This window comes from Castanea sativa, chromosome 10 (assembly GCF_040712315.1).
Source record: "Castanea sativa cultivar Marrone di Chiusa Pesio chromosome 10, ASM4071231v1".
Taxonomy (NCBI): domain Eukaryota; kingdom Viridiplantae; phylum Streptophyta; class Magnoliopsida; order Fagales; family Fagaceae; genus Castanea; species Castanea sativa.
In genome coordinates this window covers 30293580-30360126 of record NC_134022.1, presented here as the reverse complement: position 1 = coordinate 30360126, position 66547 = coordinate 30293580, and the positions used below count along the sequence as shown (strand labels likewise).

Here is a 66547-nt window from a genome sequence, read left to right as displayed (position 1 = left end):
TTCTTTCTCTTTCATTCTTGCTTAATTTCCCTTTGTTTGTTTGGTCCAACAAGATAAAAGGAAACTAATTTCCAATCTTTCAATTAAACTCCTTTATCATACCAAAACTTGATTCACAATCCAACACAAGAAAACCCTCTGGAAAATTCACCCAAACCCACCATTAACAAACCCCCAAAACCAAACCCAACATAAAACCCAATCTCATTCTCAGATTAAAAGTAGCAGGAGAGAATCAAAGGGTTTCAAATGAGTTCTAGCAAAGGCGAGAGAAAGAACCATGGTCGTTAATGGTGGCGGTGAACGGAGCAATGACAAACGAATATTGCAACAGTGCAATTTCTAGCTTTGGCCATGGGTTCCTTCGCATTGAGTTTGGCTCCGATTGTGACTTCGATCCGCCTCTCTCTATCTGCTATCTTATTTTCTTTGTTGTGGGTGTAGTGGGTTTGTGTTTGTGTTGCTAGGTGTGGTGGGTCTGGGTTTCGGAGAGGGGTTTGCTTTGGTTTTGGTTTGAGATTTAAGAGAGAACTAAGGTGTAGCCGTGTATGATTTTTGTGAATGACTAAAAGTGTCTGAAAGGATTTTTGTGAAATTAGAGTAGAGCACTTTCAAGTGTAGGGTTTTTGTAAATATTTTTTAGGATTTGTGCGAATAAGAAAATTTTATTTGGATTGATTGGCTCAAGATTGTTCATACCAAGAGGAAGTGTGTTCTTGAACCCAAGCTTAAATTTTTTTACAAATTTGCTTTTAGATCTTCTTTCTCTCGTTTTTGGTATAATTTTTTGTTTTGGGAGGAAAGAGACATAAATTGAGAGATAGGAAACCATTTTGAACCAAATGTGTGTCCATTTGATCTTGTTTTGATACAAATCTTGTTTCTCTACAAAACCCCCCTCTTTGATCTTGTTTGTTTGAGTTTTTTTTGTTATTTTTTGTTTTTAGAGGAGAGAGACATAAAAGTGAAGATAAAATACATTTTTACCCCTGATTTTAACAGAGGTGGATAACGGATTGAAGTTCAGGTGGGCAATGTGTAAAGTTTTAAACTACGGGTAGGTAAAGTGAAAATGGGTCATACTAGAAGTGGGTTTACTGTAATTATCCCAAAAGGAAATTCTCATAGGGTGAACATTATAACCTTATAAGTACTTATAAAAAGAAAAAAGAAAAAAAAAAGACTAATGAAATTCTATCCTATCTATAAAATGGAACTAAGGTCGATACACTGCTTGATCGGTTGAATAAAAATTCTGTTTCATTTCAAGCTTATATATATTCTAGTATATCTATATACCCATTAACATGTTGCCTAATCTAACCGGTAAGTTTTAAACTTTTATTTGGATTTTTTTTTTTTTTGGGGTGCTGAAATATGGATTTGTTTTAAACACCTATTGTCTTTGAGCTAAAATATGGATTTGCCACTGCATGAGGTCTCAAAATAGTCTCACAAAAACACTAAAGGCATGTTTAACAGTTTTACTTCAGTAAAGTTGATGGTAGAAGAATGAGTACAACCCTCCCCCTTTCCCTAATAAGAAGCTTTATTAAATAGAAGGAGATTAACACCGTCCATCTTCGTCACTTGCACACATATATAACAGAGCGATAAAGTTTGTTTGCCTTGAACATAAACATTAGGATTGGGAGTGTAAAAACATCCACAGCTACTATTTTACAACCCAAGATACTCAAAACCCACTTCATCTAGGTTTGTATTCTTAAAAACATTTTCCACCTTGCCACACTAAGAGCACTAGCATTGGGGGTGCAAAACTCCCAGTTGATAATTTAACAACCAAGACATTAAAATAGAGCTTCATCCGGATATGGGTCTGTAAAAATTTTAGCATCCATGAGAGCACTAGAATCCGGAGATGCAAAAAAAAAAAAAAAAAAAAAAAAAACCTATTTTACATCCTCAAACACCATTTTATATATTTTGGCAACTCATTTTATAACTCATCATATATTCCAGTTTTTATTTTTACATACAATTCTATAAAATAATATAAACTATCTAATAATTAAAATAATAAAAAATAATCCTCTCTCTCTTTCCCATTTTCTCTTCACCCACCACAACAATATATTATATTATATTTTTGTTTACAATCCCATAAACAGTAAGGTCGCATATATGTAACTTTAGAATATTAGCATTGGGAGATGTAAAAACTCCTCTAGTTGTTATTTTAACAACTAGACCCTTTAAAATTATGCAACCTTGAGCATTAGCATTGGGGATGGTATAAAAGTTGTATTTTACCATCTAAAAACCTGCTTTATCTATTATACCAACTCACTTTACAGTACACTCTACATCCCAGTTTTTATTTTTACATATGACAACTGATTAAAATAATATAACAACACAATAAAATAATACATTAAATAAAAAATTTGCTACCAGCCAGAACCACCACTATTCACTCAGTAAACCACCACCATAGACCACCATTATTCACCAAGCAAACCACCATATTCAACCACCAAATCCAAAAACAACCCAATAAACCCATACCAAACACCACCACAAAACCACTGATCATTGCACCAGACCACCGATTATCTCTTTCCTCTGCTACTGCCGTAAACCCACCAAACCCCATAGCCCACAACAGGCCACCTCTCTTTCTCTGTTCTACACCACCATTGCAACTGCCACCTCCAGATTCCAGAAAACCCACAACCTAGCATTAATTGACCCACATAACTCATAACCCATTGAAGATCTCAACAAGCCCTTTCGTTTTAAGGGAGCCACTTCAAGAGGTGGAAAGGAAATGTCCTCTTCTATTTGAGTCTTCTCAAAGTCGCCTACATCCTCACTAACAAGAATTCTTCCAAGGTTTCTATCAATGAGATGAGTGATGAAGAACTTCGTCTCAATCGAGCAAAAATAAATAATTATACAAAAGATGAATACAATTGTCGCTCTTATTTTTTGAATTGTCTTGCCGATCATTTTTATGATTATTATGATACAAAGATTGGCTCAAGTTGTACACTCCCTTTGAAAAAGAAAAAAACAATTATGCTTGGTGACTCTAGCAAAACCAAGGTTCTTGGGAGTGGTGAGGTCGATTCGAAATTCACTTATAGATGTGTGCTAATATTGAAAGATGTACTTTACACTCTGTCCATGAGGAAGAATTTGATGTCAGTATTAAAATTTAAAATATCATTAATAAAACCTAAAATCAAATAGAATAGAATTTAAAAAAAAATAACAAAGAGAGGAAGAGATGGAAAAAAGAAAATCAAAATGTAAATATAGTTGTGTCTATCTAAATATTATCAACAAAACCTAAAATCAATAGGATAGATTAAAAAAAACAAAAAAAGATAAGTACATTATACTATTGTAGTATTGTGTATCAATAAAAACGTAAAACGTAAAAGTAAATACTAATATATAAAAACTAACAAAGAAAAGAAGAAATTGACAAATTGTAGGAATAAAAAATGGAAAAAAAAAAACTATATCTTTCTATATTATTTATATCTATATTTATCTATACTGCTATTTAAGGAGTTTCCCCTAATTGGGATCTTTTTTTTTATTGGTTCAAAAATACCTCTACACCCCTATGTTTAAGTAAAAACAAAACTAAAAGATAATCTAGTGAAAATACAACTATAACTCCTATTAAAACATTGCTTACAAAATAGGGTCACTTTCTTGTTGATTTTCAAATAAAATTTTAAATTAGATTCTAAAAACAAAAATTCAAACACGTTTTTTTTTTTGCTACTGTTAAATTACCGATTATCCCAAAAGGCCCAATATGTGGGAATTTTGTCAAAGTTCAGCACCCAAAAGCAAGAAGAAGAACTAGCTACAAGCATCAGATAAGAAGAACTACAGATAAGCTATACGACATAAAAGGATTTTGTACATATAACAAAGCTACAAGTCGTTTTTATTCTTTTATTTATCTTCTTAGTGTTCACACGTGCCATAACCACATGTAACTATCTCTTACACGTGTTCTTTATAATGTGCTCAGTTAGTTAGTGCTTAGTGAGTTAGTTAGCTTAGTTTCTATACTTTTGTTTGCCTATGACTGTAGCAGTAGTTATAATATTGGTAGATAAATGTGTAAATTTTATGAATTAAAAAAGAGCCATGGTCAGTAAGTGCTTGTGACGAGGCTAGTAATATAATATAAGAATATAATAAAAAGAAAAGTTGATATTATATTAAATTTATTATATTTTTGTGTCTATTAAACTTTATCCATAAAAGTGATAAATCAGTAAACAAAAAGTTGATAAGAAGAAATAAACTATTAATTTTATCATAAAAATTTGTTGCGATTTTATGCAACTCAACAAAAACAACGAAAATAAAGGATAACAACTAATCGCACTCCCAGTCCTACACGAAACTCTGTTTGCTTCTACAGTCATCTGGCTGTCCCAGCATCTATATATATAAGGAATCCATTCAGCATTCATCAATTTACAAAATCTCAGTTAACAATTCAGATCTGGAAAAGAGAGAAATTTGGATGCCTTCAGGAAATTAAGGTTGATGAAATCTTTGGCCCCGTTAAAGAATCTGTCAGTTCTCTTAAGTTTGGGTGCGTGCTTTATTTGTGTTGTTATTTGTCTTTTTTTTTTTTTTTTTTTTCGAGTGTCATGATTTTTCTTTTGTGATTAATTCTCAGTATCAACGTTATGGTTAGAGAAAACGTTTAGTTTTCCGTAATGTTACATTACAAAGTAATATTATATTATTGTCAAATTACATTAATATAATCTCAATATAAGAATACAATATTATATTGTTTAAGAAGGTGATGAACCACCGCGTACCCTTGGTGCGGTGGTCACTCACAAGTATAAATGCTTGTAGGGTGTGGGGGGCAAGGGCCGGAGTTCAAGTCTTCAGGAGGGAGTTTCACATACATATACACTTAGATTAGGCTAGAATAGAAATTCTATCTTGTAAAAAAAAAAAAAAAAGTAATGAAATTAAGCTGATGTGATATATTTTGTAATTTTAAATTATAGTAATATTAGAAAAAATAAAATAAGAAAAAAACCTTAATATCTTGGATTACTTGTTGACAATTTGACATAATAATTAGATGCCCAGACACCAATCATCCTCCAAAGAATCCCAAGTTGCTATTTTAGCAACCCATCTGCTCAATTTAAGCTTCACCCGGGTGTGGGTTGCTATAGCAACTGTGAATAGTAAGAGCACTAGCATTGGGATATAAACACCCCCAATTACTATTTTACAACCCAAGCTACCCAAAACCTACTCTATCCGTTTTTGTAAACTTAAAAAAATTTGCAACCTATGAACAGTAACCTTACTATTCATAGGTTGTAAGAAAATTTTATTTTAATCTTGTGGTTGTGTATGAAGAGAAAAAGTGAGTGAGAAGAACCAAAGAGAGAATAATATTTTATTAGGTGGTTTATATTATTTTATTGGATTGTATATAAAAATAAAAATTGGGATGTAAAGTAAGTTGTAAAAATAAGTTGGTAAAATAGATAAAGTAGTGTTTGATAGTGCAAAATAAGTTTTTTTTTTTTTTTTCATCCCCGAATGCTTATGATTGTATTTATACAACCTTATATTCATGGTTGCTAAACATCAAAAGTAAATAAAAAGTACATGAAAGTACAAAAAAGATAAAAGAGCGAGATAGGAGGGAAGAAAGAAAATGAGTTGATAGGGTAGTTTATATTATTTTATTGGATTGTATGCAAAAATAGAAATATTGGGTGTACATGTATTGTTAGATGAGTTGGTAAAATAGATAAAATAGTATTTAAGAATATAAAATATGTTTTTTTTTTTTTTTACATCCCCATTGCTAAGTTCCTTATACTTCCGAAAGTCTTGACTCCTGAATTTGAATTCTGATACCCATTCCTTCAAAACTCAAAAGTCTGAACTTCTTTATATACTCTTCAAGTTACACCTTTGCTTGTAACAAATTTTATTTGTTGGTATCTTAGACTAAGATATCCTAGTCTTTACTCTTTAGGACTAAGATCGGGCCGGTATCACTACCACCCGCAACCCAAAAACTACCTTGTTCATATATATATAGTCTCACTTGACACTTCATGTCTTCACAATGCTGTTTGATATGATAGTCCTTGTTCATATGCTCAGGTTTGGGATTTGTTTGGATGAAGCTTCCGATCTAAGAATCTAACCCGTTGGTATAGCTCAGGGGGAGTGAAAAATTTGGACCTGATAGAGTGAAAATTAAAATAACATTAAGATTAATATATATATATATATATATCTATATATAATTTTTATTTAAAAATAACTATGCTTGGTTTTAATAAATTCAAAATGATATATGTAAGTGCACAATTGCACCTGGGCCCAAGAACAGTTACGGGCTCAGGCCTAATGAGCCTTAAACAATATGAATTTGTAGAGTGTGGGCTTGAAACCCAGGTTAGAAGTGTCTGAGGATTAAATGACAAGCCAAATATTGCAAACACTTGAAAACAACAAGGAATATTGTAAATCAACCTGCTCGGACGTAGGTCGAGAGCTGTTCTTATATTATCTCTTTCTCTTTTTTCTTTTTCTTTTTGATTACAAAAAAGGGACCCTATATTCCTGTTCTAGGTTGCTCCTTAAATACTACTCTTTTTGATACTTTGTACACGTGTTGCCCCAACTCCCCCTTAGCCTAGATATTTCTTTTCTCAGTGCCTTTGAATAGTAACCAGAAGTTTCACTTCCACTGTTCAGGTGTCACTTCCCCATTAATGCGGCCAGGGTGGTAGGTGCAGGGTCTTTAATGTGGAGGTGGCAGCCTTTATCTTTGGTATTCCTCTAACATCGGTGCTTCTAGGACATTCTAGGGTTCACCCCCTTTAACCATTGGTCTTGACCGTGTCATTCCCTAACCTTTACCATGAAGTCCCGGGTTCTCCGGTGTCCGTCTGAAGGGAAATTCACCCTCGGCTGGATCCTTGGATCCTCGGCTAGATCCTCGGATCCTCGGCGTATGGGCCGACCCGTAGTACTAACAAGTTCTAAACCCAAGAGCAGGTCGGCCTTCCCTAGCATGGCCCAAAGGCCCACATCCCCATCAGGGTCTTTTTACTCCCCACAATAGCCCCTCAAAACTCTAATTTTCAACGTCCGAGGAGAAAAATAGGGTTTTGATCTGACGAGAACCTACTCCACACACTTTGTGAGTGACTGCGCGTGTGGAAATCGTTTCGCGTCCCAGAAGATGCCACTTGGCGTTTTTATTTTCAAAAACGCGCGCATTTATTGCTGTAAGCTACACTTTGTCCCCCACGTTCAACGGCGAGATGGGTATCCAACGGTCCTCGTTACTCCACGAAAATTTGGGCGGGACGAATGTAATTTCGAGGCCGCTTTTCCGCACATTGTGACGCTTCGGGAACCTGCGCCTTCATTTAATTCCCAGGGGCTAATCCCATCAAAACATCAACAATCATACTTTGCCTGCAGAAAACCGTGGAAATTTGCACACTTTCAACTTTGTAAGTTCTTGCTCTCTCTACTCTTAACCTTTTCTCCTCGGATAAAGTCTTCGGCTATCCTCGTAGATATTCTCCCCTTTAGAGTTTAGCCTTTCGTTCTTTTCTGATGGGTAGGTTTAAGTGTCTAGTTGATACCGCCGCTGGAATGGAAGGCTTCAGAGCCAAGTATAACATTCCCGGCGATGTAGGTTTAAAATATTGCCCGGCAGAAGCCGTGGCCGGTTCTAGAAAAGAGGGAGAGGTTATCATCCCACTGATAGCCTTTATAGAGGGTGGGATGACCCTCCCAATGAAACCTGTAACTAGGGAGTACCTTCGCAACCACCGGTTGTGTCCCGATCAGTGCCTCCCAAACGTTTTTAGAGTTTTGGGTAGCGTCGATGCTTTAAACGAGCAAATGGGTCTAAACCTCACCTGGTACGATGTCGCCTTTCTGTACGAGTCCCATAAGCTCTCCAACGTAGGTTACTACATTAAATCCCGCTCCAGCGTCGTTAGGCTAATCTCCTGTCTGCCCAAATCCAACAAAGGCATGAAGGACGACTACCTAATCGTCTCTGGGAACTGGCACGACGGCCTCCACTGCCCAGTTGAGTGGGGAAATCCAGGTGCGACACCTTAGGATTAACCTCCCCATCTCATAACTTCCCTTAATACTCACAAACATGCACACTAACATGTATTTATATTTGTTTAACTTTATCACTTGCTGTGTGAATCTGACCATGTTGTTCACTTTCACGTCTTTCTTTGCAGATAAGCAACACATGCGTCCACGCTTGAGCCACTGCAGCGTTGCCGATCTAAACCGAGTGCTTCGCTCCGAGGTGTTTGTCAGCGAGGACTTACAACTTAGAGCTGCTCATCTAATTCTGGGGTACACTCCCATCTCTTCGGACTTCCAGGAGATAGAAAACGCCATAGTCGCGGGTGACCGAAGACGAAGGAGAATAAACGTAGCCCGGCCCCACTTTTTGGACGACCACGATCTCCCTGACGCCCCTCACACCGTTTTGTACAACCAGCCCATAGCGGCAGTTCCCCTCGCCGTGCACTCTTAGGCAACTGTTGTTCCAGAAGAGCAGGTGTCTTCTTCACATACACTAGACGAAGAGATAGATCAATTCCAACTTGAAGACACCGAAAGACCTCGAGGGAACCAGTTCGTCGTACTCTCTGACGAGGAAGAAGAAGCCACTGAGGCCTCTGGAATTGCAGGATTAATCGTTGCCCAACCAGAGGACGAATCCGAGGAGGAAATGGATAGGATGAAGGGTCTCCTGACCAATAGAGCTGCGAAGGTTGTTGAGAAAAAGACGGGGGCAACCCAAGCTCTTCCATCTTTGCCACCTCCCCCTCCTCCAGCCGAGCCGAAACTTCCAGCCGAGGATCCCAAAAAGAAGAGAAAGGGGGAGGCCGAGGGGACGATCAGCAAGGACCCCAAGAAACCACGACAACAACTTCCACCGGTTCAGCAGCAGAAGCTGGACAAAGGCAAGGGTAGGGCCCGCTCAGTTGAAAGCGGGGAGATCAGGGACGAGGCCGAAGTGCGCCGAGCACCGACCACCTGGTCCCCTGACTTAAGGCTGGACGGTGCACCCATCTCCTGCCAATCCAGTATAAGGGCGGTTCAACAAGGCCATGCCCACCACTTGGCCGAAGTGTTGGAGCGCCCCCTTCTGCTGTCCAAGGACATGGAAACCTTGGAAAAAATGAGCCAGCCACAACTATTCATCTCTTTAAAAAGGGATTTAGCGCTGGTAAGTTTAACCCCTTTAGGAAGATTCCAATTTTTAACAATATCAAATTATTCATAAGTGCCTTGCTATATCTGACTTCCTCGCACTTTACTGCAGGCCATTCAAGAAGTCTTCGTAGCCGAGAAATTTATAGAAGATACTCGGAAGAAGGCCAAAATTGAGTTTGAAGTCAGGCTGGAGACTGAGAAGTCCTTGGGCACAGCCCTTGCTGAAAATGAGAAGCTTACCTCGGAGGTGGCTGATCTAAAGAGAGAGAAGAATGGGGCCGAGGCGAATCTGAAGACCATGAAGTCCCAGATAGAAGGGCAGCGCAAGCTCCTTCGCGAAAAAGATGATGAGCTCACCCAAGCCCAAAGGGAACGCTCGGATTTGGAAAAGGAACTTGCGCTGATGAAGGAAGAAGCCAGCTCATTCCAACGCTCTTTACAGGCTGCCAAGCAGACGAGCTACTAGGAAGGGGTAGCAACCACTGAGGAGCAGCTGACAGAGGCCTTCGCGGCTTTGTGCAGGGAGTACTGTCAGAAAGTCTGGGGGGAAGCCCTAAACGTAGCTGGAGTTCCTCTATCCTCGGATCTGAGGAAGTCCGAGAACGTTTGGCTTCCCCTAGAGATACAGGAGATTGAAGAGGCTCCTGCTGCTACTCCTACCCCTGAGTCAACTCTCCCTGCTCTGCCTCCGATGGTCCCACAGCTAATTCCAGATCCTATAGAACCTTCAGGTTCCAACAAAGAGAAGGAAGGAGGCGGGGATGCAGAGAAGGACTTGAGCCAGAAAGTGGAACCCAACGTCCTTCCAACGAAGACAACAGACAAAGGAAAGCAAGTCATGACTCCCTTTGAGCTGGAGTTGAGAAAGACCGAGGCCACCAGTACCTCTCAGCAAGACCCCCCTCTAAAAGCTTAGGACCTAGCTTTAGGACTTCTCTTTTTCTACATCCAGATTAAATATGTAATGTACATTTAAGTGATTAATGAAGAACTATTTCGTTTGATTCTCATTTATGTCGCATCCATTTTACTTTATTCTCGTTATATTGGTCATAAAGATTGCCATTAATACATGGTCAAAAAGGGGCAGAGCAAACAAATCTAACTTCAAGTTTTGCACAATCATAACCTCCACGCAGTCATTCGCGTGTTATTAAAAACTTAATAAAAAGTGATATGGCTAATATGTTTAAACAATGCCTTGGTTAAAAAAGAGAGACCTCATATAATGATTAAAACCTTATAATGTGTAGCATTGTTTTTAGTAGGATGTAAGATCCGAGGACCACTCCTTCCTCACATAAATTTGCTTAATACTTTTAACGAAATAAGACTTAAGATCCGAGTTATTGAACGGTAAGGCACCAACTCCCAGACACAATAAGAAGTTAACTTTGATCAAGTTTATAGTCCGAGGACAAGACTTAACTAATTTTCCATTTGATTCTTTAGACCATTAACTTCAAATGTTAATTTTTCCAAAGTAGGAGGTCCGAGGACCCGGCATAACTAAGGTTCTGTTTAACAAATGACAAGACATCAATTTCCACAAAGTTTGTGGTCCGAGGACTACACTTAACCAAGTTTCTGTTTGATTCTTAAGAACAATAGCTTCAAATGTTAATTTTTCCAAAGTAGGAGGTCCGAGGACCCGGCATAACTAAGGTTCTGTTTAACAAATGACAAGACATCAATTTCCACAAGGTTTGTGGTCCGAGGACTACACTTAACCAAGTTTCTGTTTGATTCTTAAGAACAGTAACTTCAAATGTTAATTTTCCCAAAGTAGGAGGTCCGAGGACCCGGCATAACTAAGGTTCTGTTTAACAAATGACAAGACATCAATTTCCACAAGGTTTGTGGTCCGAGGACTACACTTAACCAAGTTTCTGTTTGATTCTTAAGAACAGTAACTTCAAATGTTAATTTTCCCAAAGTAGGAGGTCCGAGGACCCGGCATAACTAAGGTTCTGTTTAACAAATGACAAGACATCAATTTCCACAAGGTTTGTGGTCCGAGGACTACACTTAACCAAGTTTCTGTTTGATTCTTAAGAACAATAGCTTCAAATGTTAATTTCCCCAAAGTAGGAGGTCCGATGACCCGGCATAACTAAGGTTCTGTTTAACAAATGACAAGACATCAATTTCCACAAGGTTTGTGGTCCGAGGACTACACTTAACCAAGTTTCTGTTTGATTCTTAAGAACAATAGCTTCAAATGTTAATTTCCCCAAAGTAGGAGGTCCGAGGACCCGGCATAACTAAGGTTCTGTTTAACAAATGACAAGACATCAATTTCCACAAGGTTTGTGGTCCGAGGACTACACTTAACCAAGTTTCTGTTTGATTCTTAAGAACAATAGCTTCAAATGTCAGAGATACTCATAACTTTAAAATGTTCACTGACAAAAGCACATTTTATTAATAATAATACCTTCTAAGATTGTTTACATTTCATGGGCGTGGTACAATTTTTTCATCTAGGTCAGCTAGCCGATATGACCCTATGCCGGCTACTGAAACAATACGATAGGGGCCTTCCCAGTTGGGTCCTAGCTTACCCCAAGCTGGGTTCTTAGAAATCCCTACGACTTTTCTGAGTACAAGATCACTAGGTGCAAGCGGCCTTAGCTTCACATGGGCATCATATCCCCATTTTTGCTTCTGTTGATAATAAGCCATTTGGACCATAGCTGCCTCGCGCCGTTCCTCAAGTAAATCAAGACCTTTCTCCAGGAGTCCCTTGTTATTCTCCGGGCTAAAAGAACTTGTCTTTAGGGTGGGGAAACCATATTCCAAAGGTATCACCGCCTCAGCCCCATAAGTCATAGAGAATGGCGTTTCTCCAGTGGACCTGCGCGGTGTGGTCCGATACGTCCACAGAACATGAGGGAGCTCTTCTACCCATTTGCCTTTCGCATTGTCCAACCTTTTCTTAAGCCCACTGACTATGACCTTGTTAACGGCCTCGGCTTGCCCATTTCCCTGAGGATAATATGGGGTGGAGTACCTATTTATGATACCCATGTCACCGCAATACTTCTTGAAAGCTTTGCTGTCAAATTGAACTCCATTATCTGATATAAGTGTATGTGGTATTCCAAATCTAGTGACGATATTCTTCCACACGAATTTCTTGGAATCAACATCTCTAACGTTTGCCAAGGGCTCCGCCTCGACCCATTTAGTAAAGTAATCCATTCCTACAAGCAGCCATCTTTTGTTACCTGCTGCCCTCGGAAATGGCCCCACTATGTCCAATCTCCACTGTGCGAAGGGCCAAGGACTGGAGAGGGGGTTAAGAACTCCTCCAGGTTGATGGATGTTAGGGGCGAACCTCTGGCATTGATCACATTTCCTAGCGTAGTCTTAAGCCTCCCTTTGCATATTGGGCCACCAATAACCCTGAGTCAGAGCTCTGTGGGCCAAGGACCTTCCCCCAGTGTGGCTGCCACAAATTCCCTCATGCAGTTCTTCCAGAAGTGCTTCCGTTGAGTCAGGGTGCACACATAGCAAATACGGTCCTGAAAAGGATCGTTTATACAGTTTCTGATCCTCGGACAACCAGAAGCGTGGCGCCTTTCGACGTATCTTATCTGCTTCCGATTTGTCCTCGGGAAGGATGTCATTCTTAAGAAAAGACACGACCGGGTCGATCCAACTAGGTCCAGGCCTTACTAGATGGATGCGAGTCACATTGATGGGGGTAAGAGTTGGCTTTAGCAAATCCTCCACAAGGATAATCCTGGGCAAACCCTGAGCCGAAGATGTTGCCAATGTGGCTAAAGAATCTGCATGGGTGTTTCCACTCCTAGGAATGTGAGTTAAGGCAAAGGAATCAAATTCAGCTTGTTGACGTTTGACCTGGGCCAAATATTCCTGCATTCTGGGTCTCTAGCCTCCATGGTCCCCATGACTTGGCCGACCACTAACTGAGAGTCCGAGAACACATGGACTTCCCTTCCACCCATTCTACGTACCATCTGCATGCCTACCAAGACTGCTTCATACTCGGCCTCATTGTTAGTAGCTGAGAATGCCAATCTCAAAGATTTTTCGAAGACAATTCCTTCAGGGGATATTAGAACAAGTCCAACACCAGACCCTCTCTGATTAGCAGCCCCATCCACATACATTTTCCAAGCCGAGGGCACTGCGGCCGTGATCACTCCAACTGATTTTGCATCCATGTGTGCTTCTTTTAGAGCTTCTTCTAGCAATGGTTCAGTAAACTCTGCCACCAAGTCAGCGAGGACCTGGCCCTTCACCGAGGTGCGAGGCTTGTATTTAACATCAAAAGCCCCCAGGATGGTTCCCCACTTTGCTACCCTTCCTGAGTAGTCGGCACTATGCAGCACTGCCTTGAGGGGCAATTGGGTCAGAACAACCACTGTGTGAGACTGAAAATAATGGGGAAGCTTTCGCGTGGCATGAACCACGGCCAAAAGTGCTTTCTCCAAGGGTAGATAACGCACCTCGGCTTCGTTTAAAGATTTGCTAACGTAGTATACCGGCCTTTGCACCCCGTTATCGTTCCTTATAAGGACCAGGCTGACCGCTTGGACAGCTACTGCCAGATAAGCAAATAAGACCTCGTCCGCCTCGGGACGAGACAAAATAGGCGGCCGAGAAAGATATTGCTTGAGTTGTTGGAAAGCTAACGCGCAGTCCTCGGTCCATTGGAACCCTTTTCATTTGTTTAACAACTGAAAGAAAGGACGACATCGGTCAGCCGACCGAGATATAAATCTGTTCAAGGCGGCAATCATTCCGGTTAATTTCTGGACTTCTTTTGGGTTCCGAGGAGGCTGCAAGTTCTGAATAGCCTTAACCTGTGTTGGGTTTACCTCTATGCCTCTATGAGTGATCATGTACCCCAAGAATTTTCCAGACCCAACGCTGAAAGAGCATTTTGAGGCGTTAAGGCGCAGCTTATACTTTCTTAACACCTGAAAGGTGTCAGCCAGGTCTCTCACGTGTGAAGGTATCGTTTTGTTCTTTACCACCATATCGTCTACATACACCTCAATAGTCTTCCCCAACTGCTGTTCGAACATCCTGGTCATCATTCTTTGGTAAGTAGCCCTAGCATTTTTCAAACCAAATGGCATGACCTTATAATGATAATTCCCCGTCGATGTAATGAAGGCAGTCTTCTCCTGATCCTCTAAGGCCAAGGGAATCTGGTGGTAACCCTGGAAGGCGTCCAAAAAACTCATCCGAGGATGTCCGACAGTGGCATCCACCAGTTGATCAATACGTGGCATTGGAAACGAATCTTTAGGAGATGCCTTGTTCAGATCAGTAAAGTCCACACATACCCTCCACGTTCCATTTTTCTTTTTAACAACAGCTGTATGGGCCAACCACTCGGGGTAGAAAACCTCTTTGATGGCCCCAGCCCTCTTAAGTTTAAGAACCTCTTCCTTCACAGCCTCGGAATGTTCTCTGGAAGATCGTCGAGGTGGCTGCCTTCTCGGAATAATAGCTGGGTTGACATTTAAGTGATGACAAATGAAGCCCGGATCCACGCCTGGAGCTTCATAAGGATCCCACGCAAAAACATCAACATTGTCCTTCAAGAATTCTAACAATTCCATCTTCTCTTGGTGTGGCAAAAGTACACCGACTTGGAAGAATCTCTCTGGGTCATCGGCTACTGGAAACTTCTCTAACTCCTTGCAATGTGTCTCATCTCCTGTCACCATTCCAGATGAACCAGGAGCCGTTAACTGCTATAAGTCTTTGGTAATCAGAGCCGAAGATTCGGCTTCCGTCTGATGCAGGACAGCAGCCGATATGCATTGCCTGGCCATCGATTGGCTGCCGAGGACCTCTTCAACACATTCCCCCGAGGGAAATTTAACCTTAACATGCAAGGTAGAGGAGACAGCTCTAAGAGCGTGCAGCCATGGCCTGGCAAGGATGGCTGTATATGGAGAGTACGCGTCAACCACAATAAAGTCCACCTCAACCGTTTCTGAGCCGGATTGAACGGGCAAACGAATCTGTCCCTTCGACACAACGGCTCTTCCTTCAAAACTTATAAGCGGCGAATCATAAGGAGTAAGATCTTCCAACTTCAACTTTAACCCCTTGAATAGATCAGGGTACATGATATCTGCACCGTTGCCCTGGTCTATCATCACCCTTCTCACATTATAGTTCCCTATCCTGAGGGTGACCACAAGAGCGTCGTCATGGGGCTGGATAGTCCCTACCTTATCCTCCTCGGAGAAACCTAAGACGGGCAAAGTGCCCTTCAACCTCTTCGGCCTGCTACCCACATCCTCAGCCTGAGGATGGGAAACCGCCATCACCCTAGTGGGACCTGAGCCGGTCCTACCAGGTGCAGCGAAGATAACATTAATTATTCCCAATGCTGGCCGAGATGAATTGTTCCTCTGGTTGTTTGAGCCAACTTGACTGACCTGCCCAGTGGGCTGACACAAGTGCTGCTTCAACTTTTCCTCACTGACGAGCTGCTCCAGATGGTTCCACAGGGTCCGACAGTTCTCGGTAGTGTGGCCCACATCCTGATGGTACTGACAAAAGATGTTTTGATTTCTTTTCGCAGGGTCCCCTGCCATTTTGCTGGGCCATCTGAAGAAGGGCTCTTTACGAACTTTCTCCAGTAACTGATGCACTGGTTCTCGGAACACAGTATTTACAGCCTGAGGTGCTGCCGAGCCAGATTGCCCGAAGTAATCCCTCCTCGGCTTGTTGTTGTGATATCTGTCCGACCTGAAATCCCCTCTCTCCTGCGGGATAACCTTCTCCTTGCCCTTGCCCTGCTGCTGGTCTTCCTCTACCCTTTTGTACTCATCAATACGATCCATAAGGCGGCGTACGCTGCGGACGGGCTTTTTCGTCAAAGACTTTCTTAGGTCGTGGTCAGTAGGAAGACCTACCTTAAAGGTATTAAGCACCACCTCATCAAAATCACCATCTATTTCATTAAACATTTTCCAGTGTCGGTCAGAGTATGCTTTCAGCGTCTCCCCTTCCTTCATGGCCATGGATAGCAGCGAGTCCAATGGCCGAGGGACTCTGCTACACGTAATGAACCGCGAAGCAAATGCCCTAGTTAGCTCCCCGAATGAGCCTACAGACCCCGATTTGAGACCGTTAAACTATCTCATAGCCACAGGTCCCAAGCTGGAGGGGAAAACTTTACACATCAGAGTCTCGTTGTGAGAGTGCACTGCCATCCTCTGGTTGAAGTGACTCACGTGCTCCACCGGATCAGTCTGGCCATTGTAGATGGTAAAGGTGGGCTGGGTGAACCTCCTGGGAAGCCTCCCCCTCTCAATCCTCCGTGTAAACGGAGATCTGGAGAGTTGGTGCAACGCCCTACTCATAGCATCGTTGCCTAAGCCCCTAGAACGAAGCTTTTTACGTCTGCGAGTTGGCTGGTCGTCCTCCTCACCAGAGGACGTTGCACTGGTGGGGGAGCGCGACCTTGAACTGTAACCACCTCCCCTATCCTCCTCCGAGGAAGAATTAGACGAGGACGGTGAAAACCTACGTTTAGCACGACGCAACTTCCTCTTCAAACGATTGATTTCCCTCTGCATGGACTCAGAACCCTCCTCATGGGTAGTGCTACCCCCACCATGAGTATGGCTAGCTCCTGGGTATTCTGTGTGGACGCTTCCCTCACGATCCCTTCGACGTTCAAGACGCTCGAAATGATCCTCCGGTTGTGATCCCTGTGACTCTGCATGGTAAGCACCTAAGCCTGCCATAGTATCCCTACCTCTTCTAGACTAGATTTTCCCATAGACGGCGCAAATTGTAAGTGCACAATTGCACCTGGCCCCAAGAACAGTTACGGGCTCAGGCCCAATGAGCCTTAAACAATATGAATTTGTAGAGTGTGGGCTTGAAACCCAGGTTAGAAGTGTCTGAGGATTAAATGACAAGCCAAAGATTGCAAACACTTGAAAACAACAAGGAATATTGTAAATCAACCTGCTCGAACGTAGGCCGAGAGCTGTTCTTATATTATCTCTTTCTCTTTTTTCTTTTTCTTTTTGATTACAAAAAAGGGACCCCATATTCCTGTTCTAGGTTGCTCCTTAAATACTCCTCTTTTTGATACTTTGTACACGTGTTGCCTCAACTCCCCCTTAGCCTAGATATTTCTTTTCTTAGTGCATTTGAATAGTAACCAGAAGTTTCCCTTCCACTGTTCAGGTGTCACTTCCCCATTAGTGCGGCCAGGGTGGTAGGTGCAGGGTCTTTAATGTGGAGGTGGCAGCCTTTATCTTTGGTATTCCTCTAATATCGGTGCTTCTAGGACATTCTAGGGTTCACCCTCTTTAACCATTGGTCTTGACCGTGTCATTCCCTAACCTTTACCATGAAGTCCCGGGTTCTCCGGTGTCCGTCTGAAGGGAAATTCACCCTCGGCTGGATCCTCGGATCCTCGGCGTATGGGCCGACCCGTAGTACTAACAAGTTCTAAACCCAAGAGCAGGTCGACCTTCCCTAGCATGGCCCAAAGGCCCACATCCCCATCAGGGTCTTTTTACTCCCCACAATATAGTTTTGAATAAAATTTCTTGGTTGACACATTTTGAACACTAGATATTGATGGAAATTCATTTTTCCAAGCCGATACGATCCTATTTTTAAAACTTTAAATAAAAAAAAATCTTAAATCTTAAAGTTGTGAATTAGATTTTTTTGTTTTTGTTTTTGTTTTTGTTTTTGTTTTTGTTTTGGAGAAGATTGTAAATTAGAATTTAGTAGTTAAGATGTGGTCTGCAAGTGTACTTATTATTTGTTATTTTTGGTGTTTTTACAGTAGCTTGTATTTAATTCAATCGCTTTTCAACAAGTTTCAACATTATTATTTGTAGTTTTTAATGGGAAACTTATTTGAATTCATTAGAAAATGAAAATAAGACTTGACATAAATCAACATTACCAAAACTTTAAATCAACAAAAGTAATGCATTCTAGTATTAGTTTGTATTGGACTATGTGTCTTTGAACTAATTATCTTATAGTCCATTTGGATTGAGGAGGGAAGGAAGGGGAATAGAATAGAGTAGAGTAGATTTAGCTCAAAATTTGCCTATTTTCAACCAACTCTATTCTGCTCTCCCTTCTTCTCTCCTCCATCCAAACGAAACCTTAAGTATCAAAGAAGCTAGTATTGGTGCATCAAAGATACTAGTACTGGTGCATTTTACACTAAGCTATGTACTTTTTCTAGATATTCCGTTGTGATATTCAGCTGTCTAATGTTAAGGATGTGATCCTATTTTTAAAACTTTAAATAAAAAAATCAACATTATCCAAAACTTTAAAGTTATAAATAATAAAATCACCGCACACCTTTAGTGCGATAGTCACTCCACAAGTGCTTGTAGGGTGTGAGGGGTAAGGGTTGGGGTTCAAGTCTAGAAGGGAGCTTTACACACATATACACTTAGATTAGGCTAAAGTAGAAATTCTATCTTGAATAAAAAAAAAAATAAAATAATTGGGTTTTACTAAAATATGTCCTTAGGGTATACATTAATAAAACATTTTAGGAAAGTTTTTACGGGAAATTGAAAAAATTGACGACTTTTTTGTCAACTTTTTCAATTTCTCATAAAAATTTTCTTAGATTTGGACTGCAAGTGTAAGTATTATACTATTATTTTTGTTATTTTTACAGTAACACTAATATTGCTTGTATTTATTTCAATCCTTTTCTTTGGTATGTTTAAGGTCAAACTAATATCAATATCAATGTTTTTTGACATGTTTTTAATGGGAAACTTATTTGAATTCAATACACATACCATGACACACTTACCTATAGAGTTCTTTTTAAGTAAACAATGAAAATAAAACTTGACATAAATTTTTTGCAGTACGAAGTAAAGCCGCTTTGGAAAAAAACCCGCAAAGCTTGCAGACATAGCAAAAGAAGATGGACATTGATGTTCTTTTAAGTTCAATAGATATCAATATAGGTCTGTGTGTGGTCCTTTTATTGCTCCATTACATATTAAGAAAACTACCAAGCAATGTAAGAGTGTACTTTGGAGGGAGGCTTGCTTCAAGGAAGACACTCAATGATCCTATTTGCATTGAGAGGTTTGTCCCTCCACGTAGTTGGATAGTTGAAGCATTTCAAGCAAATGAAGAAGAACTATTGCGCATTGGTGGCATGGATGCTGTGGTTTTTCTCAGAATGGTTTTTTTCAGGTAATATCTTTTTATCATCATATAGATTGTTTTTTAACTCTTCTAATTTACAAGATGAAACCCAAACAATGGGAATATAGGTATTTGGTAGTTATAAGAGCTTTTCGAATCATAATGTCTGGACACTCTTCACTCTTTGATGTTTATTAGAAATTGTGTCACTAAGCTCTTGTTTGTTAAAGCTTCCCCTGCCTAGCTTATTCAACTTTTTAAACCTAATGTATTCTTCTAGGTATAGTTATACATTAGGGTCTGTTTGGAAACAGCTTATTTAGCTAAAATTGAAATTTTTTTTGTTAAAAACATTTTAGATAAAGTTAAAAGTTTGTTGAAATAGTATAGTAAGACTTGTAAATAGTGCCAAAAAGTACAATGAGACTCATAAATAGTAATAAAAATAAACTAAATAGTAAAAAAAGTTGCACAATATAAACTTATTTCAAATGCAACCTTATACTTTTAACCAGCTTATTTTTTAAGCCTAGCAATCCAATGAAAATTGAAAATAAGCTCTCACTAATTACAAATGCTCTTTAGTGGTTGGATGGTATGGTTGGATGGTGTTTCTTAGTCGATCAGGTCCTATTATACAAGACTGTACCAAACATATTTTGGATGTTTTAGATGGTATTGGCATTTAGGTCGATACAATAAAAAATGTTAAAATTTTGAATTTTAAAAAAAATGTTATTAAAGTTAATATATTGGTTAATGTAAAATTTAGGCTTATACAATTTGTATTTTAAATTTTTTTTTGTTGATAAATATAAAAAATAATAAATTCATACTTACATAAAAGTCATGTATCAAAAAAAAAAATTTTCTGAGAAAGTAGTCTTGTATCAATTGATACTTAAATGTTACCAAAATATTTCATTAACCTAGCTAAAATGAAATGACCTCAAGTATGAAATTGTATCCCTTGTGACACATACGTAAAAGTCGGTTGAAATTAGATATCATAACATATATCTAAATTGTTCATAAAACTAGTGTAGTTGAAATGAGAATGTTAAGATGTATAAGTGAAAATATGAGGCAATAAGATAAGATATAAATTGAAGAAATTAATTTAAAAAATAGTGCAACTCCTATTAAGGAAAAAATGAATGAAAACTGAGAATCACTAGAAATAATTTGATTATATATGTGCAAAAGTGAGCAATTAATGGACAAATTAGAAAGAGTGTTTTGATTTAGATGACCATAATGAAAAAAAAAATAGAGGAAAACCTAAAATAGCATTAGTAGAATTAATAAAAGAGACATGTTAATTAAGGAGATTATGGAATATGATTTTGGATATGATAAATGACACGAAAAATAAATATGGCCATCCTTAATTAATCTATTGAGATTCCATAGTTGACTTAAAAAATTTTAGAACTAAGGTTTTGTTGTTGTAGTGGTGTATATCTAAGTGGCATAAAATTTTATAGTTAATTTTTTTTTTTCATTTATTTAAAATTTTCATTTTGTTGTTGCCCATTTTCATATTACAGTGAAATTGTGGCCCAGTTTAAAAAAATAAAATAAAATTGCAGTTGTGGAAGTTTTCTCTTGATGCAGTTCTTTGGACTCCTATGCACTTTTTAATATAAGCACATACATTGATAGATTCTTTTTGAAATTTGTTTCATAGTTTGCTTTTAACATCATTTCCATATTTATAGAAAGAATATTTAATGCTGGTTTTTCAAGTTCTTATGGGTTTTATTTATTTATTTTTTTTGCAGTATTAAAATCTTTACCATTGTTGCTGCCATTTAAACGCGGCAAAAAAAAACGTGGCTATAGTCCGCGTTTTTTGTAGTGTTTGCACCTGTCTGGTGCTTCCGGTGAATTATTTTAATTATTTTGGGCAAGCAAAGCTTAATGAGCATTGTCTAAAGCTTAACGAGAATTATCCATTCGAGACATTCAAAATAATTACCATTGAGAATGTCAAAGAAGGTTCAAAGTGGTACGTGCCATATCCTGTTGATGATTATACCATTATAAAAGTAAAGAGTTATTTGTGTTAGTTTATATTTCCTACTGTTTAGATGCTTATCCATGCATGAGACATGTAAACAATACTTGAAAAGGAACTCGAGCATGTCCCTAATAATGTTCTTTTTCAACTAGCAAACGATTTCTATGGATATTTGTCTCTTTGACATTTGAAGAGATTGTGAGCCGAGAGAGCAGAATTGATAGTGGTTTAGAGAAGTGGAGCATAAAACCTTGCTATCTAATTGTTAATCACACATTTGTTTTTGAAATGACTGATAGATCAGTTAAATTGGTTATTCGTTTTTTGTTTTTTGTTTTTGTTTTTCAGGCTCTGGACTTATTGTATGGCATTATATATTATAACATGCTCAGCTTGCATTCTTCTTTACTATGTAAGTATGTAAATTTATTTGGATTTTCTACTATTGTATAGCTTATATATTTTTGTTCAAAAAAAGTTGTTCTAGAAACTTTCTTTTAATTCTTCTTATGATAATTTTCTACATATTTTTCTAGGAGTATAAGAGTATTGCTCAGATGAGGTTAGCATATATTACTGGATCTCCAACAAATCCAAGTCATTTTACAGTTCTTGTTCGTGCTATTCCCTGGTCTTCAGAAGAATCATACAGTGATTCTGTGCAGAAAAATTTCACTAATGATTACTTGTCACATCAAATGGTGCACCGGCATAATAGAATTGAGAAACCAACGGTGCGCATCTTGATTTCCTCATGGCTAATCAAGTCATCACTATCTAGTTTACATGCTTGTCTTTAGACTATTTTGTGGTTAACTTTAGACTTTTGAAATGTTCTTAGTGGTATATATTGATATGAATTATTTGGAATTAAAAAAAGTCATACTGGGCTCCTCCAAATTACCTATCTCATTGGACTCTTTGATTTTGTACATCATATATAGAGATTGTTGCAAAATGTAATTCATAATTAATCATAAAGGATTTCAGGATTTAAATGAATATCATGTTACATTTAATATATCATAAATAATTGACTTGAAATGTATTATAAAAATTATTTATCTTCTATTTTGTTAGTACTTAATGGATACTGGTTTTATTTTTCATTTATTAATTTATTTATGAATTTTAGTATATTTTTTTATTCTTGAATGATCAAAATTTTGGTTCATGTTTTGGTCCGCCAAAGACAAATTGCAGGTTCCATCCTTAAATTTAGTCCACAATTAGTTTGAAAATATGATCTACCAGTGTGTATTCTTGCAAGTTTTTTTGCATTAATTTAAGGTGTTGCTAGACCATATAATATTTACCAAAAAAGAGGACATTGGGTAATATTATTATCGCATTATCAAAATATTTTTTTATCCAATATTTTTTTTAATATCACATTTCTTTATTCTGGCGGACAATTGTTATCTTCGGTTCTTCCTTTTCTCTTCTTTGTTTATCTTTAACTATATCTTTAACTGTTATCTTTTCATTGCTTGTTAAATTCACAAAGTAATGCGAAAGTTGCTACATAACCTAAAAGCGTTTGTTTAGCAAAAAAAAACTTAAAAACATTTTGGTCTTCCATACAGGACGATGCATCTGCTTTAGTTTTTTTCAAGTCTCGCTGTGCTGCTACTGTTGCTGCACAAGCTCGTCTATCTTCAAATTCGTTATGGGTGACAAACATGGCTCCAGAACCACAAGATGTTTATTGGCCAAATCTTGAAATACCATACAGACAACTTTGGTTCCGTAAAATGGGAATAAATGTGGCTTCTACTGCCTTCATTATTTTGTTTCTTTTTCCTGTGGCCTTTGTTCAAGTTTTGGCTCGGCTAGAGGAGATAGAAAAAGCATATTTGTTCGACAAATAGCAATTCCATTCTTGGGAGGACTTCTGAATAAGTAAGTAAATATTGTGATGATAGAGCTGTATTATTTTTGGTAATTTTTGCATAACTCATTTGTATAAGTGCCAAAGAACATATCTGCATCATCAACTGTATCCGTATAAGAGTGTTTGTTATTTCTATTGCATCATTATGAGATAACCTAGTTGTTTTAGAATATAATTAAGAGCAACTATGATTTACTTCGAGAAATGAAATTTAAGTGGTAGCTCTGGAAGGCAACCTAACACGGATGGTTTAGTCTATGATATAAATGCTTTTGTTAAAATTGTATAGATATTAAATAAAGCTATTAATCATTCACCCCTCTGCTTAAGTTAAATGTTTCACGCTTAAATTTGTCTTGAATTTCCCTTCTCAAAAAAAAAAAAAAATCTTGAATTTCTAATTTAAAATAGTTTTCTAGCTTAATATTATCCACAGTCGCAATGTATAAGAAATTGTATAAATTTTGAAAGACCGGTCATATTTATTTTAAAAATTTCCTCCAATAAATACACAAGAATTTTTTTTAGAAAGAATAAATTCACAACATGATTGTACTTTGTACCATGTGGATACCCTCTATTTTTTTCTTTATGTATTTTCCCTATTTTTACGTGAAATACAAATTCTTTGTACTGCTTCTTGTGTTCACCGATCACAACTTGTTTGTGTTTGTTTAACTTTCCTTGTAAAATTGTTAAAGTTTAAAATGAAAAAATAAATAAACATATGACAAGTTGTAATTTTTTTTTTGAAAAATATGACAAGTTGTAATTAGTAGAACATAAAATAAAGAGTAAATTACAGAAAACTATCCTGAGGTTTGAAGAAATACCAAACACATCCACATCTTGTTAAAAATGGTCAATCTAATCCTTTAACTCAAACGGTGTTAACATCCACCATTAAGGGAGAAAAGTTAAGGAAATAGAAATGAAGAGAGAGTTAGATCTGAGATTTTTTTTTTTTTTAAGAAAAGTTTGTTATTATCGGTGGAATTAACACCTTTTGTGTTGAAGGATTAAATTGACCATTTTTTATAAGGTGTGGATGTGTTTGGTATTTCCTCAAACCTCAGGTAGTATTCTGTAATTTACCCTAAAATAAAATATAATATAAAAATAGTATAAATAATTTGTATTCACTTATGTCAATGTGGCGTGCATTAACACATTTATGCCATATACAGACTATAGAGTTTTACGCATTGTGTTTGGGCCATATGGCTTGCCATAAGTACTTCAGGCCGTATAAGAGCACCAGCATTGAATGGGCTAAACCCATTCTCTATGCCAAATTATAAAATAGGATAGCATTGAGGGCCCAAAAGACAGGTCCATTGAATGTTGGGTTTTGTAAGAATTGCAAAAAAAAAAAAAAAACCATGAGCTACAGTGCGATTCTAAACATAGAATCGCATTGTAGCTCAATGGTAAACGTTATATTAATAATTTATTGTAAAATATCAGTCCTTTGGTTCTTTGTCATCTCCTCTCTCTGATATTTTATCTCTGTCTCTTTATCTCTGTCTCTCCGCTACACTTGATCTCTGCCTCTCCATTGCTGAGCTCTTCCATCACACACCAAGCCGCTTGGTTCTTTGTCATCCCCTCTCTCTTGTCATGCCGATTCACCTCATCCATCTCCGAAGCTCTTTCACATCAAGTCTCTCTCTTCTCTCTCATCCCCTTTCCTTTGCCATCGCTGCGGATTCAGCCTCACCCATCTCCAAATTCACCCTCACCCATCGCTGAAGCCCTTTCAGACCAACCCTCTCTCTTCTCTCTCATCCCCTCTCTCTATCACTCTCTCTTCTCTTCAAACCGAGATCTCAAGGCTGACACGGTTTGGGTTAAGATCAAAATCAAAATCGAGATCAAGGCTGACACGGTTTGGGTTAAGATCAAAATCAAAATCAGCTTGTGTTTGTGTTTCTTTTCTCTCTCTCTGCAAGCTTGGTGCTGAATCAAAATCAAGATCAAAGCGATATACTAGGTGGGTTTTGATCAATGTATTTGAGTTTTTGTGTTTGTGTTTCTTTTCTCTCTCTACAAGAACAAGGGGGTTCAGCTTGTGTTTGTGTTTTGGTTTTGATAACAGAATTTTTGTTGATGTTTGCAGAGGTGGGATTCAGCTTCCGCTCTCTATCACGGGATTAGCATCTTCAGAAAGGCTCGAGTTCAACCTCAATTACCAGTAAGTTTCACTCTCTATCTAATTTTGTTTTTTTTTTTCCAAGTAGATTTTGTTACGGGGGAAATGGATGTTAGAGGGTGTTGTCTTGCTTGTCTTGTTCGGTTCATGTTTCTGGTGTTGGTTACTCATGTGGCGATTTGGGAAGAAAATTCACATTCTGTAGTTTCATGTGGGGCTTCCTCTGTATTGTGAACTTTACTGGTTGAATTTTCTGGAGAGTTGTAGGTTTGGGTGCTTGCTGATATTTGTGACTTTATGATGAATCATGAGTTAAGGTGATGTTTGTTTGATCTTAAAATTTGTATGCGTTACTTGGTACCTTGTTTGAGTTCTGGTTGTTGGTAGGTTTTTCTGTGACATTTCAGACATTTTAATTAACTGTTGAAGACTTGAAATTGCATTCAAGTACCATCCTCACAAAGCAATATGCTTTTGCTACCCAAGTAATGATAAAATTAGAACATTATTTACATGCTTCTAAAATAAGCTTATTTACATGATTATATCTCATTGATGATCTTATGTAACTTAGTGAATTATCTATAGAATATTGCACTCAAGACAAATTAAAATGAGATTAAGCTATGTCAACTTTAACATGAGATTAAGCTGGTCAAATAATGACATTAATGTATTAGAACGGTCTCCTCTATTTTCTGAGCTTGAACAAGGACGTGCTCCTGCAGTTAATTACTCAATTAATGGCCATGAGTATATGATGGGATACTACCTTGCTGATGGCATATATCCGAAGTGGTTAACATTTGTTAAAACAATTCCATCTCCACGAGAAAGGAAAAAAAAAATTATTTGCAAAAGCCCAAGAGGCGTATAGGAAGGATGTAGAGCGTGCATTTGGAGTGCTTCAAGCAAGATTCGCGATTGTGCGTGGACCTGCAAGATTTTTCTATAGTGAAACGCTCCAAGACATCATGAAAGCATGCATAATTCTTCATAACGTGATCGTTGAGGATGAGCGAGATGTAAATGAAGCGGTGGAATTAGATTATGAGCAAATTGATGACAATCCTACTGTACAACTGTCACGGGAGCACACAAATGAATTTACAGAGTTCATTGAAATCCATCAATCTATTCGAGACCGTGAAATTCATTCTCAACTCCAAACAGACCTCGTTGAGCATTTATGGCAATTACAAGGGGAGTTGTAGGAACTTAAGTGTGTGAGTTATGTATGTGGGGTTTTATTGTAATTTGATATATGTACGAGTCTTCTAAAGACAACATTGATAGTTATGTATGTGGATTGCATCTATATATATATATATATATATATATATATATATATATATATATGTATGTATGTATGTGGATTTTTAAAGTTGTTGAGTTGAGTACAAGTGTATTTGGCAGGTCCTTTCTAAAAAAAAAAAAGAAGCAAAATTGGCAAGTTCTATATGTGTGTGTGTGTGTGTTTGTGGATCATTAAAGTTGGTAGGTTGAATACATTGATATTTGGCAGGATGCATCTACAAATATGTATGAGGATTTTACATTGATATTTGGTAAGTTTGATGGAATATATATGTATGTGGATTTTTAAAGTTGACAAGTTTAAGTACATTGATATTTGGCAGGTTCTTTATCAAACAAAAAAAAAAAATTTTGGCAGGTTGTTGAAAATATATATGGCAGGTTGTTGAAAAAAATTTGGATATATGGCAGGTTGTTGAAAAAAATTTGGCAGGTTGAAAAACAATTGGCAAGTTGTTGGAAAGAAAATGTATCCGTTGGAAAAAAAAAATGTGTCCGTTTGAATAGTGCTTGCATATTGAAAAAAGTTACTGTTGGAATAGTGCTGAAATTTGAAAAAAATGAATGTTGGAAAGAAATAATAAAGAAAGATTAAAAAATAATATTTTAATAGAATGGTAAAATAATAGAATGTTTTGATGTTAGGTATTGTAAAATGGTATGGTATAATTGATAAAGTAACTTTTTAGATGGTAAAATATGATAGAATTGAAAAAAATGAATGGTGGTGCTCTAATATGTTTCTATCATGATGCACGATAGAAACATATTATATGCCCAGGCCACTTTAGGCCTAGGCCTAAGGCTCTATCTAACCAAAAAAATTATGATAAGTCCCAAAGCCCTCATTGCATAAACAAAAGGCCATCAAAATTGTACAAAATGATTCCAAAATTGTATAGTGATAATTGATTTTTTTTTTCAAAGTAAAAAAAAAGGTGATTTTTAATTCTTCCTCCACTTCCAAGAAAAAAAAAATCTAATTGATATATAAGTTATGACCTTAGGCCTTAAAATGTATTAACCTTAATACAGTTACTTCGAGTGACACTTTATTAACAAAGTTAATTTTAAGAAGTTTAAAAATATTATTCCAATTAAATTCTATCACCATAAGTTTCTGAAAATTTAAAAGAAATTTTATTATTTATTTTAAACTATTTTAATCATTTATCATGATATTTATTTTAATAATAAAAATTAGGTCTTAAGCATTGTGTTTGCACTATGTCAACGTGTCACATGTTGCACAAACGTGCTTTGATCATGGGTTGCATTATAAGTACATTAAAAATATAGTTTGCTTCAAGTGAAATGCTCTTACTAAAGTTTTAAAATAATACTCTAATTAAAACTTAATGACCAAAATTTTTAAATAATTTAAAAAGTTTCATTATTTAGCTTAAATAATTTGTAACACATTATTATTTTTTATGTTGATAAAACTCAGTTTTCACATTATGCTTTGTTATATAATTTAAATTAATGTGTGCTATTTTATTGTTTTTATTTATATTATTGAAATATATATTTTTTAGTTTATAAATGATTTTGATTAACTTATGCATTGCATGGGCATAGTGCTAATAATCATGTAAATTTATTGTGTCATGGTGCAGGAAATATATGACCCTACTGGTAACAGGATATCTTCCAAGTCTAATTTTGCATTTAGCTATGTCTACCATTCCACCAATTATGATGCTATTTTCAACACTAGAGGGGTCCATTTCCCGTAGTGGGAGGCAAAAGACTGCATGTTACAAAGTCTTTTACTTCACAATCTGGAATGTCTTCTTTGTTAATGCTTTTGTTGGGTTTCTTATTGTATATTATATCAATCAATTGGGTGCCTCCTCTAGTGTGAAAGACGTAGCTGCAGAACTTGCCAATGCAATTCCGAGACAGGTTTTATTCTTAGATTCTTTTTAAAGTTTGTTATTTACCTTCCCGAATATGCTACACTATGCACACTGTTCTATATAATTTTGTGTGGGTTTTGAGAATTATTAATTTCCAATTATTGATTGTACGTACTAAGGCTTTACAAAGAGTACTTTTATTTGTGAAAATAATCACTCATGATGGATGTTACATATTTTGAATCATTTCTTCAGTTACCAGATTCTTATTAAAAGAAATTTATTCTTGTTTTCCTTTGTCTCTTGAGTGCAAATATAGAGATTTTCAACATCAAGTTTTCATCAAGATTGTGGTTTTCAAATTGTTGCAGGTTTGCTTCTTCATCACCTTTGTTTTATCATATGGTTGGACAAGTTTGGCATGTGAACTGATGCAAATATTTGCCATTTTCTGCAACCTGGGTAAAAGATTCATACCAAGAATCAAGGACGATTCGTGTAATGGTACCTCGTCTTTTCCGTACCATAAAGAAGTCCCACGGCTCCTTTTCTTCGGATTCCTTGGATTCACATGTTCCATCTTGGCACCCTTAGTAGTGTCCTTTGTGTTTATTTACTTTCTCCTTGCCTATTTTGTGTATCGAAATCAGGTGAGTGCTCCCATCAATAATTTGTCCCTCTTTTTTTTTCCTTCAAAGATATTAGTTGCGTTTTTTGTTTGTTAATGTTTCTTCAGCATATCTAACTATTTGGCAAGTTCTTTAGTAAATGATTTGCTTGTATTTTGTTCATGGTGAGCTTACCCTTCCATTTTCCATCAATTTTAACATATATAATGCGTTTCAACAGTGCATTCTGTTGAGTTGTAAACTAATGTATTTCTCTTTGTTATCCAAACCACCAATCAGTTGATTGAGTCATAGGTTTATTGCAAGAAACTAAATGTTCTTAGTGTCCCTCAATCTTAGTCCATTTTGAAATTAAGATCCAAAATTATGGATCAAAAAGAAGAACAATATTGATGCAGGACATCCTAGGAAATTTCCTGCCTGGGGGCTGCCATTGCAATGGAAGGTTAGTGGAACGATTCCTAGGTTATGGGAAATTGATTTACTACAATTACAGAAAAAGATAAGAAAAAAAAGAAAAAGAAAAAAGAATATGCACATCCTAGGAAAAAGAAAAGAAGAGATAGAAGACGCCTTAGGGAAAAGTCCCTTTTTAAGTTATTAAGATTTCATCTGTGTCTTGAGTTATTGACCATATTTAAGGTATTGATAAACCTAGTGAAGAAGACTGATGTGAAAACAAAATCAGACTCAGTGAAACAAAATATAAACTACCTAATAATTCTATCAATTCAATGACAGAGAAAGCATATTTTGGCTTACTAGACAAACATTTGTCATGCAAAATTTGATTTCATTGGCCTTTTCATGTTGTTACAATTATTTGATTTTTCGCTAAAAAAGAAAATCTATATATTCTTGTCATTTGAAATTTTGTGATTAACTCTTGCTCGATATGCATTTTACAATCTTCAAATATATATTTCAGATACTCAATGTATATGTTTCAAAAAATGAGACCGGGGGACAATTTTGGCCTGTTGTTCACAACACAACAATCTTTTCATTGATAATAACACAAATAATCACTGTTGTGGTTTTCGGAATCAAACGATCGCCAGTGGCTTCAATTTTCACCATTCCGTTGATTATATGCACTCTTATATTCAACGAGCATTGTAGGTGGCAATTTCTCCCAATGTTTAAGAACAATGATGAACAGGTAGCAATTTAAAATGGACTCTCTCTCTCTTTATATATCATTTCAAGCGTAATGATTAGTTGTTGTTTTTTATTTTCTTTTACAGATTCTTATTAAGATGGACTAGGAAGATGAAAAGAGTGGGAAAATAAAAAAGATTCATCAACTTTTGAATTCGGCTTATCAACAAAAGTAATGCATTCTAGGGAACTTTGTTATGATTTCATCACAAAGCTAAGAATAAGATAGTTGTGTTGAATAAATAAAAACGAAGTAACAGTTTGTACTGGACTATGTCTTTAAATTTGGTGCATGTTACACTTAGCTATGTACTTTTTCTAGATATTCTTTATTAACAGAGATTTCTTGCACAATTATTTGTTGCATGTGAGCCATCATCCTAATTCTTTGACAAGCTCCACAACATAGCTTGCTGGGAACTTGACAGTGAATTTGAACTCATAGATGAGGTCAATTTTATGTGTGTTTTGAAGCATTGATTTCCCCTTTATATCAGACCCCTGGAGGTTGTCTTATTTTGTTAAAGAAGCTTATCAAATTGCTAGTCATTTTGATTCAGTGTCTTTCGGTTGGGTTAGCGAAGAAGCTAATAAAGCTGCCCATGTTCTTGCAAGATGGCCTCTTAACAGTTCATTGCATGGTTATTTTTCCTTCGGTTTTGTTTCATTAAAAATATACTTGTTATGTTTTGTGGTGCTAGATTATTAAGCAGGCGGCTTCATCTTTATTGCCATGACCTTGCTCACTTTCTCGTCACCCTTAAAACTTTTATTTCATAAATGATAATGCTATTTTTGTCAATAGCCTGTAATTCAATTACCATTTTTTTACTCTTTTTTTAGTTTTTTTTTTTTTTTAAGAAGACATTTAGAGTTTAGGGCCTCAACTATCAAATTACTAATTCATAAGTCTTATTTTTTTCTGTAGTGACTCCATTTTTTCTGTATTGGTTATAAAAGCAAAACTAACCATGTCTTCCAAGTCATGTCTTCAAAGCTATATTTTTGTGGTGCTTTAATTATAAACATTAGGGTGAATATACTACTATGTATTCAAACTGTTTATAAGTAAAAAATTGAGAGGGTTAGATGAAACCTTTTTTTTGGTTAAATCTTCAGATGTTGTATTCTACATGTCATGTGAACATGGGAGCTACTATCATTGATATATGATAGTAACTCCCATGTTATAAGCTAAAATTTTCTCGCATCTAAAAACAATTTTGTTTGTCGGCCAAATTTGTCATCATTATAAATAGTAATATTGGTATTATATAGTAATAAAAGAATTGCAATATAAGAAAAAATTAAAAATAAAGAAGCAAATTATGATTTATTAATGATGAGTAAGAGATTAGAGAAGCTTGCAAGAAATCAAGTCAATATATATATATATATATATATATATATATATATATATATATATATATATATATATATATATATATATATATATATAAAAGTAGAGACCTCATCCAAAAGTGCTTGAGGTTCTGCCAAGTGGCGCTCTACTTTTACATTTAGCATTTTTTTTACCTCTTTCATTAATTTTTTTTACTGTCACCCAAAAGTTCACATTAACTTATTTTACTATTATCTCATTAATATCTTATTGATTGTCTAAACTTACACCACACACTATTTTAGCATACCCACTATTTTAGTATTTAAAAAAAAAAAAAAAGGTAAGGACTAATAGTAATAAGGTTCTACCAAGTGGCGCATTCTATGCAAAGAGAATTGAAATACTCTCAAGATAAGAATAAATTAATTATTGACTTTTTGGTTCAATGTTTTAAGACTTTTCTAATTAAAAAATAAATATTATTTGTATCATTTGGTTCAATGTTTCAAAACTTTTTATCCCTCACACATACACACAAACTTCTTTGCATTTTAATTCACAATTTTCACCTCTTACATTTCTACCCCTTTATATATACCTAGCCATAGCCCTTTAAGCCATCCCATGTCGAATATACACAGACAAAAAACGATGTTATTTATTTTCAATCTTTCGATGACACCTACCTAGCTCTAACATTGTTATTTCATTTAATCATAATCCATATGAGTTGCCTACAACCAAGGAAAGGGGGGCTTTCATATTATATTGGGTTATAACATACGGCAATTATTATTTTGATGTTAAGGTTGGACGTTGTGAATTTGTGGTTTTTGTAAATGATGTAATTAACCGTGGGTGTTTAGTATGTATTTGTTTTTAGAATTAAGAAGAAAGAGAAAGACACATTTTATATCAACTTTTATTCTATAATATTCCTCCAAAGTTTTATTTATTTATTTTATTTCTCATCATTGCAATTGACTATTTATAATGGATATGTGTAAAATTTATAACGGTTGTTTTTTTATAATAGACTCATTACAAATAGAGTTCTATAATAATTATGTTATAATAATTATAGAACATTCTCCAAAACCATCTTATATAAAATATTACAACATTATCCGTGCATTGCACGTGTAACTTACTAGTTTTTATTAAATGCTGTGCTAACTGACTCTCCATGCACTAATTAGTTACTCAGAGTAGCAAGCATCTTGCCAAGTGTGTTAAGATTCTTAACTTAAGAATATACCGTCTCTTCTGAAGAATGGAAAAATGAAACCTACCACTACAACAGCCATTAGTGAGACTGTGAAAATGATGAGAATTTCTGGGGTGGAATATGAACCGATTAAAAACACCTAAGGCTCCAAGCAATCAAGATACGGTTAAAACGGTCCAGACTCGGTTTGAAGTTTCAAGTGTTGCAAGCAAAACTCAAATGTTAATTAATGTAGACTGATAAAATCTTGCAGATTCGTGTCATCACGTCTGGGTGGTGTAGTTGGTTATCACGCTAGTCTCACACACTAGAGGTCCCCGGTTCGAACCCGGGCTCAGACAATGTGCTTCAGGCTCTCTTTTTATTTTTTAGTTGTTGTCAAAATTTGAAAGGTGAATACTACTTCATTGTTTAACTAGATCAATTCGATCGAGTCTACGAGATCTTTGTTTCCTATTAGCTATGAATTGAGCACAATACAGTACTGCTCTTCTTTCAGTCAAGATGTACTCTAGTCTAGTTGTTATTTGATATTTCACTCCACACAAGATTAGTCATTAACGCATCTTTCAATTTGAAAGACAGAATTGTATTAGCTGTCTTTGGGTATGCTTAACCTCTCAAATATTTAAGGAGCATTTTGCATAAGAAAAATTATAGGCATGCTTTAATCAAATGGGAGTATATATAAGCATATTACTCTTGAAATTTTTATTTGCTTTCTTTAACTTACAAAATATTTCTACTGGCGAGTTCAGGCTTACTAACTTACCTAGTGATACTATCCATTTGATGCAAACAAATCATCTATACAACTACACCCAGAAAAAATTTAATGCTATCATGTAGATGGTCGTCAATCGGTGAGGTAATCCATAACATTGATTTTCGTAATTATGGCATTGTATATCTTACACAAAGAAACCAAAATCAACTATAATTTTTCTGGATATATATGACCCAGAGCTCTCGGCTTCTTCTACAGCAAAGGACATTAATTAAGGAATTGATGGAATTGATCTCACTTCCATTGTTACAAGGTCTTGTTCTAATCTGCAGTTGTCTCTTTTTGTACCCAATTCTCTTTGACATCTATATCGGTTTGGATAGATACTTCAAAGGAAATTATTTATTATGTTCAGCTATTGAATTTTTCTGTTGATTCTCTAAGACATGTTTGTACCAAGAGGCTAATATGCCCAAAGGTTCTCTTATAAAACATACTTGAATTTTGATAAGGTTCCTAAAGAATGTTTCAATTTTGAGGACATAATTAATATCCATAATACATTAATACATACAGAACAAAGAAGGCCAACATAGATGAACTAGGGCACCCTAACAAGTATAGAAAAGAATGCTTATCGAATTTGATCAAGCCAACAACAATGATTCCAAAGACTAAAATTTGGCCAAACCACAATATACACAAGATTAATTGCTTAAAAAAAAACTAGTGTTAAAAAAACAAAAACAAAACAAAAGATATTTTCAGTTAACGAGGAATATTACAATAGGAATAACAAAAAATCGTCCAAAAGTTAAGGAAAGAAAAGATGAATCTAATATTTTTTTCCCTAGCAAGAGAGATCACGTAAGCTTAAAAAGTATGAAAGAGCAGACTAGTTAATACATCTAATGTGCCAATTGCAGAACACAAAAATTGAACTTTGAATGGCATGGACTCGGTTTATTTTTATTTTTATTTTTAAACGCAACCTCATCAACCTTCTTTCTCAACAGCTAATTACTAATCCCAATGGAAACAACACCTGTGCTGTGGACTGTGGAGCGTAGTACGGTACCGTTTTGTGGCAGTAAGAGACTGGGTTGGGAGTATTGTGAGCTGTCCCGGGCCCTGGCCCGTGGCCTAAGTTCAATGGCGGACCATTAGTGATGGGCTGTATGATTGTGGATATATTGTTTCGGCCTCAGTAAAACCTTTTCAATCAATGCAGCTTAAACATGTCAACCTAGGCACAAAACAAAGCCTACTCTAGACTAAAACTGAAAATCAATGGATAAGCATGATATAACTTGTTGAGAAAGATCTTTCCTCTTATTATTGTATGGATAAGCATACAATAAAATTATCTAGATTCAAATGGTTAGTAATTTATTATCCTGTGTGTTGCACAATTTTAGCTACAAACTTTTAATATAATTTTATTGAGAAATAATAAATTACTAGTCACTTGAATCTAGATTATATAAATTGCATACAGGGGCGGAACAGTAAGGGGGCCCAGGCCCCCTTGACTCTAGCCAAAAAATAAAAAAATAGTATATATATATATATATATATATATACCCGTATTCAACTTGGGCCCAAGAAAAAAATAGAGTTCGGCCACTTTGCTTCCAAAAGCTTGGCCCCCTCCACAAAATTAAAATTAAAAGTCAACCCAAACAACACCACAATCCAAATCCAACCCAAACAATATCACAACTCAGTCCAAACAACTACAATCATATTAACAACTGAAATTCCAAAAGAAATAAAGAGAAAGGAAACAGTCAAGAGAGAGAGAGTCATGAGCTGAGCCAACTATGACCAGACCAGGCTAACTGGTGATGCCAAGTGCATTACGTTGCTCACTGTCTCTTTATTTTCTCACATAATCGAATTTTTGAGCCTCTCATTGGATGTTGACTGGCGGTGAACGACATCAGGAACAATTCTGAAACTTCACATGAACAACAATATGAGTGAGGAAGTGGTAATTATGAAACTTCATAGGCTGAAATGATTGAAACTGTTTGAGAGCGAGAGAGAGAGAGAGCTAAACGTTTGAACTTGAAAGTGTAAAGATTTTTTTATAGGAAGTTGTGAAAACCTGTTAGAAACGTGTGGAGAATAAAAAAAATGAAAAAAAGAAGGGCAGATGGGACTATGGGAGGCATAAAAACATGGGGTACAGGTGGGCAATTAATTGCTTTTTGATTCTTTCATTTATAGATTTACCCATTATAGTTTTTAAATTGTTCAAATTTTTTTACCAATCACTTTCCTTCCAATCCCTCAAAAAAAAAAAAAAAAAAATCACTTTCCTTCCAGGCTTCCACCATCTTCTAAAAAAGAAAATCACTTTTCTACCCCAACTCTAAGTCACCATGTCACTACCTCTTATTTATTACTTTTCAAGCATTTTCAGCTATGAAACAATAATTTTGTGCACTTATCTTTGTTGATAGTTTATTATTAATATATGGATGTTTAATTGATTTCTTTTTTTTTTTAACTCCGACTCTTCCTAACTTAAAATCCTGGATTTGTCCCTGATTGCATATAAAGCGTGTGTTTGGTAAAAATTAAAAAGCCAACTTATTTTACTATTCAGCTTATTTTTGCTACAATTCATGGGTCTCACTGCACTTTTTGGTGCTATTCATGAGTCCCACTGTATTATTTCATCTAATTTTTACCTTTATTTACAGTAATTTTAGCAAAAAAATTTCAGTTTCAGCAAAATAAGTAGATCCCAAACAGTCCATAAGTATTTTGATTCCTAAAAATTCAATACAATCTTTCATGTAATTATATTGATTGTGTTTTGAGTTTTTACTGCACTAGTAAAAAAGTGAAACTTTTCGTTGCCTATATGGAGGAGACCTTTCCTTTTCTCTTAAATGGTGAGGCCAAAATTTATAGGCTAAAAAGAGGGAAAAAGTATCAAGCAATCATAGAACATAATTATGAAAAAATTCCTAAATTTAATAATTAAAAACCTATGGAAACTTAACCAAAGGTATTTCATTTTCCAAAAAAAAAAAAAAGCATAATTCTCTTCTAACTTATTGGTTATCTTGAAGTTAAATCACTAGAGAAAGTATTAGATAGTTTGGAATTAAAGAAACACCTATCTTATGTGAAATTCCAATCAATTATATATCTATATCTATATATATATATATATATACACACACACATATAAAACAATGTTTCTATCCAAAAAATAGCGTGTATTTTTTTCTAATGGTTACGCTTCCTAATATAAGTAAATTAGTTATTTTATCCATGTTTCCAATGTTATAAATGTCTTGTCCCCTTATCTCATCCCCATTCCCTTATATGTGTGTGTGTGTTTCTAAAAAAAAAGATACTCAATGTTATTGAGTTGTCTCATATCGGTAAGGTGTGATATTAAGAAGGAGTTTATCACTTGCTCTGCGACACTAACTGCCGCATGCAGTTTTGGTGTTGGCGTGTGAGTATATTCTCTTATCTTATCCCCCTTCCCTTATATGTTTGTGTGTCTGTGTGTGTGTGTGTTTCTCACCAAAAAAAAGATACTTAATGTTGTTAAGTCGTCTCATATCGGTAAGGTGTGATATTGAGAAGGGGTTTATCACTTGCTCCGCGACACTAACTGTCGCATGCAGTTTTAGTGTTGAAGTGTGAGTGTATTTCCTTATTTCATCCCCCTTCCCTTATATGTGCGTGTGTGTGTGTTTCTCAAAAAAAAAAAAAAAAAAAGTCTTGTTAGTTTATCCAAAAAAAATCAAAACAAAAAAAAGAGAAATATGACCAAAAAGGTTGCATATTTTGTTAAAACACTAAGTAGAAGTTTATAAGAACAAATAAATTATTATTTCTATCTAAAAAATTTCTTCAATTTGATGAAATTATATAGTGCAACCATGGCTTCTAAGCCCAACTTTTAATAACAAATAAAATAGTAAAAAAATTTTAAAAATTATGGAAAGTTTTAAATTCTAAAAGCTTTTAGTAATAAACATGCATTGCACGGTTTTAGTTATAAACTTATAAGATGAATAATTTTATTGAGTAACACTAATTAATGATTGAAGAGAAATGCTATACCCGATCAAACTAAAACATAATTTTTTACTTGTTCAAATAACAATTAACGTGAAGTAGGGAGAGGAACAACAAATAATAATTATAACATGCCGGCATAATAATATTTATATTTAATTATAATGTGTCAAATTAATAACAATACTTTTTTTTTATATAAGATAGAATTTCTACTTTAACCTAATCTAAGTGTATATGTGTGTAAAGCTCCCTCCTGGAGACTTGAACTCCAGTCCTTGCCCTCCACACCCCACAAGCATTTATACTAAACATGCTAACATGTTTATGTTAATTAATGTAAATAAGCATAAAATTAATATCAACATCTAACACCCTACTATTGCATGAATTATGATTAAAATTGACCTAATATTATTACTTTAACTCCAAGAAATCATTCCAAATTTACAAATTAAAAACTACCCAAATTTATAAACAAAAAAAAATTGAAGCAAAATTCACTACAACACACACATAAATATAAACACACAAAGAAACTCTTAATTTAATAATTACAAACAATATAAATTTCTAAACATTAAAAAAAAAATGAAATTAGGGTTAAAGTAAAGACACTCGCATGAAAATTGAATTAACTTTGACAGCAAGAGAGAGGCAAGCCAAGTCATGTAGATTTCACATCATCTTAAATATCCATTGTTTTTACATCACAATTAAATTTTTGTCTCCATTCTTTGTGGAGTGATGTTCATTATCATGGCTTTGGATGCTCAAATCTTGGTATCATGGCTACTTGTGGGATCTACACATATTAGAAAAATCGGTGATAGTACCTTACTTATAACAAATCTTTTAAAAAGCGAATAAGATTTTTGCTAAAATTAATTTGGTAGTTCTCATGGAAGATATGCCATTGATTCTGAAGACCATAATAAGCATATAAATTAGATCAAAGTTAACAAAAATAACTTAAACAAAAGGAAACCTGCACACAAAACATATTCAATTTGATGAAAAAAAAATAAAGTAGGGAATTTTATGAAAAAACAAAAAGAAGAAGGCAAATACATACTTGCAAGTTTCATAGGTAAGGTAAGTATGAGAAGGAAAGAATACTTCAAGAAACTGTATGGTGAGAAAAGGAAAAAAGTTCACCAAAACAGTATATATATACCCCCACTTTTATGCTGTATTAGAAAATTTAAAGCGGTGAAGAAGTTGATAACTTTGTTTTTTGGAAAGAAGAGGTTGATAACTTGATATGAAAAAAAAAAAAAAGTTTACATAATCAAGAAGTTTATATTAATTATATATTAGTTTTTTTTTCTACTTTATCCCAAAATTTTTTTTTTACATTATTAGATTGTTATTAGATTTTTTTTTTTTTTTAGTTTACGTTAAAGTTAATACATATTAACTTTTTTTTTTATACTTTATCCAAAGAAAGCTTTTTTTTTTTTAAGAAGAAAAAAAAATACTACTTTTAAATTTGTTACTTTATTATTAGGAAATAGATGGTGTAGGCTAAATGTTTATCCAAAAAAAAAAAAAATACTAACGTAAGCTAAGAGTAAAATTGTTACTTTATAAAATTAAAAAAAAAAAAGATAAAAAGGGAAGAAGAAGAATAAGCTAATATGAACACTTATTGTTACTTTACCCAAAGAAGTTAATAAGATCAAAAACTTTTTGTTTTTACCTAAAAATTTACGGCAATTTGGTGGAACCACTTGGTGCAACCAATTTTATATATATATATATATATATATATATTTTATGTATATTCAATAAACATTGCTGTTTTCAATACTTTGAATTATTTTGATATACAACTGCTTGGCTGGTTCTACTGCCTTACTTTCAATTATAATTTACTTTGAATTATTCCATATATCTGCTATCTGTTGTGCTTCCGCCTTCTGTGATGTCGTCCTTTCCCCTTTATGGTATCAGAGACATTCTTTCCTTGGTCGATAGTGGTGTTGTGTCTTTCATATTCTGTCCGTGTCTGCCTGACCTTATAATACTTCGTTGTTGTGTTGATCTTGTCGTCGTTGGTGCCACCGCCATTGTAAAAAGTCCCAGATCCGAACAGTAAGGCCCGTGAAGCCAGGAGGGCGTGAGAGGAATAGGGTTGATGACCGGTATGTGTTAGGAAATGCAACGACTGTGAGAAAAACATGATAATTGAGTGTTATAACTAAGTTAGATATTGATAGGATGTGAAGATCCGACTCCTCTGTTAGCTCTAGGACTGGTTGTCCTCCTGATATTGTGAATGAAGAAGACCTCACTGTTGGAGAAAGTGAGTACCTAGATTTTAGAAAATGGAATATTCCTAAGATTTCTACTAAATCTGTTATGATCTTAACTGGACTGAAAAAAGTATTTTCTCTGAATATAGAGCTAGAACTGTTGAACAAACCTTTTCTATTTCTAAAACTCATGAAAAATGTTGTTTATTTTCCAAGAAAAATATTAACGAGTTTTTGTCCAAGAAAAATCTTAAATATTTTCACATTGGTTTGATTCAAGTTGCTGTTAAACCTTTAACAAGAAAAGGAATTGATGCTTCTGTGCTTATGTGTTTACGTGATGCTAGATTTAAGAAATTTAATGATAGCATTCTTGGCATGATTACTGCTTCTTTGTATGATGGTCCGGTTTACTTTGATTGTTGTCCTGATCTTGCTCTTGCTCTTGATGATCCTAATATTATTAAAACTTTAACTTTGAATCTATTGACTTCTGGTTATGATATGGATGATGGTAGTAGACCTTTTACTCTTATTTACTGAATTTTTTATAGATTGCTTGATTCTCAGCTAACTCCTCGGTCTAGAGGACGTGATCCTGCTGGAAAAACTATGTTGATTCAATGTTCCACCCCTGATGCTAAGATCCAAATCCCTAAAATGATTCAATGGCAAGATATTACTCTTCTCAAAGAATGGACTTTGGAACAAGTTGCACCACCTGTTAAACCTGTTTTTGATGAACTTGATCTCACTAAAATTGCACAATATACTGATGGAATTGTTAAAATATTTTTTGATGATACCAAATGTTTTCCTACTCACAAACCTTTAAGAATCAATGAAGGAAGAAAGTCCTTTGTTGGATCTGAAAGTGTTGTTAAAAGAAATGCTGATGTTGACGAATTTTTAAAAAGAATTTTGAACCACTTGATTTAAAGCTAAAAGGAGTTGCCAGCAACAATTCCCAGGTTAGCAATACTTATTATTCAACTAAACCTGAGTATGATCAAGAAGAAGAAGATGCAAAATCTGAGGCTCCTTCTGGATCTGATTTTCCACCTATTGAACCTCCTCCTCCTTTTAAACATCTGCGTGTGATAAATTTGATGGATATGGATGTTGAAACCCCTGCTTTTCAAATTAATATAGTTGCTTTAAGTAATGAATTCTTTTCTAAAGCAAACCGTGATAAAAGAAAGTATTACCAAAGTACTTTTGCTCAGTCTGAAAAAGACAAAATCAAAAGAAAATGGAGAGAAAAAATGAATTTGTTAAAGCAACATATTTTGTTTTTTGATTACCTTGAGAATTATTATGTTTCAAGAAATGAGGTTCATACCAATTACTTGAACGTAATAAAAAAATCTGCTTTTGTTAAACATGATAAAACTGTTGTTAAATCCAGTCATCCACCCCTTGAAACTGTTTTGATTACTTGAAAAAATGATAAAGAAAGCACTGAGGTGAAAGCATACCCTTTCAAAATTACTGATGATAAAACTCTTGTTTTTGCCATTATTGAACAAAACAATTTTACTAATGAATCTTTACATATTATTGGTCAACAGCTTGACCGTATTGAAGAAAAAATTGTGAAAAAACCTGCTGTTTCAAAACCTGAGAAACCTTTGATTGATTTACCCAGTCAAAGAAAAAATGTTGATTTTAAAACTTCTCACAGTAAGACTTTTGATTTAGTTAATTCCCAAGGATCAACTGTTGAAAAGATTGAAAAAATGCTTGCTGATTTAAAGGTTAAAACCGAGCAAACTTCTACTTCTAGAAGCAATGCTTGTGCTATTTCAAGAAATGAGAAAGAAATTGTTCTGATGACGACACAAATTCTGACTCATTATCTTCAAAATCTTCTAAAAATGCTTTTGATGATGGCATCAGTTTACCAGAAATTAAAAGATTTGTTGGAAAACCCAATCCCACAACTTTTACAAAAAATTGGTATTCTAAGCCTACTCCTCCTGATGTACAGTTTGAAGAAAGATCTTCTCAAACTCAATTTTCTGTTTCTGCTGATAAACTTTATGAATGGAATATTGATGGTTTGTCTGAACAAGAAATTATTAACAAAATGGCTCACATGTCTATGGTTGGTATTGCATACATAAATAACCATGACAATCTTGATCATCCTGATATTGTTGATTTGATTGCATCTGGTTTTACTGGTTCTTTTCGAGGATGGTGGGATTCACATCTCACAGAAGAATCCAGAGAATCTATTAAACATGCTGTTAAAAGAGATACTGATGGTATGCCCATTTTTTATGAAAATATTAACCGTGGTGTTCCTGATGGTGTCAATACTTTGGTTTACACCATTCTCAAACATTTTTTTGGTACTCCATCTAATATTTCGTCTCGAATTTCGGATTATTTGAATAATTTGAGATGTCCTACTATGTCTAATTACAGATGGTACTAAGATGTATTTACTTCCAGAGTCATGCTCAGAAAAGACTCTATGAAGCCTTATTGGAAAGAGAAGTTTATTGACGGTCTGCCTCCTATCTTTGCTCATAAGGTAAAAAATGAATTAATTGGTAAAAATGATTCTATTGATTTTGATAATTTAACCTATGGTGATATTTTCAACACTATTAAGAAAATTGGAATTAATATGTGCAATAATGAAAAATGGTTAAAACAACAGTTAAAAGATAAAAAGAAAGCTAAATATGAAATGGGTAATTTCTGTGAACAATATGGTTTATCTCCTATTGCCCCTTCCAGGTAAAAAGGAAAAAGTAAATATGATAAGGTTTACAAAAGTTATTCCCATAAAAAGCATAAAAGATACAGAACCCACTTTGTTAAACCCAATGATTTTTATGCTAAAAACAAATCTGCTTTTCGAAAACATGATAAACAGAGATCAGGTAAAGGTAAGTGCTTTAACTGTGGCAAATTTGACCATTTCAGTAAGGACTGTAACCAAAAGCCTGGTAAGTTGAAAAATAAGTTGAACATGTTAAACATTAATAATAATGATCAAAATGAGTTATTTCAGATTCTTGAATCTGCTGCTTCAACTGATTCCTTTGAAGAGGATTTTTCCTCCTCATCTGATTCTGATTATCACTCCCATAGTGATGTTTCTAAATCCCCTAATATTAAACTTGGCTGTAGAGATTCTTGTTGTAACGTGATTAAATCTGTTAAAATGTTAACCAAAAGTAAAGAGAATGATGACCTATTATTAACAATGATAAGTAAAATTGAAGACCCTAATTTACAGAAAGATTATCTTGACAAGTTTTTGAAAAACTTAACAAAAGAAGATAAGGTTAAAAGACCTAATTCTACGATAAGTTTTGAAGAAATTCTGAAAAGATTTAATAAAAATAAATCAAAAGATGTAACTGTTAATGATATTCAACATGAAATAAAAACTGTTAAACAAGAAATAATTCAATTAAAAAATGATGTTAAAACTATTAAACATGATAATGATCATCTTAAACAAGAATTGTTAATTCTAAAGATTGATAAAACTATGGATAAACACCAATCTGATGATGATGAGCAAAAAGACGGAAATGAATCTGATCAACAAGCTTCTCCTTCTGGTAATATTTCAAATCGTACCTTGATTAATTTGATTGATAATCAATTGTCTCTTATTAAACATATGCTGCCCAAATGGTACATTAAAGTCAAAATTGTTGTTGCTCATGATTATGCTTTTGATGTTGTTGCTATGATTGATTCTGGTGCCGATGTTAATTAATTCAAGAAGGACTGATTTCTTCTAAATATTTTGAAAAATCTACTGAAAGATTAGTTTCTGCTAATAGAACTAAAATGAAAATCAAGTATGAATTAAACAATGCTCACGTTTGCCATAATAATGTTTGCTTTAAGATCCCCTCTGTACTTGTTAAAAACATGACTGATAAAGTAATTCTTGGTTTGCCTTTTATTAATTCTTTGTACCATTTTCTTACTGAAGATGATGGAATTACTACTGATCCTTTTGGACAGAAAGTAAAATTCAAATTTTGTTCAAAATGTGAAACTCATATTGATAATGTTAATAAACATCTTAGCTTCATTAAACAAAAGGATAGCTCTAAGAAGACTAGTGGACAACTCTATGCTCATTTGTTGCCAACAATTATTACCAATTGTTACAATGTCCTGATGAATGATAGTTACCCCCACAATATGAATATCTCTTTTGTTGACTACTTGCATGATGACAAAAACCTTAGTGAAAAGCATATCTTCACCAAAGAATGTCCTACGAATGCTAAAACTCAAAAAAACATTCTTTGCATTAGGCTTTTGACCAAGTCTTTGCTTTGGTCCAAATTTGTCCGTAGCATGTTCCCCTCTTACTCCAATATTCTCCAAACTAATCATTGTCATCCCAACACTCATTTTCCGGCACAACTAATATATATTACTATTGACCTTTGGCTTTTGAAACATACTTTTCAAAAGAATTTTATTGATACTATTTACTCTCACTTGTCAAAAAAATATTTTATCATATTATTAACTATAGCCAACTGGCTTAACATCCTCTCCCTTACTTGGCAGGACAAAGTAAGATTTAATACTACCACTACTAAGTGGAATATTATGACTTCTTCGGCAGAGAAGAGGGACAAGGGGAAAGCACCTGCACAGGACTTTCCTCAAGACGAAAGATTCCCAGCGGGATACCCTTTTGTAATGCATGAAGGCGCATCTTCTGGAGTAAAATCCAGTAATGCAACATCCCTTCAGGAATTTGTCCCAGCAGAGGTGACATATTCCAGTGGTGATATCATATTAACCCTTCAGGAAGTATTGAACAAAGACTTGCAATTTCATAATGGAGTCTATAGTGAATTACCAAATTCCATTAAATTCATTCTAGATAACCTTCAAGCTGCCCATTCTTCAAACCACCACAAACTATTCAACAAAACCATGAGAGCACTTGAAATTCACCTTGTTAACCTTACTACCCAAATTGTTGACCCTACTACTGAAAATGCAGCCTTTACCGACCAACTTTTTAATTGCCTTGTTTACGCCCAAAACCATTATGATGAATCAAACCTGATTAGTCAACTCTTTGGCAAAGAGGAAATCCATTCAATGGATAGAAAGACTAAAATGGGTACTGATTTTGCTAGATTGAGTCTAAAAAACCAATCTTTGCTTAAAAGTGTTGTTGCCAACTTGCCTCCAGAAGTACAAACTTGTATTTTTGAGAGCAAGGCTATGACTAAAGATCTTGATCTTTGGTTAAAACATTTCAAAACCCTTGTCTCAATTGCCCCTACCATTGTTGAACCTGATGGCCCCAACAGAGGCTACCTGAAAAAGAAATGGGGAAAATACTTTGGGAGCAGTCTCAGAGTACATGTAAAAACCCATCCTTTCCTTGGCCTTTTGATTAATTATGAAGATGGTTCTGATAATGATCCGTTCTGGCTTTCTCAAATGTTTGAATTTGGTTTCGTCAGACTCATCAAATTAACAAGCCACGATCAAATTAACCAATTTCCTGATATTATCCAAAAGGCTGTTGCAGATGTTGCAGTAACCCCTTATGTTTCCATCAGATGTTGGAGTACTTTGCCCAAATGGGAAAAGAAAAATTGGATGAATGTTCAACCTTCCAAGCATCTTGTTCTCATTAATGGATATACTCACCAAGGTCAATGGTATGAAGGGAATGCTTATGTTTCTCATAAACATCCCTATGCTCTTGCTGAATGTTGGAGAAGTTACTTTAATAATCGAATTCTTGATGTCTCTGAAGAATTATTGAAAGACTACCATTTCTTTGGGTGTACAGACAGAATTTCTGTTTTTGTTAACAAACCTTATGCTTCTGCGGTCCGGCACTTACAATGGGTAGAACATGATGACCCAAGAATATTTTTCACAAGAGATCCTGTTTACGAACCATTAATGTATTGTGGTTTCTGTAACCAATATTCAACTTATCATGAACATGAATGCAATGATGATCTCCCATGGGATCCCTCTCCAGGGGACCCTTATGCTGGTTACCCGTCTGATGCAGCTTCTAACTAGAAGCATAGTGATCCTAGTTCAAGACTTTCTTATTGGTCTAGCCAGATGATAGTACAATATTTACTAGTTACTATAATGATTTCTTCTTATCTATAAGACAAACCATTCTGGCACTACGTACTAACTTTCCTCCATTGTTGACTTTCCAAGATGAAGACTTTTCCAAAAGATAAAGCTATTTCTTGCTATTTTGCTGACATTTTGGGCACAACATGCCAAACTACTTTCAGTTTCAAAAGCTGATCTAATTCCTTCCGGATATTGCTCCTAATGCCCCTCACGGGTCCTGATGTGAATATATATATATATATATATATATATATATATATATATATATATATATATATATATATATATATATATATATTTATTTATTTATTTAAAAATCTAAATTTTTTTCTGCAATTTGGTGAAATCACTTAGCGCAACCATAACTTTTAAGCCCAACTTTTATTATGTAGTATACTAGTCACTACTCCATGTTATGCACAAGAACTTACCTATTTGTGAGGTAAACTAAAATAATTTTATAAAATCTTAAATTGATTAACAAAACTACAACATTGCATGATTTGCTCTTGTATGACTTTAATTTGTGTTACAATTTGATGAAGAAGCCATTACTTGAACGTCTAATGGCTTACAAAAAATTTATCAAGCAATTTCAGATACTACAAAAAAAATAACTCAAAAATTCGGATATTAAAATTTCAGAGAGACCAAAAAATATTAAAGAATCAGATGATTCATTGCTTAGAAATTATTGAAACAAAAAAAAAAAAAAATATATATATATATATATATATATATATATATATATATATATATGATTAAACAATAGAGAAATATAAGAGAAAGATGAGTTACATTCAAAAGAAAGGAATTAAAAGATTTAGAGCCTACAAATTATAGATAATATATATATATATATATATATATATATATATATATATATATATATATGTGTGTGTGTGTGTGCATGCGGGCACGTGTGTGTTTAAGACTACACAAATTCAGATGTTAAAACTTCGAAAATGCCAAAAAAGATATCTAATTAAAAAATAAGTTATTGAAACAATTCAAAAAATATATGACTATTCAAAAGAGAAATATAAGAAAAAGGAAAAAGTATATGAACTCATAAAGTAATAAGTTTTAAATTTTAATGGGTTTAAATTTTAAACGAATCTTTTCAGCATGTGGCCCACGCTAAAAAATGTTGAGCAGAAGCCCACGTTGAAATAATGAAAGCATACCTCTTCTTAATATATCGCATATATGGTTTTTGCCCAAGAAATTAAGATATTTTCATATCGTGAAGAGAAGTAAAGATATATGCAATAGCAGCAATCTTAAATTTCAATTATTGTAAGCTTCTTTTTTTTTTTTTTTTATCTTGTAAAAAACTGTAAAATATATATATATATATATATATATATATATATATTTTTTTTTAACAAAGTAGAAGAGAAGAAAATAACAGAAGAAGAACTCATACCTCTACTTGGCTTAGAAAAAAAAATATTGGAGTTTGCACTGTTTTTATAATAATTTGGATATAAATTATCAATGTTTGAATTTGAGTTTAAGTTGGACTTGTTAGAAAAATGGAGTTTTACTTCTTGTTAAGTTGGGATTAAACAAAAATAATTTTTTTTTTTTTAAACTATAATACTGAGTTTGAGTTTAAGTTAGCTATGTTAAGTTTGGACTAAACAAAAATAATTTTAGTTAAAAATAATAATAATGATGTGGCAAGTTCTAGAGAGGTCAATAAAAAATCAAAAGTTTCGGTTATATATATATATATACACTGTCCAGGAAAAAAAAATATCGAGAATAAAAAACTATGAGTTAAAAAAAAAAAAACTTTATTTATTTATTCATTTTTGTAGGCATAATTAATACTGCGTAGCATCTTTGTTACTCATTTAATTTCTGTTGGTGTTTTTAGACTTTTACATAGAGACATACTATACTACACAGAAAAAGAGAGAGAGACAGAGAGAGTTTACTTCAATGGCAGCTGCGAGAACCACGATATTGTCAATTTTAGTAATAACAACAGCTGCATCTCTCAGGTGTGTTTCATTGTCGTCGTCGTCATCTTCAGCTGACGCTGCTGCTGCTGAATTTGTGAAGAAGACCTTTTCTTCCCACAAGATCGCCATCTTTTCCAAGTCCTATTGCCCGTACTCTCTTTTACTCTCTCTCTCCCCTCCAATTTATTCTTTGTAATTCCAAGATCTTACATATATATTTGATTTTTCATTGCACTTTTATTATTATGTGTCTTTCGCTTTTATTATATTCTATTGCTATTATTACAATACAATTCATTTTGGTTTCATTTTAATGCACTGGAAGAACCAGGATTTATTTCAACTAAGATTAAAAGATATAGGTTGAAAACATAATTAAAAATGTGGGTTTTAGTTAACTCAAACGGTAAAATCTCTTATTGTCGAATAAAAGATCTGGGTTTGGACCCTGTGGAAGAACCAGGATTTTTTTCAACTAAGATTAAAAGATAAGGTTGAAAATATAATTAAAAATGTGGGCTTTAGTTAGGTCTAATTTGTGAGTCACACAATAAAAACAAATTAATTTTGCAATATGTATACATAATATATTGAGTCACTTTGTGCATACATGGTGTGTAATGTATAAATTTTACATATTAAAATATAAAATTAAGATATATAATCAAAATATTTAATTTATTTTAAATTACTTGAAACATGAAACATTTAATAGAATTTGAGGTGAGTGAAATATTAAAATTTGAGATTTAATCACATCATTATGATTTCTTTTATATATATATATATATATATACACATAAAAATTATATATTCAAAACAATAGTGAGAAACCTATCAAAGATTGATATAATTAATTTAATTAAACAAATAACATATTTCTATCATTCTTATCACTTCTTCCATATTTGAAAGTTGCTCTTAAAATATTATGTCTATGCGATGCACGGCTTAATTAAGAATCATGTGTAAAGTAAAGAAAATAAGAAAATATTTTTTAATTTGATTAAAATTAAATAATAAACATATTTAAGTGGTAAACTCAATTAAATAATTAAGAATTATTAAAAACCCAATTACTAAAAACAAAAGTACTGAGATTTACATAAGAATTGAATTTTTGTATTTAATAGCAAGGGAGGAGGAACCGAATTTCTACCTATCAAAACAAAATGTGTATATATAAACTTCAAGAAATTTTTTTGAGAAAAAGTAAGAGTTAAGACCTTTGCAATAAGTCTGCATCGATCATTGAAAATAGTTTCATTAGCATTAATATGTGATGAGAATTAAAACGTAATACCTTTTTGCGAGGAGTCCATGATGAAACTACTTCCAAGTCCATAATGTTAAATTAGAAAAGATATAGAGGAGTTCATGATGTTAAATTTTATATATATATATATATATATAAATTAGAAAAGATATAGAGAAGTCCATGATGTTAAATTATATATATATATATATATATATATATATATATATATATATATATATCCTAAACTTCTTGAAGAAGTTGACATGAAAAATAAAAAAGAGGGCGTAAAATCAAAAAGGATATAGAACTTCTCATCTCAAGAAGTTAACATGGTAATTAAAAAAGAAAAAGAAAAAAAGAGTCCGTGACATTATATTAGAAAAGATATAGCTTGTTAATTTAGTTTTTTCTATTCAATAGGTATCTTAGGTATAGTAGCTGTATGTCATCAAATAACTAAATTGATTTTTTCAAACAGAAATTTAATTTAATAAATTGAATAGAACTTTTTCCTTCATTCTTTTAATCAAATTAAGAATTTTATCGACTTAGAAATATAGCAAGTGTAATTCAACTTAATCATATTAAGATTTTTATCCCTTAGAAATTATAGTTGAAGAAAAATTATATCCACTTAGAAATTGTAGTTGAAGAAAACTTATATATATATATATATTGTAAGGGCAAGTTTTGAATTCAAAACTCAAAAGTAAAAAGAACTAAAGTCAAATAACTCAAAACAATAAATTTGTAGGGAATGAACTAGAAACTGAACTCCAATTAAACCAACTCTACAGGCCTCCTCCTCAAGATCCCGCAAGCAAAACCTAGGAATCTGGCCACTAGAATCCACTTTACATGGTACAACACATTAATTACAAGTTTTGCAGCCAATTCACGTGCCTCTCCTGGATCTCATGCACAACTCATCCGTTGGCCACACGCACCACTTTGATGTCTTATCTGTCGTCCGTTCTACAAAACTGGGAAATCCAATGATCCAAAAATCCATAGTGCCACATGCTTCCAGATGCTTGCCATTGATTCCACGCACTTCTTAGGGTTTTCACATGCTCCCACGCCTCAACCATGCCTCTAACATCATTGACACATAGTTTTTGCCATGTCATCTTCCATGCCTACAGCCGCATCAGCATTCCCATCCATTCAGTCAGCTTATGCCACATCTCGCTTTTTAGGTTAGCCATGTTAGCGCTTTGTCAATAGTGTCTGACACGTCATCTGATTATTAGGCTTAATCCGATCCAACCTGATTTGGATCCGACTAGTGGACCCTATCTAAACTGACTCTTGATGTTAGCATGACCTCATTTGTTGATTTATGTTGACCTTTTTGATAGTTGGCCATTGACTTTTTGACCAAAGGTGAAATATTTTCAATAAAGTCTATCTTGTTCAGTTTTTCACGTAGATTCCGATTTTGGATTTTGTTTCTTCATTTGAAGCCCTTAGATTACACAGTTGGCCCATTTCTCATTCTTTTTGTGTCCTACCTACTCACAGAGACTTGCAAACCATGCTTTATCAAGACGTTGTTCTCTTCACTGATCTTTTCTAAGCCTTCAATATAGCCATTCTTTGGCCATAGCAACTTTTCTTGGTTAAGCCCATATTTAGGCTGCGTTTGGTTCAATATAAAATATTTTTCGAATGTAAAATAATTTCCGATGAAAATATTTTCGGGAAAAGAAAATATTTTCTAGTGTTTGTTTGCATTTTAAAAATTATAGTAGAAAATAATTTCAAGTGTTTGGTAACGTTTTGAAAATGCAAATTTTCTACTAGTTTTTCACATTTTCTCAGTCATTTTCTCAGTCATTTTCTCATATTTCAAACAAATTTTATAATAGAAAATTGCAATCCATCAACTTTTAAACAAACAAAAATCAAAACAACACATTCTGGGCAAATAAATCATTCGGTCAAACTGAGAGAGGGAGGAGGAAGAGAGATCCGTGGTCGGTGGGTCACCGATCTCGTCGGCGCGAGTTCTATGGTGCGATCTCGCGCCTCGATCTCGTCGGCACGAGCTCGACAGCGCGATCTCGTCGGCACGAGCTCGACGGCGCGATCTCGCCCAGCGCGAGCTCGACTGCGCGATCTCGCAGCTCAATCTGGGCTGCTCTAGGCTGCTCTCTCTCGCCGGGTGCGATCTGGGCTGCTCTCTCTCTCTCTCTCTCTCTCTCTCTGTGTTTTCAGTGTGGAAAATGAGATTTGAAGGTAAAATAAGAACGAAAATTGTTTTACGGTTGGGGAGGATTATTTTACGGTCAACGTGTAAAATAATTTCCATTGACCCAATTTTCGGTGCGTACCAAATACACAGCTTGGTGGAAAATAGTTTTCTGAAAGACTTTTCAGCCAAAACAAACGCAGCCTTAGTATTTTTTAGACATTGTCTTCCTATGTGCATGGTTTTTTCTCCATAGTGCCCAATCCTTTTAGTCTCTTCTAAGGTAATTCCTCAAGGCTTCCTTTGTGGCTTTTTCAAGCATTCTTATGGCTTCTTTAAGGCATTTTCATGGTCATTTTTATGGTTTCTTCAAGGCATTTTTCAAGGGATCTTCTCAAGCTTATTCAACCTCAAGGCTATAACAAATTTCCACCTTGAGTTTGAGAGGGGGTGTTAAAGATATACTAGCCTAAGGTAATAGGCGCAAGTCCAATCCTAACATGTTTGCAAGCCAAGTCTCCTACTTGTACTACAAGTTTATTAGTCATAGTTAATGTATGGTTAGTTTACTATATATATTTATGTTATGGTTCATTGTAACACATGATTTATACTACACTCTTATATATTAAAGATGTAGTTCTTAAGGGTTTCTCCCGTAGACGTAGCCTGTCAGGTTGAACCATATAACTTTCGTGTTCTTATCTTCTTTAGAATGCATGGTATGATGGATATAACTTTATTATTAACTTAACATTTTTTCTTTTAAAATTAAAGATATAATTTATAAATTACGAACTGTGGTCAATAAATTGTCAAACCATATATATGTATTAATATTTTTATAACAAATCTTCAATAATAAGTTGTTATTTTCATGCTAATTTCTTCTTACTTTCAAGCAATACTTTGTGTTGTTTATATGGATAAGTTCAGAATGTCAAATATGATATTTACACCTGTGCCCCTGACATATCGTGGTGCACTCAAATCTTCTAAAGGCTTTTTTCTCCAATATATATATATATATATATATATATATATATATATTCTAAAGGCAAACTTACACCTTTTAAAATTTTAATGAACTTCCTTGTTTATTCTTTGCCATAGCTTCGATGGAAGATTGTGGACGCGTTGGTGAAGCTTTTGACTCTGGTACCCTTTGTTGCAAATTTCACATATCTATGGAATTTTTTTATTACTGAATCTCTAAATACGAAGTTAGGAAAGAGAACATGCTATCGATCACTTTTTTTCCCCTTATATACTATTGATTAACTTTTTTAGCTACGATTTTTAATACATGTATTTTTTGTTTCTCCATTTTTTTATTGTTTAAAATTTTGGATTGTTTTTTTATTGTTGTTTAACGGATTGTTTTTAAATATTTTTTGATAGATACATATATATTGAATTTTGGCGTTATGGAAGTTAGTATATTAAATGAAAATTTTGAAATTATGTAATAATCATTCATTTAATTATTGTTTCTAAGCAAATAACCAAAATTGTGTACTCTTATTAATTATTAAATTAAATATTCTTATTAAATCTAAGTTTCAAGCAATTTTAAATTATATACAACAAAAATTATGAAAAATTTTAAGTAAACTCTAATATTTATTGTAATATTAGATGCCCAAGAATAGCTGTTGTAGAAATCTTAAAAAGAGTCAACCACTCAACACCCACTTGAAATTTAGCAAATTCTCCTAATGAACAGACCCTTTTAAGCTCCTGGTGAATTGAACATAAAATTAACCAAGCTTGATTAATTAAATACTTTTAAAACTCATATATCCCACCATCGCACATTCTTGATGTGCTGGTTATTCTACAAGTATAAGTGCTTGTAGAGTGTAGGGGCAAGGGCCGGGTTCAAGTCTTCCACAACAAAAAATCAAAACCTTCAAGAAAATAATAATCATGACTGTGGTACCAAAACAAAGATGTCCAGAAATATATGCATTGAAGACCCACCAAGTTTTAGACAAAAAGCAACTCTTATTATTTCTCTCTCTCTCTCTCTCTCTCTCTCTCTCTCTCTCTCTCTATATATATATATACAATGAGAGAGAGAAAGGAAAAAATTGAAGAAAAAACAGAAAAATAATTGTCTGTTGAGAAGGGATTGGACAGCTAAGATGTTAAGAGTCACAGAGAAAGAGAAGGTCTGATTCTTCAGGTTATACAAGATTGAAATCAGGTGCAATTGATATGGATGGTTGAGATTTAAAGTTGTAAAAGTAATTTTAAATCTCAACCATTAAATATAAAAAAAAAATGAGGAAAAGTAAAAAAGTAAAAGTAAAAAAAGTAGAAAAAAATTGTGAGGGATTTGGGTGAATTGTACGATTTAATTGCTAATTCATACTTCACAGTACTACCGTACTATCCTATGCTGTGCAGTTGGTTGACGTCAGACTTTTCAGAAAATAAAAAATAAAAACAATAAAAAATAAAGTAATACAGATAGGAACTCATAAAATTGTATAATTTTTACTACAACTCGCCAGGTGATGAGTTGTGAGCCATAAACGTGTGGTTGATGGTGGCACACTTCTACCATTCACTTGTGGAATTTCATGTCTCTCTAGCAAAAATGAAAAGAAAGAGGGCACGAGCAATTTTCGGAGAGCTACTGTGACGCGTTATTCCAAACAGTTTGGAATTGTATTCTGTTATAACATCTATGAAGCACGGATGCATTTCGGGATTCGGGTGCGGGTGCGGGTGCTGAACTTGGCAATTTTTGAAAAAGTAGAGTGCGGGTGCGGCGATTAAAAAATTATTAAAAATATTTTTAATGTATTGCTAAGCATACTTAATATAAAAAAAATCAGATCACCACAGATTCACAACACAATCACAAATCACAATGAGTAATAATAACTATTAACTAAATAAAAAATCAACTATTAACTATTAACTAAGAGTGTGAGAACTATGATACCTGAAGGGAGACAGAGAGTAGGGGAGACGGAGAGTGAGAGTGAGTTGAGTCTTGAGTGTGTGAGAGTGAGTTGAGACTTGAGGCGTGGAGCACAGCACAAGCACAGAGACCTCAGACCAGAGAGGCAGAGAGTGGGAGAGAGGCAGAGAGGCGGGAGCTGAAGTGTGAAGGTGTGAAGGGCTGAAGGCTGAAGAGAAGTGAGAAGTGATATGGGGTTTTGTGATTTTTTCCAAATGGTGCATGTCGCACCTTCTGTTATTATTTTATTTTTGAATTTTGGCTGCATCGGCCGGTTCGCGCCGGTATCGGTGGTTGCACTTGATACGGACCGAATCGGCGCGAATTGGTCCGACTTCGTGCGCGTTGGAGCGAATCAGCGCATATCACACTGAGAAAAAAAAAAGGGACGCGGCACCGACGCTAGGCAGTGGCGTCGCCTACGCGTCCCCGCGTCGGACGCGAGTTTGGCAGCCCAAATGCCGCGTTCGTGCTTCATAGTATAACATCTTCATTATTGTGTTCAGTAAAGAGCGAATTCTGTTATTTAGCCCGAAGATTTTTGGCTTTATATAAACATCTGCATTGTTTCTTTTACTAGCATCAAATTCTATTAAAAACTCACTCTCCTATTCTCTCTTTTCTGTGCTCTAATCACAATGGCTTTTTCTTTCTCTTCATTTTTTCGTGAAATCACCAAAAATATTTACCCAATTGAGCTTGTATTGGCCTTTGTCCTATCCATTCTCGTAGCTCTGTTTTTTGGATACATACTTGGATACCTGGTTAATAGATGCCGAAATAATTCATCTTCACCTGTCCATTCTATAACTGCACGGACTGACAACCGTTATACTTAGACTAGCGGTGTACCAGATATTGATAATGCACAGCAGTTTGCATCTGAGGCAATTCTAGAAACTTCGTCTATTCAACCACTGCAATCTGAAACTGCGATACCTCCACTTCATTCTGTAACGTCACTGCCACCATTTGAAGATATGCATGCATCAACTAGCCATGCACAATCTGTGATTGCAAATACTCGAATGGCAGTGGCAATAGCTTCACCTGCTATCGGAGAATCTCATACTACTGCGAGTGTGAAGAACCAGTCTTCAATTGAACTAACGCCGAATTTTTTGATTTTTTAATGACAAAAAGATTTATAAAAAAATTATTTAATTTGGCGTGCTTATGATTTATCTTTTATTTCCTTTGTTAGCTTTATCACTAGATTTGTTGATGATTATAAAATGGATAGGGGTGAAATTGAAAATACGTCAACTGAGAATGCACTGTCTGCGATTTGAAATACTCCACCTACCACCAGCGAGCACATTCAGCTTGAACGATATTTGTCTGCGCGCGGGTATATTTTATTATTTCAATGACAAAAAAGATTAAAAAAAAAAACTATTTAATTCGGTGACTTGGAATTTATCTTTTATTTTCTGAGTTGGTGATGACAATGAAGTTGAGAATGCTCCACCTACAATTGGGAATACTCCACCTACCAAGGGCGTAGCCAGGAATTTTTACATGGGGGGCTGATTCAAAGTGTTGATATAAAAAAATAAATCATAAGTCTATTGAATATGAAATTTCAATTTTGATATATCTTAAATATTAACAAACATACAAAAACTGATAAGTTCACTATAGACATATACAAAAATATCCACACACAAAAAAAACATTTCACATCAAAATCATGTCTGACGACGATTTTTCATGGAATAGAATTCATCCATAATCATTTCCATGGTGAAATTCCCAGCAATTTCCTTTTTTTATATAAACTATCATATTATCTGCCAAAAATTCATCCTCCATTCTATTACGAAGTCTTGTTTTTAATAGTTTCATAACTGAAAAAGCTCGTTCTGTGGTTGCTGTAGAAACTGGAAGAGTCAACACAAAACAAATCAGTCTATCAATTAAATGATAGAATTTAGATTTTCTTGAAATTTCTAATCCCCTACATAGCTCAGATATTGTACCCATATTCTAAAAATCTGGATGTTTTGTCACATCAAGCTCATAATGTTGCAATTGTTGCTTCAAAAGACAAATTTCCTGCTCAGTGAAATGTTGAGGATAATAATTTTCAGCCAAATTGCAAATATCACCAATTTTGAATGATCTAAAAGCATCCATAGGATTTAATGCTAAACTAAGAGTGAGAAGATCTGTTGTTAGCTCACAAAATCTACTATTCAATTCTTGCAATTGAAAATCTATTGCAACTGTAAATATGTCAATCTTAAATGATGTTCTATTGTTGTCAAAGCTTTATCTTGATGATGGTATCTACCTCGAGCTTTAGTGTAACGTGCATTTAAATCAAGAATATCAATTTCATGTTGTCCACAAAATGATTTAACACTAGCAAGTAAAGGCTCTCATCCATCATCTCTCAACTTTTGAATAAGTGATTTTGTAGTTGAAACTAAATGCATGGCATTTAAAAGATCTTGAGAATGTTGTTGCAAAACTTGGCAAAGAATATTAGCAATTCCCATAATCTCTTTCATCATATGCAAAATTAAAACAAATTCAAATGATGTTAATACTTGATAAGCTCCCTTAGCATCACCACATTGTTTATAATTAACCCATTCCTCAGAGATAGTATTGATAACTTTGCAAGTTGCATCAAACATTTTTATCAAACTACAAATAGATTGAAAATGAGATCCCCAACGTGTATCTCCAGCCCGTTGCAAAGTACCAATTTGGTTTCCTCTTCTTCCAGTCTCAATTTCATTAGAAACAATCATATTCTCAATTTGTTCCCCTTGAGCATATTGCAATTCATCATTACGCTTACTAGAACCAACGACAATATTGATAATATTAGTCAAATGATCATAGAATTGATGAACAACTTTTACTTCTCTAGATGCTATAACTAAAGCCAATTGCAACCTATAAGCCATGCAATGTACATAATAAGCATATGGACATTCTTTAAGAAATAGAGCTTGCAATCCATTCCGTTCACCACACATATTACTAGCTCCATCATACCCTTGACCTCGAATATTCTCAATGTGGAGCTTGTAACGAGAAAGGACAGCACTTATCTCTTTCTTTAGGGTCAACACAGTAGTATCTCTAACATGCACAACATGAAAGAAACGCTCTTTACTGAAACTATTTCTATCAACAAACCTCAAAATAATGTCCATTTGCTCTCTCTTCGACTCATCCCGGGCTTCATCAACAAGAATTCAAAATTTTGCATCCCTAATTTCTTCACGAATAGCATTTCGCACATTACTAGTAAGAATATGCAAAATCTTCTTTTGATTTGTGGGTGATGTATATTTGACATTTCGTGGAGCATTTTCCAAGACAACACTAGCTACTTTTTCATTGAAAGTTGATGTGAATTTTATTAATTCGATAAAATTACCTATATTTTATGAATCAAGGCTTTCATCATGACCTCTAAAAGCACATGCTTGGAATGCTAGCCATCGAGCACACTCTATTGAGGTTTTGAGCCGCAACCGATTATTCTCTAATTCTTTTGACATTTATTTCTCAATTAGCTTGTCAATATGTCGTGAATAATTCTTTAAATCCTTGCAACATTTCACAGCAATTTTATGTGGGGAGTTTGGATCTTTCCCTACATGACGAATTAAAGGACAATTCATTCCATCATTCACATTTTTCCAATTATTAAAACCTATTGAAATGAATGCATCTGATCCGGGACGACCTATTAGTTTCTTACCAAAAAGGTAGCAAGGTAGACAATATATCGCATCCATTGAAGGTGAGTATTCCAACCAACCCTTATGTGATTCAAACCATGAAACTTGAAATTAACAATGATGAGTATCATTGTTGTATGGATAGTCTATATTTTTAGGTTGATATGGACATTCTTTGAGATAAGCTTGTTAGATTTAATCTTGTTTGTTGATAGGGAATTCGCATATTTGTTTACATGATCCTGGATCACAATCTATCTCTTCAGATTGAATTCTTGAACATTTGGAGGGTTGTTCATTAGGCATTGAAGTATCAACATTTGTTTCTATAGCCATAGGTGTCCTAATTTCTGAATTGCTAACATCTTTTTTCTTAAAGAATGCATCAATTGTTTTTCGTTTGCTCATAATTCTTTAAACTTCAAGAATATGACTCAAAATTAACCTGAAAAGAACTTTAAAAAATAAAATTTTAATTAGAAATTTTTACTTAGTTATAATATGGATGTTATTCATACTCAAGAAAAAACAAAATTTCCACTATAATTTAAACAGTCAACCCATCATCATTCCTACTGTAAGTGCACAATTGCACCTGGACCCAAAAAGAATTATGGGCTCAGGCCCAATGAGCCTTAAACAATGAAATTTGTAGAACGTGGGCTTGAAATCTAGACTAAAGGTACTGAGAACTTGATAACAGGTTTTGGCGTGCAAACACTTGTAAATAATGAATGATAATTGCCGATGGACCTCCTCGGACGTGAGCCGATGGCTACTGCTATATTATTTCTCTTTCTTTCTTAAAGATTACAATTCTTTCTTTCTTCCCTCCCTTGTTACAAACAGGGCCCCCCTTAAATACTTCTTTTCCTAATGCTTTATCTACATGTCGCTCAAACCCCCTCCCACTGGATATTTCTTCCCTTAGTGCCTTTGAATAGTGACCAGAAGTTTTAGCTCTACTGTTCAAGGGTCACTTCTCCATTAATGCGGCCAGGGAGGTAGATGCAGAGTCTTTAATGTGGAGGTGGCAGCCTTTGCTTATGATATTTTTCTAACATCGGTGTATCTAGAAGGTTCAGGGTTTCCCCCTCTTAACCAACAATCTTTCCAGAGTTCTGTCTTGACCTTCGTAGTGAATCTACGAGTTTTCTTGGGTCTGTCCGAGGAGAAACTCACCCTCGGATGTGTCCTCGGACCCTCAGCGTATGGGCCGATTCGCAGTACTAACAAATTCTTAGCTCAAGAACAGATCAGCCCTCCTTGCTAGAGCCCAAGGGCCCAAATGCCCGCTTGGGTTCTTTTACTCCCCACAATAGCCCCTCAAAACTCTATTTTTCAGCATCCGAGGAGAAAAATAGGGGTTTGATCCAACAAGAACTTACCCTACACATTTTGTAAATAAACTACTCGTGTGGAGATCGTTTCGCGTTCCAGAGGATGCCACTTGACGGTTTTAATTTCAAAAACGCGCGCATTTATTACCGTAAGTTACACCTTGTCCCCCACGTTCAACGGTGAGATGAGCATCCAACGGCCCTTGTTACCCCCTGAAAATTTGGGCGGGACGAATACAATTTCGAGGCCACTTCTCGCGCGTCGTGACGCTTTGGGAACCTGCGCCTTCATTTATTTCTTTAGAGGCCAATCCCATCAAAACATTAGTAATCACCTTTTCTCTGCAGAAATCCATGGAAACTCGCACAACTTCAAACTTGTAAGTTCCTATTCTTTTTCTTTACTCCATTCTCCTCGGATCTTGTCCTCGGCTCCCATTTTAACCGTTCTCCCTCTTAAAACTTCGTCTTTCGTTCCTTCCTAATGGGTAGATTTAAGTGTTTAGTTGACACCGCCGCTGGGATGGAAGGTTTCAGAGCCAAATACCACATTCCCAGCGATGTAGGTTTAAGATACTGTCCGGCGGAAGCCGTAGCTGGGTCTAGGAAAACGGAAGAGGTTATCATCCCCATGATTGCCTTCATAGAAGGTGGGATGACCCTCCCTATGAGAAGCGTGACCAGGGAATACCTCTGCAACCACCGGTTGTGTCCTGACCAGTGTGCTTCCAACGTCTTTAGAGTCTTAGGAAGCATCGATGCTCTAAATGAGCAGATGGGTCTGAACCTTACCTGACATGACGTCGCCTTTATGTACGAATGCCACAAACTCACTAGGGTAGGCTATTATATCAAATCCCGCTCTAGCGTAGTTAGGTTGATCTCCTGTCTGCCCAAGTCCAATAAACGCATGAAGGACGACTACCTTATTGTCTCAGGCAACTGGCACGACGGCCTCCACTGCCCAGTTGAGTGGGGAGATCCAGGTGTGACTCCTTAGGATCTAACTTCCCACCCCATAACTCCACCTAACATCTAAAAATGTGCATTTGCATTTACTTAAGCGTCTAACTTTAGTTTATTACATGTCCCACAAATCTGACCATGTTTGTTTGTTTTGGCGTCTTTCTTTGCAGATAAACAACACGTGCGCCCTCGCTTGAGCCATTGTAACGTCGCGGATCTGAACCGAGTGCTACACTCAGAGGTATTCGTGAGTGAATACTTACAACTTAGGGCGGCTCATTTGATATTAGGGTACGACCCTATCTCCTCGGACTTCCAGGAGATTGAGAACGCCATCGTCGCGGGTGACCGGAGGCGAAGAAGGATTCACGTAGCCAAACTGCACTTCTTAGCCGACCACGACATTCCTGACGACCCCAACACCATTCTGTACAGTCGTCCTATTGCGGTTATCCCCCTCTCGACACACTCCCAAGCAACTGCTGTCCCGGAGGAGCAAGTGTCCTCTTCGCACACATTAGACGACGAAATAGATAAGTTTCAACTCGAGGACGTCGAAAGACCCTGAGGAAACCAATTCGTCATACTTTCTGACGAGGAAGAAGAGCCCACCGAGGCCTCCGAAATTGCAGGGTTCGTTGTTGCCCACCCAAAAGACGACTCCGAGGAGGACATGGACAAGTTTCAAGGCCTTCTAACCAAGAAAGGCGAGAAAGTTGCTCAGAAGAGGCCGGGAGGGTCCCAAGCTCTTCCATCTTTGCCACCTCCCCCTCCTCCAGCCGAACCCAAACTTCCAGCTAAGGAGCCTAAAAAGAAAAGAAAGGGGGAGGCCGAGGAGACTGGTGGCGAAAAACAAAAGAAGCCATGACAACAACCACAACCAGCTCAGCAGCAGAAGCTGGACAAGGGCAAAGGTTGGGCTCGCTCAGTCGAGAGTGGGGAGATTAGAGACATGACCGAAGTGCGCCAAGCACTGGCTACCTAGTCTCCTGACTTAAGACTGGACGGCGCACCAATCTCCTACCACTCCAGTATTAGGGCAATCCAACAAGGCCACACCCAACATTTGGCTGATGCGTTGGAACGCCCTCTTCTGCTGCCCAAGGATATGGAAACCTTGGAAAAAATGAGCCAACCTCAATTGTTCCTGTCTTTAAAAAGGGAATTAGCCCTTGTAAGTTTAACCTTTTGTGAATATTCCATTTTTCATAATATCGGATAATTAATGAGTGTTTTGTTATATCTAATTCTCTAACACTTTGTTGTAGGCCGTTCAAGAAGTCTATGCAGCCGAGAAGTTTATAGAGGACTCTCGGAAGAAGGCCAGAATGGAGGCTGACATTCGGATGGAGACTGAGAAGTCCCTAGGTTAGGCCCTCGCAGAAAATGAGAAACTCACCTCTCAGCTGGCTGATCTGAAAAGAGAAAGAGATGGTGCCGAGGCCAGCCTGAGGACCATGAGGACCCAAGTAGAAGGGCAGCGCAAGCTTCTCCACCAAAAGAATGACGAGCTCTCCCAAGCCCAGAAGGAGCGCTCTGACTTAGAGAAGGAGCTCGCGCGGATGAAGGAGGAAGCCGGCGCATTTAAACGCTCTCTAGAGGCCGCCAAGCAGGCAAGTTATGAGGAAGGGGTAGCAGCAACAGAAGAGCAGCTAACAGAGGCTTTCGCGGCCTTGTGCCGAGAATACTGTCAGCAGGTCTGGGGTGAAGCTCTAAACGTAGCAGGGGTTCCTTCAGCCTCGGAGCTGAGGAAGTCCGAGAACATTTGGCTTCCTCTTGACATACAGGAGATAGAAGAGGCCCCTGCTGTTGCTCCTGCCCCTGAGGCAGCTCCTCCTGCTCTTCCTTCTATAGTCCCAGAGCTTGTTCCAGATCCTACAGAACCTTCAGGTTCCAATAAAGAGAAGGAAGGGGGTGGGGATGCCGAGAAGGGCTTGAGCTAGAGTGTGGAGCCCATTGTCCCTCCAACAACTACAGCAGACAAAGGGAAGCAAGTTCTGTCTTCCTTTGAGTTGGAGCTAAGAAACACCGAGGCAACCAGCACTTCTCAGCAAGACCCCCCTCCAAGAGTTTAGGGCCTAGCCTAGGACTTCTCTTTCTTTGTAATTAAGATTTAGCATATAATGTATGTCAGAATAATTAATGAAAGACAATTTTGTTTGATTTTCATTTGACTTATATTTATTTAATCTTTGTGTTTGCCATAAGAATTCCTCTCAAGCTATATTTCATGAGTACATAAAGCACGATGTAATAACGAATGCCTAACAGACTAACTTAACTATTTACAAACATTTGAAAAGTTAAGTGTTCAAGAATCTACCAAAAACAAACTTGGATAAGATGGTAAATAGTGCCACACTTTGCAAACCCTAAGGTATACTTAGAATGTGTAACTCTGAACGCTAATAATAGTAAAGTGTGGGGTCCGAGGATCCTACCTTACCAAATTTGTGCTTAATACTTATAGATGTATGACTTAAAACTCTATTTACATATGATTCTATTTAACAAATGATAAGATATCAATTTCCACAAGGTTTGTGATCCGAGGACCATATTTAACCAAGTTTTTGTTTGACACTTAAGAATAGTAACTTCAAATGTTAATTTTCCCAAAGTAGGAGGTCCGAGGACCCGGCATAACTAAGGTTCTGTTTAACAAATGATAAGATATCAATTTCCACAAGGTTTGTGGTCCGAGGACCATACTTAACCAAGTTTCTGTTTGACACTTAAGAATAATAACTTCAAATGTTAATTTTTCCAAAGTAGGAGGTCCGAGGACCCGGCATAACTAAGGTTCTGTTTAACAAATGATAAGATATCAATTTCCGCAAGGTTTGTGGTCCAAGGACCATACTTAACCAAGTTTCTGTTTGACACTTAAGAATAGTAACTTCAAATGTTAATTTTCCCAAAGTAGGAGGTCCGAGGACCTGGCATAACTAAGGTTCTGTTTAACAAATGATAAGATATCAATTTCCACAAGGTTTGTGGTCCGATGACCATACTTAACCAAGTTTCTGTTTGACACTTAAGAATAGTAACTTCAAATGTTAATTTTCCCAAAGTAGGAGGTCCGAGGACCCGGCATAACTAAGGTTCTGTTTAACAAATGATAAGATATCAATTTCCACAAGGTTTGTGGTCCAAGGACCATACTTAACCAAGTTTCTGTTTGACACTTAAGAATAGTAACTTCAAATGTTAATTTTCCCAAAGTAGGAGGTCCGAGGACCCGGCATAACTAAGGTTCTGTTTAACAAATGATAAGATATCAATTTTCACAAGGTTTGTGGTCCGAGGACCATACTTAACCAAGTTTCTGTTTGACACTTAAGAATAGTAACTTCAAATGTTAATTTTCCCAAAGTAGGAGGTCCAAGGACCCGGCATAACTAAGGTTCTGTTTAACAAATGATAAGATATCAATTTCCACAAGGTTTGTGGTCCGAGGACCATACTTAACCAAGTTTCTGTTTGACACTTAAGAATAGTAACTGTAAGCCCCCGAGGTATTTATAACTTTGAACTGTTAACTAACAAAAGCACATTTTATTAATAATAATACCTTCGAAGGTTATTTACATTCCATGGGCGTGGTACAACTCTTTCATCTAGATCAGCTAGCCGATACGATCCTATGCCTGCTACTGAAACAATACGATAGGGGTCTTCCCAGTTTGGTCCAAGCTTACCCCAAGTTGGGTTCTTAGAAGCGCCCACAACTTTTCTTAGTACAAGATCCCCAGGTGCGAGTGGCCTTAGATTCACGTGGGCATCATATCCCCGTTTAAGCTTCTGTTGATAGTAAGCCATTTGGACCATAGCTACCTCACGCCGTTCCTTAACTAAATCCAGGTCTTTCTCCAAGAGGCCATCGTTATTCTCCGGGCTAAAAGAACTCATCTTTAGGGTGGGAAAGCCAGATTCCAGAGGTATCACCGCCTCGGCTCCATAAGTCATAGCGAATGGAGTTTCTCCCGTGGACCTACGCGGTGTAGTCCGGTACGTCCACAGAACATGTGGGAGTTCTTCTACCCATCTACCTTTCGCATCGTCCAACCTTTTCTTGAGCCCACTGACTATGACCTTGTTAACGGCCTCGGCTTACCCATTTCCCTGAGGATAAGCTGGGGTGGAGTATCTATTTATGATGCCCATATCACCACAATACTTCCTAAAAGCCTAGCTGTCGAATTGAACGTCATTGTCCGAAATAAGCGTGTGTGGTATACCAAATCTAGTGATGATGTTTTTCCAGACAAACTTCTTGGAATCAATATCCCTGATATTTGCTAAGGGCTCGGCCTCAACCCATTTAGTGAAGTATTCCGTCCCCACGAGCGGCCATCTTTTGTTTCCTGCAGCCCTCGGAAATGGCCCCATGATGTCCATTCCCCATTGTGCAAAAGGCCAGGGACTAGAGAGAGGATTTAGAACCCCTCCAGGTTGATGAATATTAGGGGCGAACCTCTGGCATTGGTCGCACTTTCTGGCATAGTCCTGAGCCTCCCTTTGCATATTGGGCCACCAATAACCCTGAGTCAGAGCTCTATGGGCTAAGGACCTTCCCCCAATGTGGCTTCCACAAATCCCTTCATGCATTTCTTCCAAAAGCGCTTCCGTTGATTCCGGGTGTACACATAACAAGTACGGTCCCGAGAAGGATCGTTTATACAGTTTCTGATCCTCAGACAACCAGAAACATGACGCCTTTCGACGTATCTTATCTGCTTCAGACTCGTCTTTAGGAAGAATGTCGTTCTTAAGAGAAGATATGACCGGGTCAATCCAACTAGGTCCAGGCCTTATTAGATGGATGCGAGCCGCATTGACAGCGGTAAGAGTTGGCTCTAGCAAATCCTCTATGAGGATAATCCTAGGCAAATCCTGAGCCGAAGACGTTGCCAATGTGGCCAAAGAATCTGCATGGGTGTTTCCACTCCTAGAAATGTGAGCTAAGACGAAGGAGTCAAATTCGGCTTGCTGACGCTTGACCTGGGCTAAATATTCCTGCATTCTTGGGTCCTTAGCCTCCATGGTCCCCGTGACCTGGCTGACCACTAACTGAGAGTCTGAGAACGCATGGACTTCCTTTCCACCCATCCTATGTACCATGGTCATGCCCACCAAGACTGCTTCGTATTCGACTTCATTATTAGTAGCCGAGAATGACAGCCTTAGAGATTTTTCGAAGACAATTCCCTCAGGGGATATCAAGACAAGTCCGACACCAGACCCTCTCTGATTAGCTGCCCCATCCACATACATTTTCCAAGTCGGAGGTGCTGCGGCTGTGATCACACCAACTGATTTTCCATCCATATGTGCTTCTTTCAGAGTTTCTTCTAGCAATGGTTCGGTAAACTCTGCCACCAAGTCAGCAAGGACCTGGCCCTTCACGGAGGTGCGAGGCCTGTATTTAATGTCAAAGGTTCCCAAAATGGTTCCCCATTTTGCCACCCTGCCAGAGTAATCGGCGCTGCGTAACACCGCTTTGAGAGGCAATTGGGTCAGAACCACCACAGTGTGAGACTGGAAATAATGAGGAAGCTTCCGCGTGGCATGAACTATGGCCAGAAGTGCTTTCTCCAAGAGTAGATAGCGCACCTCGGCCTCATTCAAAGACTTACTAACGTAGTAGACCGATCTTTGCACCCCGCTTTCATCCCTTATGAGGACCAGGCTGACCGCATGGACGGCCACTGCCAGATAAGCAAACAACACCTCGTTCGCCTCGGGGCGAGACAAAATGGGTGGCCGAGAAAGATAATGCTTAAGCTGTTGGAAGGCTAACACGCAGTTCTCGGTCCATTGAAACCCCTTCCATTTATGCACCGGTCAACTGGCCGAGAGATAAATCTGCTCAGTGCGGCAATCATTCCGGTCAATTTCTGGATTTCTTTTGGGTTCCGAGGCG

The 66547-nt window shown here is 35.8% G+C and overlaps 1 protein-coding gene, 1 non-coding gene and 1 pseudogene across 2 annotated transcripts; 2 read left to right on the top strand and 1 right to left on the bottom strand.

Moving 5' to 3' along the window:
* The first annotated feature begins 19204 nt into the window (after positions 1-19204).
* On the top strand, positions 19205-55900 carry LOC142612373 (hyperosmolality-gated Ca2+ permeable channel 2.1-like; annotated as a pseudogene).
* Positions 33313-33386, top strand: TRNAV-CAC (transfer RNA valine (anticodon CAC)). Its single transcript has one exon. It is a non-coding gene; the product is annotated as a tRNA-Val (tRNA).
* A 1092-nt stretch (positions 55901-56992) lies between the features above and the next one.
* LOC142612372 (uncharacterized) lies at positions 56993-62205 on the bottom strand. The gene is made up of 2 exons (XM_075784472.1): positions 62021-62205; positions 56993-57707 (listed from the first exon to the last, which is right to left on the bottom strand). The coding sequence occupies exons 1-2, from the start codon at positions 62203-62205 to the stop codon at positions 56993-56995; spliced, it is 900 nt and encodes a 299-aa protein (XP_075640587.1).
* Between the last annotated feature and the right edge of the window lie 4342 nt (positions 62206-66547).

Excerpts from the sequence above, each read along its gene's own strand:
- LOC142612372 (XM_075784472.1), bottom strand. The coding sequence starts at position 62,205 with ATGCGCCGGCTTCCTCCTTCATCCGCGCGAGCTCCTTCTCTAAGTCAG. Across the intron at positions 57,708-62,020 it reads TCAGATCAGCCAGCTGAGAG|AGATACTACTGTGTTGACCC; the intron begins GTGAGTTTCTCA and ends TGTGCATGTTAG.